At 48.0% G+C, this 71,263-nt stretch overlaps 1 protein-coding gene and 1 long non-coding RNA gene across 2 annotated transcripts; one reads left to right on the forward strand and one right to left on the reverse strand.

Annotated features, from left to right (window-relative positions):
* Window positions 1–22,732: 22,732 nt before the first annotated feature.
* BOD1 (biorientation of chromosomes in cell division 1) lies at window positions 22,733–35,032 on the reverse strand. Its single transcript, XM_070357431.1, has 4 exons — window positions 34,585–35,032; window positions 30,323–30,447; window positions 24,470–24,666; window positions 22,733–23,507 (listed from the first exon to the last, which is right to left on the reverse strand). The coding sequence occupies exons 1-3, from the start codon at window positions 34,819–34,821 to the stop codon at window positions 24,471–24,473; spliced, it is 558 nt and encodes a 185-aa protein (XP_070213532.1). The 5' UTR covers window positions 34,822–35,032; the 3' UTR covers window positions 22,733–23,507; window position 24,470.
* Window positions 35,033–35,213: 181 nt separating this feature from the next.
* Window positions 35,214–48,443, forward strand: LOC138984176 (uncharacterized). The gene is made up of 3 exons (XR_011461433.1): window positions 35,214–35,351; window positions 35,976–36,122; window positions 48,012–48,443. It is a non-coding gene; the product is annotated as an uncharacterized lncRNA (long non-coding RNA).
* The last annotated feature ends 22,820 nt before the right edge of the window (window positions 48,444–71,263 follow it).

Here is a 71,263-nt window from a genome sequence, read left to right on the forward strand (position 1 = left end):
CTATGATTAGATTGAGGTTATAGGTTTTGGGAAGGAAGACCACAGAGACAAAGTGTCCTCCATATCACCTCATGTCAAGGGAACACACTTTCAACATGACTCATGGCTGCTGACGTTGACCTTGACACCTGGCTGAGGTGGTGTCTGTCAGTGTGTCAAGTTACCTCTTCCCCATTTCCGTAGGTTGTCTTTGGAGGAAGTCATTGTGTGACTCAGAGGGCTTCCCGGGTGGCTCGGATGGTAAGGAATCTGCCTGCAATGCAGGAGACCCGGGTTCAATCCCTGGGTCAGGAAGATCCCCTGGAGAAGGGCATGGCAACCCACTCCAGTATTCTTGCCTGGAGAATCCCATGGACAGAGGAGCCTGGTGGGCTACTGTCCACAGGGTTGCAAAGCATCGGACATGAGTGAGGGGCAATCACAAATGCACTGTTTTCGTCCACACTTAAAGAACGGGAGGTTGTGTTACCCCTCCTGAGGGAGGAGTAGCTATATCAGTTTTGTAGCCCTGGGCTGTCTCAAATGTACCACTCAGGCTGGCTGACATGCCTTGGAGTCTTGACACCAAAAACCCATGAGTTTTCCAAACAACAGTGGGAAAGTGTTCTCCTACTCTGAGCAGATGGTTTAGAAAAAAAAAAAAAGATAAAGCAACTATAAAACCACAGCAAAATGGTCTGTCCTAAGAGTACCTCTCCTCTTTCCTCCTCTCTTTGAACGAATGGCCAGTGCTGAGTTGCGTGTCCAGAACTCGCGAGATGCCAGGCGCCCCTGTGAAAGCCCCAGAAGCACCTGGTCAGGGCGCGGGGGGCTCTTGGGGCTCGTGAGCAGGTCTCAGCTCTGGGTGAATGCCATATTTGGATCGAGAAAGATGGTGCTCACGAACCTATCTGCAGGGCAGCAGGGGAGACCCTAACATAGAGAGCAGACTTGTGGACACAGAGGGGAAGGAGAGGGCGGGACGAATTGAGAGAGTGCCATTGGAACACATACATACCATTTGTAAAATAGATGGCGGAATGGGGATTTGCTGTGTGACCCAGGGAGTTCACACCTGGTGCTCCATGATGACCTAGAGAGGAGGGACAGACTGGGCGGTGGGAGGGAGGTTCGAGACGGAGCGGGCATATGTACACCGATGCCTTATTCATGTTGCTGTATGGCAGAAACCAACAGTGTCATCAATGGATTATCCTCCAACTAAAAATGAATAAATTTTTTAAAATTAAAGAAAAGAAAAAAGAATTTTTCCACTCTGTGATGAAAGGAAAGGCTCTTTGGGGTTGGGCTGTGTAATGAAAGGCAAGAGCGATTTGGAAAAAAACAAGATCTGGCTATAATGGGAAAGGTTATTTTTACTGCAGGGGCCAGGTCATCTGTTAAAATGCTGCAATTGCCAAAGTTTGTCTGGCCCTCGGAAATGTTACGGGCGCTTTTCCTTACGGAGTTTATTTGCTTTGAGTGTCTCAAGGAGTTAAGTGAGGGCCCGGCCAAGGTCACGCAGTCCCTGCCAGCGGAGGTGGTGGCCTTGAAGGGCTGGGGCTTGTTGGCCACATCTGCTTCCTGGGGCTGTGCAGGCCAGCACACAGGCCACGGGAGACACAGATTCTGAGTTGCTCTGTCCTTTTCTCAGACTTGAGATGCCAGTTCCTCGCAGAGGTCACGTGCCCTGTGCACGGCTCCTTTGCAACGGGACAGAAAATATTTTCCGATGGCTGGCTGTGGTGGGGTTCAGGGTTGAGCAGAATTTCTGCATTCCGGAATCCTGAATGAAGATGTGCCTAGATAATCCAACGCCCTCCTCACAGTTGTTTGAAATGAGCTTTCAGATGCTCCCAAATGCTTGTTGCAGTCTTCTCCGCCTCTTCCACAGAGACGGACAGACTGACACTAAAGCGACCCTGGGGCTGTGCAGGCAGACACAGCTGGGTAGGAATCCTGGACTCTCACTCGCGGTTGGTCTTCTGGTCAGTCCCTGAAATCTCTCTGTCCCCCAGTCTCTCTAACCGCAGGAGGGGACGGCGTGAAGGTGGGTTGCAAACAATAAAGAGAGTTCACTAAGAAGACTACATTTCCTCTTCTGACATAGCTCTCACTCTTGATTCTTAAAAAATAAAATGCTTCCACTTTTCCACTACTCAAAGAAAGTCTTCATTTTGGACATAATGCCGTTTGCAGCAAGATGGGTGGGCCTAGAGTGATCATCCTTAGCGAATGAAGTTAAGTCAGACAAAGACAAATATCACACATACCGCTTATTTGTGAAATCTAAAAAAAATGATACAAATGAACTTATTTACAAAACAGAAACACACTCATAGACTTCAAAAGGGAATTTATGGTTCCCAAAGGGGAGAAACACTGGGGGAGGGATAAATTAGGAGTTTGGGATTAATATAATATTGTTGTCATTGTTTACTTGATAAGTTGTGTGTGACTCTTGCAACCCCACAGACTGTAACCTGCCAGGCTCCTCAGTCCTTGGAAGTGTTCAGATAAGAATATTGGACTGGGTTGCCATTTCCTACTGCAGGGGATCTTCCCGACCTAGGGATCAAACCCAAGTCTCCTGCATCGGCAGACAGATGCTTTAGCACTGAGCCACCTTGGAAGCCTGGGATTAACATATACACACTGCTATACATAAAACAGATAATCTACAAGGACCTACTGTATAACACAGGGGACTCTATGCAAGGCTCTGTAATGACCTGTATGAGAAAAGAATCTGAAAATAAAAGAATATATGTATATGTATAACTGAATCACTTTGCCATACACCTGAAATGAACATAAAATTGTAAATAATTATACTCTACTATAAAATAAAAATTAAATTTAAAAATGATATTAAAAAATTCTTCATTTGGGGGGGACAATTTTAGATTCATAGAAAATCAAGAGGAAGGTTAGAGATTTCCGATATACCCCTGGCCTGCACATGTTCCCAGCCTCTCCTATTATCTATATCACTTACCAGAGTGGTACATTCATTACCAAAGATGGACCTATACTGACATGTTATAATCAGCCACAGTCCATAGTTTCTTAAGATTCACTCTTGGTGTTTTACATTCTATGGGTTTGGATGAAAGTATAATGACATGTATTTATCATTTATGTCATACACAGTATTTTCACTGCCTCAAAAATCCTCTGTGTTCTGCTCATCTCTCTCTGCCCAACCTCTGGCCACCACTGATCTTTTTACTGTCTCCATAGTTTTGCCTCTTTTTTTTCGGCCAGAATATCATCTAGTTGGAATCATATAGCATGTAGCCTTTTCAGATTGGCTTCTTTTGCTTCAGTTCAGTTCAGTTCAGTCGCTCAGTCATGTCCGACTCTTTGTGACCCCATGAATCGCAGCACACCAGGCCTCCCTGTCCATCACCAACTCCTGGAGTTCACTCAGACTCACGTCCATCGAGTCAGTGATGCCATCCAGACATCTCATCCTCTGTCATCCCCTTCTCCTCCTGTCCCAATCCCTCCCAGCATCAGAGTCTTTTCCAGTGAATCAACTCTTCACATGAGGTGGCCTAAGTACTGGATTTTCAGCTTTAGCATCATTCCTTCCAAAGAAATCCCAGGGCTGATCTCCTTCAGAATGGGCTGGTTGGATCTCCTTGAAGTCCAAGGGACTCTCAAGAGTCTTCTCCAACACCACAGTTCAAAAGCATCAATTCTTTGGCGCTCAGCCTTCTTCACAGTCCAACTCTCACATCCATACATGACCACTGGAAAAACCATAGACTTGACTAGATGGACCTTTGTTGGCAAAGTAATGTCTCTGCTTTTGAATATGCTATCTAGGTTGGTCATAACTTTTCTTCCAAGGAGTAAGCGTCTTTTAATTTCATGGCTGCAGTCACCATCTGCAGTGATTTTGGAGCCCAGAAAAATAAAGTCTGACACTGTTTCCACTGTTTCCCCATCTATTTCCCATGAAGTGATGGGACCGGATGCCATGATCTTCGTTTTCTGAATGTTGAACTTTAAGCCAACTTTTTCACTCTCCACTTTCACTTTCATCAAGAGGCTTTTTAGTTCCTCTTCACTTTCTGCCATAAGGGTGGTGTCATCTGTATATCTGAGGTTATTGATATTTCTCCTGGAAATCTTGATTCCAGCTTGTGCTTCCTCCAGCCCAGCGTTTTTCATGATGTACTCTGCATAGAAGTTAAATAAGCAGGGTGACAATATACAGCCTTGACGTACTCCTTTTCCTATTTGGAACCAGTCTGTTGTTCCATGTCCAGTTCTAACTGTTGCTTCCTGGCCTGCATACAAATTTCTCAAGAGGCAGGTCAGGTGGTCTAGTATTCCCATCTCTTTCAGAATTTTCCACAGTTTATGGTTATCCACACCATCAAAGGCTTTGGCATATCAATAAAGCAGAAATAGATGTTTTTCTAGAACTCTCTTGCTTTTTTGATGATCCAGCGGATGTTGGCAATTTGATCTCTGGTTCCTCTGCCTTTTCTAACACCAGCTTGAACATCTGGAAGTTCATGGTTCACATATTGCTGAAGCCTGGCTTGGAGAATTTTGAGCATTACTTTACTAGCATGTGAGATGAGTGCAATTGTGCGATAGTTTGAGCATTCTTTGCCATTGCTTTTCTTTGGGATTGGAATGAAAACTGACCTTTTCCAGTCCTGTGGCCACTGCTGAGTTTTCCACATTTGCTGGCATATTGAGTGTAGCACTTTCACAGCATCATCTTTCAGGATTTGAAACAGCTCAACTGGAATTCCATCACCTCCACTAGCTTTGTTCCTAGTGATGCTTTCTAAGGCCCACTTGACTTCACATTCCAGGATGTCTGGCTCTAGGTGAGTGATCACACCATCGTGATTATCTGGGTCGTGAAGATCTTTTTTGTACAGTTCTGTGTATTCTTGCCACCTCTTCTTAATATCTTCTGCTTCTGTTAGGTCCATACCATTTCTGTCCTTTATCGAGCCCATCTTTGCATGAAATATTCCCTTGATATCTCTAATTTTCTTGAAGAGATCTCTAGTCTTTCCCATTCTGTTGTTTTCCTCTATTTCTTTGCATTGATCGCTGAGGAAGGCTTTCTTATCTCTCCTTGCTATTCTTTGGAACTCTGCATTCAGATGTTTATATCTTTCCTTTTCTCCTTTGCTTTTCGCTTCCCTTCTTTTCACAGCTATTTGTAAGGCCTCCCCAGACAGCCATTTTGCTTTTTTTGCATTTCTTTTCCATGGGGATGGTCTTGATCCCTGTCTTCTGTACAATGTCACGAACCTCAGTCCATAGTTCATCAGGCACTCTATCTATCAGATCTAGGCCCTTGAATCTATTTCTCACTTCCACTGTATAATCGTAAGGGATTTGATTTAGGTCATAGCTGAATGGTCTAGTGGTTTCCCCTACTTTCTTCTATTTAAGTCTGAATTTGGTAATAAGGAATATGCATTCAAGGTTCTTCCGTGTCGGTCTGTGGCTCGATAGCATCTTTCTTTTCGTGCTGAGTGATATTCCATTGTCTGGATGCACTACAGTGCATTTATACATTTACTTACTAAAAGATGTCCTGATTGCTTCCAGATTTTGACCATTATTACTAAAGTCCTTGTGAGTATCATGTGCAGGTTCTGTTTGGACATAGCTTTTGACTCAGGGTAAACAGCAAGGAGCACGAATGCTGGATTGTATGGAAAGAATATCTCTAGTTTCAGAAGAAGCCACCAGTCTTCCAAAGCGGCCACACCATTTTTTTTAATTGAAGTAGAGTTGACTTACAGTATTATATTAGTCTCAGGTGTACAACATAGTGATTTGGTATTTTCAAGATTATGATCCATATAAAGTTAGTGTAAGATATTGGCTATATTTCCTGTGCGGCGTGTTACATCCTTATATCTTACCTATTTTATACATAGTAGTTTGCCCTCAATGGCACCCGACTCCAGTACTCTTGCCTGTGGTCGCTAAAAGTCGGACACGACTGAGCGACTTCACTTTCACTTTTCACTTTCATGCATTGGAGAAGGAAATGGCAACCCACTCCAGTGTTCTTGCCTGGAGAATCCCTGGGACGGGGGAGCCTGGTGGGCTGCCGTCTATGGGGTCTCACGGAGTCAGACACGACTGAAGCGACTTAGCAGCAGCAGCAGTTTGCCCCTCTCGATTCTCCACCCCTGCTGTGCCCCTTCCCCTTCCCTCTCCCCCTCCAGTAGCCATTAGTTTGTTCTCCCTCTGTGAGTCTATTTGTTTCGTCATGTTCGTTTGCGTCCTTTTTCAGATGCCACGTGTAAGTGAAAGCCTGCAGTGTTTGGCCGCGCCCCTCCCCGCAGGATGAGAGTCGGGTGTGCGCACCCGAATCCTCTGTCACCTCTGCTTCTCCGCCAGGCCTCGGGTGCTCTGTCCACTGGATTCCTTCCCCAGAGGGCCTTCAGGTGCGACCCGGGTGACCCTGATCAAAGTATGCTGGAAAGAATGGAGATGAAGCGCCCCAGACAAACCCACTGTAATGATCTGCTCGGGCTGCAATAGCAACACACCAGTCTGGGCAGCTTAAACAACAGACATTTCTTTTTCTCGTGGTTTTGGAGGCAGGAAGTCCAAGACCATGCGTGCCAGCATGGTGAGCACCTTCCTCCTGGCTCGCAGAGGGATGCCTTCTCACGGCATTCTCACGTGGTGGGAGACAGCATACAAGTTCCCTGCTTTGTTTCTGTTCTTATAAGGACATCAATTACATTGGATCTCGGCCTCACCTAAGCTTAATTACTTCATAAAAGCCCTATCTCCAAATACGGTCGTCTTGAGGGTGCGGGCTTCAACGTACGAATTTAGAGGGGGGAGACCGCGGAAACGTTCAGCCCACAGTGCTTACCAAGAAAAACACGGGCAGCTGCGTGGTGAATAATTCAGGCTCCACACTTGAAAGCTGGTGGAAGCGACGCAGGGTCTCATCCAGGGGAATCACGTCTGAACATAAACCAGAGGAGCCCGCTTTGGAGCCCGAGTGTGGGACACCGCCACAGGACAGCAAGGACGCCCCAGGGTGGCGCGCGCGTCAGAGGCCTGGGGCTGCGCTATACACTCCCCCGCAGTCCTTTCAGGCAGTTCGCGCTCCGCGTTCTCACTGCTCAGCCTGCCCGCAGGCATCTCTCCAGCCTCGCCCGTCGGCCCCCACCGTTCCCATTCCTCTGCCCGGAATCTACTCCCCTCTTCTCCTTGGGAGAGACTCATTTCCTTCCTTGTGTCCTGGTCTCAGTCAAATCGTTTTTCATTTGAACCTGTGCTAAGGGTCTCACGCTCCACCCCGATCGTTCTATCAAAGTATTTCTTCCAAGGAGATGGGATGGTCTCCCTCTGAGGACCTGGCAGAGGGCCCTGTCTCCGTCCTTCTACGCGCAGGACTGAAAGCAGGGCCGTGGGGGCTTGTGAGGCCCGGCTGCTCTATTTCCATCTTGTCGCCGCACCCTCAGTTGATGTGACCTCCCGGAGGCCGCCTGACACTTCACTAGCCCCACCAGGGCCTGGCTCCCAGAGCGCAGACGGTGGGTGCGTGCGGAACGGCTGAGTGGGCGCTGCCCTGGGTCTCTGCTGGGTCCCCGGGAACAGGGGGACACTCTCTGGACTGCTCTGCACCGACCTCCCCCCGCCCCCGGGAATGGCCCTTTTCTAGCTCCCTTTGGTCATTTCCATTTTAATCTTCGCCTGAAGGCTTTTGAGGAGCTCTGTTCTGAGCTTTTCCCTAGCAACACAGTGTTCTCAACTTTGGCATTTAAAACTATCCTTTTCATGTTGTTTCACCTTAAACAGAAAGGGAGCAAAGTGGCTCCAGTGCCAAGATTAATGGGGAACATTCTCCCCTCAAATGTTCTTGATCAAGGCCTGAGGTCCATCTCTGAAGTAAAACAGAATATAAATTCGGAGTCTGTGCAAAGGTATCTAAATCCACAAGAAACCAAGAGGTAATGTTTTTTATCAGGTCAGTTACTAGCTTAGACAACTGTCTAATTTTAAACGTTCACACAAAGTCACCTTCAACAAAAAAAAATTAAGACAGCTATGCAGTAGAGTTATAACTACACACACACACACACACACACACACACACACGGGCGTGTCGCGTGTGCATATGTACATGGGACTTCCCTGGTGGTGGCCCAGTGGTTAAGAATTCAACTTGCAATGCAGGGGACTCAGGGTTGATCCCTGGTCAGGAAACTAGGATCCCACATGTCGTGGGGCCGCTAAGCCTGTGTGCCCATGCTCTACAACTAGAGAAACCCTTGCACCTCGGTTTGAAGACCCAGCACAGCCAAATATATATATATAACTAAACTGGTAACCAAATCACTAAACAAAGGATGTCGCCATCTTCAAGCCATTACATGACAGCTGCCTGGACGGTGAGCCCTGAGGGACCTCAGGGTGGAGATAAAGGGGCTACCCACTGCCAAGCCCATCTAGTGGGTATCAAATTGCGGCCACCCCTGCATGGTACACCTGAGGAAACTTCGGATAAGAAAACAGGATGCTGGCCCAAGAGAGCTGAGGTGCACATCAAAGGAAGCATGTCTGTGAGCCCAGAGTCTTGCATCTTCCTATACATAGAGGAGCACTAAATTCTTTAACTTGAGATACCTTGTGTCCTTTTATTAACAGGAATCTTTTGTTCTGATTAGCTGGTTTTGTTGCAGAAACACCTATATAGCCTGGTTTCCCCCCTTCCTCTTCAAAACAGTCTTCCTAGCATTACCTGAGATGCTGTCTCTTAGGCTTGAAGTTCTAAAAATGTCCCCTGAACAAAACATAACTCTCAACTTTTAGACTGCATTTTTTTTCAGTCAACAATACATACATACCTTTTTTCCTAAACTTAGTGAACACTTCGTTGGAATTTGTTTTGTGCCAGGTGATGTTCTAAGAGTGTTACAAATGCTGACGACTCACTGGCTCCTCGTATCAACCCTCTGAGGCGGGCACTACTGTAACTCCCATTTTACAGACGGAAAAGGTGAGGGACGGGAGAATGGAGTAACTCACTCGAGAACAATGGCTGGTTGGGGGCAGCCGGGGTGAGGAATCTAGGTGGTGTGGCTCCAGAATCCATGCTTTCTACACCTATACTGTCCTAGAACTTCAAGGGGCCTGAGAAGTAATACGTTTACTTGTGGGTCTATTCGATGACCTAACTTGTGGTGACCACCAGGCTGGGCCAGGTCCACACAGGGCAGTGGCCCCACAGAGGGGAAGGCGTCTGTGTCCTCACCACATCAGCATCCCAGCCCCCGGTCCACGCTCAGCCCCACCACTTAAGAGTGATGTGATCCTTGGGCACCTTACTTAACCTCTAGTCTCTACTCCTTCAGTTGTAAAATGAGGATAAGACTACAGACCTGATTGGGTGGTTTTGAGGGTGAAGTGAGTGAGTGCTTGCAAAGCAGTGTGTGAAGTCCTGAAATGTGCTCCATCCATGCCCTTGTCCTTCAGAGAAACACTTCCCACTTGGATTCTTCTTTCTGTTTCCATCTGTGGATCCATTCAGCAAACGTGCTTGCTTCACTGAGGGTGGTGGAGTTTGCTTGGTACGGGCAAGGGCAGGGTCAGTGGAGCGGAGTGGCTCTGGGGGTTGACTCCAGGGCAGGCAGGGGCGATTTTCCAGCAGGGAGCAGGGTGAAAGCTGGGGTGCAGAGCCACATGGGATTCTGACTCCAGGCATCCCTCCAGCTCTGTGATTTGGGGTGGGTCGTCTTACTGAGACTTGGTTTCCTCTTCAATGATGGCAGCCATTAGCTGGGGTAGGGAGGGTGTTCATGAGACGCTGTGTGTGCCTGGGGTGTGGACTTTTGTCAAAACTGCTGCTGTGGTCACTCCTGGGGGCCCGGGGGGCACTGAGAGACAGATGCTGGCTCTGGGGAGGGTGGGATGGTGCAAGGGCCAGCTAGTGGGGGTGGGGGTGAGATAGACGAGGGGGACTCGGCCCATATGCCTCTGGTTTCAGCACCCCGTGTTCTGCCTTGCCTGGCCAAGGGCCTTTCGTGGCCTGCTCTGTTCCTGGGCTCGGTCTTTATTTCCATCAAAGCAGGCTGCTTTATTTCCATCAAAGCACCCTCCACCTGGCCTCCTTCGAGGCTGGTGGCTCCCAGGGCCAGCAGAGAGCACGTGTTTACTCACACCACCTCTGTCTGTTTATGGAGGTGGAACTGATGAGACCAACACTGTGGTTGGGCCTGGGTGGCTGCCCCACAAAACTAACATTCAAGCTACACTCGGTTGCAAAACTCGGGGTGAAAGCAGAGCGAGATACAAGTGGAGGTCAGGCCAGGATCTGGTTCAGACCGAGAGTGAAACGGGCCGTAATAGTGACTGCTATTTTGTAAGTTCTTACTACGTACTAGATGGTATGAGGGTTTCCCAGGCATTATCTCAGTAATTTCCTCCACACAGGGAAGTAGGCAGAGAGGCTGAGAAACTTGTCCAAGGCTGCTCAGCTACTTTTTAGAGAAGCTGGGGTTTGGCCTGATCTCTCTAAAGTCAGAAGTCTGTGTTATCTCCAGCTTGGTTATTTTGCCTCCCCAGATAAAATTAATACTAATACTTCCTTTTTAAATTTATTTTTTTATTGGCTTCCCAGCTGGCTCAGTGGTAAACAATCCGCCTGTCTGAGTAAGAAACACAAGAGATGTGGGTTTGATCCTTGGGTCAGGAAGATCCTCTGGAGCTGGGAATGACAACCCACTCCAGTATTCTTGGAGTATACTTGGATCCTGGAGGATCCATGGACAGAGGTACGTGATGTGCTTCAGTTCTTGGGGTCACAAAGAGTCGGACACAACTGAGCAGCAAAGTACACGGCTGATTTAGTGTTGTGTTAATTTCTGCTGTACAGCAGAGTGACTCAGTTATACCTATATATACATGCTTTAAAAATTGTTTTTAATACCAGTAGTTTCTGTTTAAAGAATTTCTATAGTCTTCAAGGCAATTTTGTAGATGGGGAGACTGATGTTCAGAGAGGACCAGTCACTTACTTGCCCATGGACACACAGGTAGGAAGTGACAAAGCTAGGGCGTTACCCAGCTCCTCCAAATTGTGTGGGAATGAGCCTGGTGGGTGGGCCAAGCAGCTTTCTTCTGACGAAAACTTTTCCTTTAGGAAAATGCATGGCAGTGTCCTGGTGGTTCCGTCTTCCAGCGTGACCATGGGGTGGATCCAGAAAGGATGGGTCTGTCATCTCTGTTTGGCTCCGGGTGATGATTAAGAGCTGCGTGCGTGTGTGTGTGCATGCTAAGTCTTGCACACACGCATGACTTAGTCATAACCTAGTCATGCTTGAGTCATGTCCCACTCTTTGCAATCCCGTGGACTGTAGCCCAGCAGGCTCCTCTGTCCATGGGATTCTCCAAGCAAGAATACTGGAGTGGGTTGCCATACCCTCCTCCAGGGGATCTTCCCGACCCAGGGGTCACACCTGTGTCTCTTCTATCTCCTGAACTGGCAGGTGGGTTCTTCACTGTTAACGCCATCTGGGTCCTGCACATTCTCTCATCAGCAGCTCCATGAGGTAGGAACCGCCCTATCCACCCATGTTACTGATGAGAAAACAGAGGCTCAGGAAGTTAGGCTCAGGTCCTGGCTACTGAGGGGTCTGTGCGGTGCATTCACCCAGTTGGGTTTCCCTCCAGAGTCCAGACTGGTGGCCGCCGCCTCCTGTCTTCTGCATCCTTCCAAACTGCCGGGACCTCCTGTCTCCAGCCCTCCTCGTGCCCAGGCTGCATCCACACCCCTGCCCTCCAAAGTCTCTTTTCCCTCCTCTTTTGGATCTTGTTCTAGTTCCATGCCTTGAGCTGGGCTCCCTGACCTCCTTGCCCTGGCTCTGCTGTCCTTAGGGCAGCGGGCAACCAGGCTACTTGGTTCCATTAGCTAGCTCTGGGCTAGCCCTGGGCTTCAATTTCTGTAAAATGGGGGTGTGATGGCTGCTCTGCACTCTGGTTAAATTAATCATTAGCAACGACACCTGAAGCTGCTATTGTTACTGTGAGCAATTACAGTATTTAGTGAGTGCTTCCTACCTGCCCTGCATGGACAGGTGCTCTGCAGGTCCTTTATCACACTTGATAAAGGATGGAAAAGGGCGAACAGAGGGACATGAGGGCTTCCTTCGTGGCTCAGTGGTAAAGAGTCCACCTGCAGTGTAGGAGACGCAGTTTCGATCCCTGGGTCGGGAATATCCTCTGGAGGAGGGAACTGCAACCCACTCCAGTATTCTTGCCTGGAGAATCCCATGGACAGAGGAGCCTGGTGGGCTGCAGTCCACTGGGTGGCAAAGAGTCAAACATGCCTGAAGTGACTGAGCACACAATGCATGCAAGGAATGAGTGTCTCCTCTCCCGTTCCTATTCCTTTCCTGCTGCTGCTAAGTCACTTCAGTCATGTCCGACTCTGTGTGACCCCATAGACGGCAGCCCACCAGGCTCCCCCGTCCCTGGGATTCTCCTGGCAAGAACACTGGAGTGGTTGCCATTTCCTTCTCCAATGCATGAAAGTGAAAAGTGAAAGTGAAGTCGCTCAGTTGTGTCCAACTTAGCGACCCCATGGACTGCAGCCCACCAGGCGCCCCAGTCCATGGGATTTTCCCGGCAAAAGTACTGGAGTGGGGTGCCATCGCCTTCTCCAGTGTTTCTAGCCTATCCTTTGTCTATCCCCACGGAGCAGAGCACCACATCTCAGGGTCTACGGAACAAAGGACAAGAAAGCTGCGGATGACGGAAGTAGTGGTTGAGTGAGGTGACTCTGTCCCTCTAGGATGTAGCTGTGTCACTCCTCATGAATGGATGGGCCACAAGTTCACAGTCTTACCTGACAGCACCTAAAAACCATCACCAGGGCAATCTCTGGGAACCATGCGTCTTTTTCAGCTTCTTACAACAGCTCTTGTCAGGTTGGTGGAAGGGCCCCTCCCCCTGCTCCACTCTGCCCTGGAGTTGAACCCGCCCCTGGAGGCCTCTGCTGACTGTGTGTGGGGGGGACCAGCCCAGGCAAAATAGGTCAGTTCCAGGGTCTAAGCAAAGCTGCGGGGCTAGCACGGAGTCACTGGTCTCCACGCACAGGCTCAGTGCCCTGGGTCACCGCCTTACTCTGCCACCGTACGAGATAAGAATGGACACAGAGGCGTCCCTGCCTCCTCAGGTCCAGCCTTGGCATCCTCCACCTCCTGCTTGTCTGCTCTGGAGACTTGTGATGAGAACACAGCCCTGGAAGGGCCTCTCCGTTTTCTCGCGTCCCTCCCTCTCTCGCTCCCGGAGCCCAGCTGTGCGCCCTGGGCCTCGCCTGCTCCCCTTTCTCCTTCTCTTCCTCTGCCTCAGGCAGGAGAGGTCTGTGCCTCCCTGGGCTTCCAAGACTCGGGTGTAGCGCAGGGCAGCGGGCAGAGCCGCCCTCTGCAGGCTGGCTTTGGTTCAGGGCCGTGCTGTCTGCGAGCTGGCTGGGGTGAATGCAGCCTTGGACGCGGTCCAGCTTGTCTCCCTGGAGTTCTGTGTCAGGGTGTAGGGCCAGAGGCTTTGCTGATCACAAAGGATCACTCTGCCAGTGTCAACTGCGCAAACATCTCCTTGGGGACTTGTAAGGAGGTGGGAGGCTGGGCCAAGGCTGGAGAGAAGCGGTCCTGGGTCTCCAGGTCACATGGGACTCATCTGACGACTGCAAACCACAAGGTGTTCCCAGCGTGCACTTCACGAGGAAAAGTGGAATGACTGAATGGCGACTGTAGCCAGCAGTGTTCTCTGTTTTCACCCATGCTTGCCGCATGTCTAGGAAGAGATTTGTGCTAGGAAGGAACACCGGTAAAATCCCAGCTTATCAATAACTTATGGAATATAAGTAAGTTTCTGTTAGTTTCCGCAGCTTGTGGACTTTTGCCAAATTTGGCATGTACCAGGTGGTCTAGCTTGGTGATAAGAAATAAGCCGGCATCAGAAAGACGTGTGGCCTGCCACCCAAGGGGCCAACACTGAGCCACAGCAAGAGACCCAAAACGCTGACGGGGCCAGGGTGGGGGTGACGAGACAGCAAGAACAAGGGAAAAGAAAGAGTGAGCTTGACCCCCAAGCCTCTCTCTGCTGGTCTGCACCGTCCAGGGGGGCGCCTACTGTTTCCTCCTGCAGATAAGCTGGAAGTCAGCTGAGCCGCCTGCTCTGCCAGGCAGGGGCTGTCACGTGGTGTGCGTCTGATTCACCGCTCCAGCCATTTCTTGCTTATCACCACCCCCTGGCCCATTCATACCATAGGACCTTGGAGTATCGGTGAGGTCTGCTGCTGCTACTGCTAAGTCACTTCAGTCGTGTCCGATTCTGTGTGACCCCATAGACGTCAGCCCACCAGGCTCTCCTGCCCCTGGGATTCTGCAGGCAAGAACACTGGAGTGAGTTGCCATTTCCTTCTCCAATGCATGAAAGTGAAAAAGTGAAAGTGAAGTCACTCAGTCCTGTCCAACTCTTAGCGACCCCATGGACTGCAGCCTACCAGGCTCCTCCATCCATGGGATTTTCCAGGCAAGAGTACTGGAGTGGGGAGCCATTGCCTTCTCTGTCGGTGAGGTCAAGGTTTTGCAAATAGTCACAGGGCCACCAGGTGGGACTGAGCAAGGTGAGCGTGCATGGAAAGAGTGGGGGCCAAGGATCAGGGTGTGGTGTTGGAGCCAGGACAGGGTCAGGGGCATCCGTAGGGGCTTGAGGTGGTGACAGTGATGGGAGAGGGGTTCCAAATAGTGGCACTGATCCGTTGTTACTGTGTTTAGGATAATGGGAAAGTGGTGGAAAAATAATTACAGTTAAAGGAAGAAAACTAGTTGAATCCCAAGAGGGTCTGGGAGCAGAGGCATGTCTAGCTCTCAGATTTGATTTTTAAATACCAGCCAGAGGATCAAGCCTCCTTGGATAAATGGCAGATTCCAAGTTGGGGGCAGGGAATGTACATGATGAGCTTGGGGCATCTTCTGGTGTCAGAAAGGAAGTGCCAAAGAGAGGTGGAGAAATGTCACACAGACACAAAAAACAGCATGGAGGGCCACACCCTGGCCAAATCTGGGACAGTTTGAGCATCAAAAGAAATAAGACTAAAATATAGAACACATTGATTAAATAGGAATCCATGGATCAACACAAATAGAAACAAATAAAAGAATAAACGAGGACAAGAAAAGGTTTTCATTGCAGTAGGATGTCAACTAGTAACTGTAGAAGGAATGATGGAACTAGAAAATTACCATTTGGTACTTACTGTAGAACAGAATATTTACAAAGTCTAAAAGTACCTCCCCATGAAATATTAAACACAAAGGGACAAAACCGCAATCTGAAAGACACACCTTTAATCAAGTGATCAAGGTGAACATCACCAGCAAAAGTGAAAGTGAAGTCGCTCAGTCATGTCTGACTCTTTGTGACCCCATGGACTGTAGCCCACCAGGCTCCTCTGTCCATGGGATTTTCCAGGCAATAGTACTGGAGTGGATTGCCATTTCCTTCTCCAGGGGATCTTCCCAACGCAGGGATTGAACCGGGGTCTCCTGCATTGTAGACAGACGCTTTACCATGTGAGCCACCAGGGAAGTGACCAGCAAAGGACAAATCTAAATCATGCACCTCATAGGGTGCTGTGGAAAGAACACAGATTCACTTCTGTAATATTCCTGCTCAAGATGCAGAGTCCGAATCTAACCACAAGGAATTGTCAGACAAACCCAAGGACTATTCTACTAAAGGTCTGGCCATTGTCTTTAAAAAGAACTATTCCAGATTGAAGGAATCGAAGGAGATGTGACAACTAAAGGTAGTGTTTGATTCTAAACCGAATCCTTTCTCTAATCAGGACACTTGGCAAAACAGAAGGTCTGTGGGTTAACAGTAGTATTGTATTAATGTTAATTTCCTGTTGCTCTTACTGTGGCTTTGTAGTACACCATCCTTATTTGTAGGAATTATATGCTGAAGTATTTGGGGGAGATGGGACATCAGGTCAACAACCTCTCTCAACTGGTTCAGGAAAAAGTTGTTCGTACTATTCTTACAACTTTTCTGTAAGTTTGAAATCATTTCAGAGGAAAAGGAAAAAGTTTGTTCAAAAAAGTTGTTAAACATCTACTGAGAGGCATGTTTGTTCAGTGCAGTGGTTGAAAGCTACACTTGGCAAAATGTGTTGTGTATATACCATGGAATATTATACAGCCTTAAAAAGGATGGAGATTCTGACACATGCTACAGCCTAGATGGACTTTAATGACCTTATGCTAGGTGAAATGTCAGTCACGATAGGACAAATACTGTATGATTCCACTTATATGAAGTTCTTAGAGCAGTCAAATGCAGAGACAAAGTAGAATGGTGGGTGCCAGCGGCTGGGGGCAGGGGGAGTGGGGAGTTATTGTTTAAAGAACATAGAGTTTCGGTTGGGGAAGGTAAAAATTCTGGAGGTGGATGGTGGCGATGTTTGCAGAACAAGATGAAGGTACATATTGTCATTGAACGAATGGTTGAGATGGTAAATTTCACGGTTTGCATATTTTCCCACAATAAAAGACACTGGAGGAGAAAAAGTCAGGCTTTGAAGGCGAACAACTTCTCAGCACTGACACTTGTTCCTGAAATCTCAGGTGAGTGCTTGTCTCTTTCTTTGTTACTGGGGACAAGGGCACTGTCTTCATACTGCGGAGTCAGAGACCCTGCACGGAAGCCCTTCAAGTCGTGGCTGTAGTGGGCAGCACATAGTGAGTTCTCAAAACAGGGCACCTCCTCTTATTCTGATCCTTTCACATCATTGCATCAACTTCACAGCTCTGCGGGTGGCTGCCATTTTCCCCAGCGCCCCCTCCCGCAACTTCCAAGAACTACTCAGCACCCAGCCAGCTCTCTTCCCCTTTCTAGGAACTTCTTCTGCAGACAATTAGAGAGGTAGAGTGTGTCCCAGTTAAAGACATGAAAACCTTATATAAGCATACAAAGACATGCTTCTATATGCACAGATCATCTCTGGAGGGATCTGTATAGACCCAGGTAACAGTGATGGTCTCTGGGGTCCTTAAGGGACACAGCAGGAAACTTCTCCTGTTAAACCCATTTGTACCCTTGGGATGTCTTCCCACATACAGGCGTTGCTGCTTTAAATAAATGAGAGAAATAAATAGCTGGATCAATCCATCTAGTCACCAAAGAGGGGACCTCTGTGACAACTGAGTTCCTTTGGGAGGATCTGTCTTGAGGCAGATAAGAGGAGTTCAGAAAAAGCATCTCCCTGTATTTGCTGTTCAAGTGCCAACAACTCAAAATAATGTACAAAGCAGCCTATTTTGTGGTGGCATATCCTCAATGCCTGCAGTCATAGTTTGGGGTGGCATTTTTGCTACCCTTCACCCTCATTTACAAAATGTTAAGCTGCATACACAGATTCAGTTCAGTTCAGTTCAGTTCAGTCGCTCAGTCGTATCCGACTCTTTGCAATACTCTTTGGACTGCAGCACACCAGGCCTCCCTGTCCATCACCAGCTCCCAGAGTTTACTCAAACTCAAGTCCATTGAGTCGGTGATGCCATCCAACCATCTGATCCTCTGTCGTCCCCTTCTCTTTCCTCCTTCAATTTTTCCCAGCATCAGGGTCTTTTCAAATGAGTCAGCTCTCTGCATTAGGTGGCCAAAGTATTGGAGTTTCAGCTTCAACAGCAGTCCTTCCAATGAACACTCAGGACTGGTCTCCTTTAGGATGGACTGGTTGGATCTCCCTGCAGTCCAAGGGATACTCAAGAGTCTTCTCCAACACCACAGTTCAAAAGCATCAATTCTTTGGTGCTCAGCTTTCTTTATAGTCCAACTCTTATATCCATACATGACCACTGGAAAAACCATAGCCTTGACTAGATGGACCTTTGTTGGCAAAGTAATGTCTCTGCTTTTGAATATGCTATCTAGGTTGGTCATAACTTTCCATCCAAGGAGCAAGTGTCTTAATTTCATGGCTGCAGTCACCATCTGCAGTGATTTTGGAGCCCAGAAAAATAAAGTCAGCCACTGTTTCCACTGTTTCCCCATCTATTTCCCATGAAGTGATGGGACCAGATGCCATGATCTTAGTTTTCTGAATGTTGAACTTTAAGCCAACTTTTTCACTCTCCTCTTTCACTTTCATCAAGAGGCTCTTTAGTTCTTCTTTGCTTTCTGCCATAAGGGCGGTGTCATCTGCATATCTGAGGTTATTGATATTTCTCCCGGCAATCTTGATTCCAGCTTGAGGTTCCTCCAGCCCAGCGTTTCTCATGATGTATTCTGCTGCTGCTGCTGCTAAGTCGCTTCAGTTGTGTCCAACTCTGTGCGACCCCATAGACGGCAGCCCACCAGGCTCCCCCGTCCCTCGGATTCTCCAGGCAAGAACACTGGAGTGGGTTGCCATTTCCTTCTCCAATGCATGAAAGTGAAAAGTGAAAGTGAAGTCGCTCAGTCGTATCTGACTCTTAGCAACCCCCTGGACTGCAGCCTACCAGGCTCCTCCGTCCATGGGATTTTCCAGGCAAGAGTACTGGAGTGGGGTGCCACTGCCTTCTCCAGATTACTCTGCATATAAGTTAAATAAGCAGGGTGACAATACACAGCCTTGACGTACTCCTTTCCTGATTTGGAACCAGTTTGGTGTTCCATGTCCATATGCAGATTAACTACAGACACACCTCCCTCTGTCTTTGCCTCCGGGACACTGCCACTCGGGCACCTCTGAGAGGCTTCTGAGAACGCTGGGTGCTGGTGCCTCGTCGTACCTCCACCCACCTCTCCCTGCCGTCTCTGCCGTCACCCTCACCGCCTCCGGTGGTCCTATGTGGGCGCCCAGACAGGGATGTGAGGGAACCTCAGGCTGCTTCCCATCTTGAGAATTCTAGAGCCCAACTCACGTAACTTAACCATCTTGTCTCTTATGAAAAATTAAAGTCTAGAAGACAGCTAAAGAGATGTTTTTGAATAATTTAATCACAAGATGATGACCCTCTGGGGGAAGTACGTCCAGCTCTCACGTCCTCAGGGGCCAGTAGGGGGATGGAAATGGGTGAGGCAGCCAGTGGCACCCATGCATCCCACCTGCCATCTGAAATGGTCAGCTGCCGTCACATGGGCTGACTGTTATCCGTGGGACACAAAGGCATTTCTAAACCTTGACATTCTCCTTCAGGAGTCAGAAATACAGATCTACGTGGAATCTCCCCATTTAGAAATATTGGTAAATAGTTGAAAACAAAATAAGAGACAAAAGTCGCAATTCCTTGGCCGAAAGAACGTGGTTCGAGGCGCAGCAGAGCGGCCTGGCAGTTTGCAAACTGTGCCCTGTGATGTGCAAGGGGCAAATGCTGGCTAGAACTAAGGGCTTGTGTTGAGATGTCAAGTTGACTCGATTTGGGCCTACCTTTGGGACGAAGGATGGACCCTGGAGCATTGACAAATTTGAACTTGTTCTATTAATTAACAGGGAGGCAGAGTGGCAAAGGGTGAGGGGGAGGGGAAAATACAGGCTTTGAATTCACAGAGGCTTGGGTTCAAACCTTGCTTCCATACTTCATAGTTCCCTGCTTAATAGTAAGTCTTGGTTTCCTCATCCATAAAAGTCAGGAGAGACGCTACATAACAGGGTTATGAGGATTAAATGAAGTTGTGTCTAAGGAAATGTCTGCCATCTGGTAAGCAACTAGTTCACTTATTCTTACTTTCAAAGGTTTGTGAGTGAGGATACTTGATGAAAGCAACATCTCGGGAAGGATGGCCAAATGGCAGCTGGGAGACTGGAGTCAGAAAGACTGGCTAAGTCTCCGGCAGCGTTACTACTTTGAGAGGATGGGTCATTATTACGGCACGGCCTTGGAGCTGAGCCTGTCCCCAGGGGCCAGACCATAAAGGCTGTCCTCCTGGCTTCTCCACGGGTAAGGTGACGGACAGGGTGCGACACACAGCACCAAAGAAAGCTTGGCTGTGCCAGCTGTCCTGTCTCCTTCCCACCCCCTCTTCAGCAGCCTTCACGCAGCCAAGCAGGCAGGGCCTGGCCTCCTGCCAGTGGTAATCCAGGCGCAACTTCCAAGCCTGAAACTTGGTGCCAGCCTCAGGCACAAGCCAGGCCCTGACCTTTGCTGGATCTCTACAGACATCTCTTCTCTATCTTGAAGAGCCACTGAAGGCTTTTCTGCAGAGTTCCTGGTAAAATTCTGCTGTTTTCGTTGTTCAGTCACTTAGACATGTCCAACTCTTTGCAACCCCATGGACTGTAGCAAACTCATCTTCAGAAGATGGCTTAAAGCTTTTGAAAGCTTGGGACCTTCAATTACATGCAGACATTTCTAAGCCAAAAAGGCCAAATGCACAGTCCTTGCAAGGGACTAATGGCAGAATTAGCCAGAGAAATAGTTTTGCTTCTTCGGAACAAGAGACACATTTACCCACTCTGTAGGTGCTATGTGTGTTCACTAATTAAACTGTCATTACCAGTCAGCATTGCCAACTTTCCAAAAAGGTTTCTTAAAGTGGAAATGATTTTTAGTGTGCATTACAATTGTATGAAAGGCTTGCTTGCCACCCCTACCCACCCCTCCTCCCCACAGTAAGTCTCTGAATCGGTAGATCTGGGGTCAGGGCTGCGTTTCTAACAATTCCAGGAGATGCTGATGCTTCCCGCTGGTGGCTGGGTGGTTATGCTTTCAGAAGTATTGCTGTAAGGAATCTGCTGGTATTTATTCAGTCTACACTACTACTGAGTGTTACAAAATGCATGGGAACTCCTACACCCCCAGTTGAGTAAATAGAAGCTAAGGTTAAATGACAGAAATAAGATGAAACAATGCTCGACAATCTTGATCTAGGAGCCACAAACTTCACTATAAGCCAAGGGTTATACAGTCACAACTGGGTGGACATGGTGGTTTGGTGATGCCAATGAAGTGCCCAGGCTAGTAACTGGAAAGCTGCTGGGGGCAGCAGTCTCTAGTCACAGTGGGAGATGCCGCCCCGTGTCAAAGAACTGGACCGCAAACATGAACATGGGGTTCTTCATTTCATCAAGACTCAAGGCTTGGATGGTTCCTAAAGGCTGGTGTTTGTTGATGTCTTACAGAGGTTAGTTCTGTGCTTCATGAGGCTTTTGCAAATGTTAGTGGTTTTTCCAACTACAGAGAAAGAAGACTTGAGGTCTGAGACAGCTAGTTTCTTGTTTAGGAGCTTGCTGGAGCAAGGGTGCTTAGGGGTGAGATGTTTTTGGTGGCCTCATCATCAGGGAGGAATTTCGCTTTTTCTCAGAACACAGATCATTTTCTAGGCTCTGCAAGCCTAATACTCAGCATGACGACTCCGGTGAGAATGAAAAAAGGCTTAGCAGGTGACCAGTTCTTGAGGGAGGCGGCGGCTTTGGACGTCCCAGCCCCCCGAGTGCTATTTGCTCTCATTCTCCCTGGCTGCCCACTTAACTACATTTACTCAAGGGAATGTGGGAACTACTTCCATTTCAATTTGGCTCAGCTAAGCCAAAGTCAGCCTTCTGTCCCAACAGTAGTAATGTGTCTAGGTACTTCTGTAATCTGATGATTTCATTTGAAAAAATTCCCTCTGGTCTATGGTGACTCTTAGTGGATATAACAATGATTTTTAACAATGATCTCCTTGGTATTTTGGCATATTTAACATTCTGTGAAAATCAGTATTTCTCACTAACTGGTACATCCTTCTATAATAACGGAAAACAAGAGAACTGAGACGGACCAAAACTGTCTGCCAAAAAGATGCACAACACAGTCACTTGCGAATTTGGGGAGAGGAAGAAGCTTCTCTGGGTTGCTCATACTGCCCGGTCAGCAGGTTGAGGCCAGTGGTGAACGGGCAGAATGCCGGTGGGGTTGAGAGGGGCTCTGTTGAGACCTCCCTTCTGGAGCAGAGGCCTCCCTGGGAAGGAGGCCCATGGTCCTGACCAGTGGGGTCCGGGTCTGAGAGGCCTCCTTGTAGAGCACAGGCCTGCAGTCCTTCTGTATCTGCCTCTTAGTGAAGAGGACTGACTGGAGGGCCCGTCTCTGGGCACTGAGGACCCGGGTGTTGAATCCCAAACTGAAAAGGGCAGCAACCTGCTCTACCTGGAAGCAGAACACACTGCAGAAGTTAACTGCCACCTGCTCTAAACATGGCGTCAGTTTGCTTTAAAATAAAGGCATATGCTGCCCAAACATCCTGCTAAACACAGAAGTGCAGTCCTAACTTGTGGTTATTGATGGTAAAGGTGGAACAGGTTAAAGTCTGAGTAACAATATCCAGGAGAAGCCTCAACTAACAACCAAAGACTCTTAAGTTTGAAGTAAATTTTGATATCATCCAAAGCTTGGGATGCAAAATGGCAAGGGTCAGCAGTGAAAGCATCACTTGGAACTTGTCAGAAACTTTTAGGTCTTTCTGAACTTCTGAATCAGACTTTGCATGTTGTTTAAAATCCCCTGGTGACCCTTCTGCAAGTTCGGGAACGAGCACACGGCCGTCAATTAAAGAGGAGGACCGGCAATGGTCCGGGGAAGAGAGGACCGCTTCCAGGTACACCCACTAGCTGCAGGACGGTGGTAGCTCCAAGGTGTGTCCACCAGCCCTTCATTGCCACCAAGTCATGTGTTTGCACAGGAACGGCACAGACGGAGGACAAAGGTTATGCTCTATGTACCTGGGGTCTAAAGTTAGCTGAAGTTTCAGAGTATCAAATGAGTTAATTACAAAACTCAAGTCACTTTATTCATTTTCTAAAAAACACAAAGATGAGAATAAAATAAATACACCCAACTCACTAGCCCTTGCAGGACAGGAAGAAGCCCTGGACAGACAGCCTGCAAGTGTCTTTTCTTACACTTCAGTCTGCATCTCCTCAGGCATTCCAGGGTCCCGTGTTTTGACCCCTCTTGCAGGGGAAAGGAAGTGGAAGCTAAAAAGTCACCTACAAGAGGGTTGCAGTGGCCTTACAGCTATTTGACGCTAGTGGCTTGTAAACTCTGATTTGCAACTCTCAGAAACTGATAGTATCAAATAAGCATTGTTAAAACCCTACCACCCCTGGCTAACCTTTACTGTCAATTCTTTGAAACTGCATCTTTAGGGCTGGTTATGTTCCTTCACTGTAGCTTCTGATTATCCTCAAGCACAAACCCTAAAATCCATACACAGTCTCTAAGTTCAAGTACAAAGGTTCGCTTCAGGACAAACCCCAAAGTGATGTAGTGTTTTTTAACATGTCTGTAGTGTCTACTGGGTGTCACCCCCTGGACAGGCTAGCTGGGGGGCAGCACAGTATGGGGGCCCACATGGTTAACCTTTCTACAGCCCCACTTGCTCCCTATTCTATCTGGACACCGCCCCACAGTCAACATTGAACTCTGAAGTCAGTGAGGACTTCAGCCTGTCTTCATTCTGAAGTTGTACTCTCACGTAACTGAATCCAGTTCTTCACCATTAATTCAACGGAGCTTCCAAAACATGTCAGGCATATTCTAAAAAGAAAGATAATCAAATCAAAATGTTAGTTTTGTGTTATGTTTAATTTCATGCTCCCAAAGGAATTAAGCTAGCTAGAAAGCCTTGAAGTGCATGTTTTACACTCCAGAATGGAATTGAGGTTTTCTCCTAATATAGCACAAAGGGACAATTTGTCTCATGAGTTCCCCACGCAAGCCTGATATTCTTGCTTTGTTCTCTCCCTGATGCTTAGTTTACTAATCAAAAATAACAGACCCATTACAGACTCTTTCAAAGAGAACACCAACATAGAATGCGGGGGGAAGGCACACCGTGATGGTTACCCGTGATGGCTGAGTCCACCACGGCTTACTTGTGATAACTGCATATGTTTGTTAATGTCTCCCAACCCCTGCAAACAGCACTGTTTTGTGCATCTAGAGCTGATTTTTAAAATTAATTTCAAATGTGAAAAAGAAAAAAAGGGTGCTCAGAGCAGAGGAATCCCATGGTAACTGACAGTGGTAAACTGAAATCCTTAATAAATACTACAAGGAAACCCAAGAGGGCTTAAAGCGGGTTCTAAGCGCCACTGAGGAGGCATTTTAGCATGCACCACTGGTTTTATTCCAATTGTAAGCCCAAGTTAACTCATGTCCGGGGGAGAGACTCATTTAGGCAATTTCACAACAAGACTTTAATGTGAATTTGGCGTGTGCATACCCAGCATCCCAGCTGGTTTCTAATGAAGCATCTATTCATGGCTTAAATGTTCAGCTCTGCTGGCACAGAAAATCACACTCACTGACATACGAAAAGGCTACTAATTAGTTCTCAGTAAAAAATTACTCACAACAAAATGAAATCCATTTGCAGTAAACACTTTTCTGAACAGATAAGAAACGTGAACCTTGGTAATGGCTTGTCCCTTTTCTACCCATTTCCTGGGTCTACAAGCCGGAGGTGAATGCTCCTGGACAGAAGGCAGGACACTGACCTTAGGAAGCGTCCTGGGATGGAGCAGCAGGGTCCTGGCTTTCAGGCTCTGGAGGCGGTGCTGGCACGGCTTCTTTTTTCTGGGCTGCCAGGAACTCATGAATTGCTCGTTCTATCTGTGGTCTGAAGATGTGGTTCAGTTTGGGATCCACCACCTGGGAAATAATTCTGTCCACTCCAGCTTCCAACATCCCTGACCTTGAGAAGACAAACAGATTATTGCATTATTTAGCCTGCAAGTGTCATGGGAGAGAGCAAGAAGTATCCACCTGGTCCAAGATACAGCCCCGTGAGAGAGTGCTTTCAAAGGACGGTGCACACAGGGTTCAAGCCATGATGTCTTTAGAGGGCAAGTCATTATTCCTAATTTACAATCTCAGTCACTCCCAATGCAACCTTGTACAAAAGAACCAAACAAAACTCTACCAACGACAAACAGTAACAGTATGGTTGAAAGAATCGACGCCATGGGTAGATGTGAAAACCTCAATCTAGCAAAGCCAGCATGCCTCCCACTTGACTCCACTTCCCTCAGTATCTATTCTTCTACACGTCAAAGCAAAAGTGGGCCCCAGCAGCAACCTGGCTGCTGCTGCTGCTAAGTCGCTTCAGTCATCTCCGACTCTGTGTGACCGCATAGACGGCAGCCCATCAGTCTCCCCCGTCCCTGGGATTCTCCAGGCAAGAACACTGGAGTGGGCTGCCATTTCTTTCTCCAATACATGAAAGTGAAAAGTGAAAGTGAAGTCGCTCAGTCATGTCCGACTCTTAGCGACCCCATGGACTGCAGCCTACCAGGCTCCTCCGCCCATGGGACTTTCCAGGCAAGAGTACTGGAGTGGGGTGCCATTGCCTTCTCCGAGCAACCTGGCTACCAAGCCCTAAATCTTATACAGCACAAACCAGTCAGAGCTGGGAATGCTTACAGCATCATCAGCAATTCAAAGGCCTTCAAGCTGTGCTACGTACAAGGTAACGTGGAAGCAAACAAGTGAACAGACAAGAAATAGATTGTTTCTAAGCCTCTAAGGGGCTAAAATACGGCCCCAGTGGTTTTTGAAATAGAACAAAAATTAGTCAAAATGTTTATATTCAAACATTAGGGGTGGGTAGCAAGGAAGATTATGGTCATAGGAAACAATCACATTTGAAGAGTTTGGAACCTAGTCCATGCAGGGTCAAACTGAATTGTTCTCCTCAAAGGATTAAAATATTCAAACACCATTCACAAGTGTGGTAGACAGGTTTTACTTACTTTCCTTTAGACTGGAGTTCTTAGGCCATTCAAGGTTTTGCTTGGGTAAAAATAGGTCCTGAGGTAATGGGGCAAATGGTGTGTCAGAGCACAGCCCAGGAGACGACTGAGCACACACACAGCGATGAGTGAGATGAGAAACAGGCCCTGAGCTGGTTAGGCTGAGCAGTCAATAAAGTGCTCCCTAAACCCAGTGGTGACAGACAGCTTATCAACAGGAAGCTTAGATGTAAATGGACCGCCATTAGAGTACAGGGGCACCTGCGAACAGACCCCAGTAGACAGTGTGTGCCCACGGACCATTGAGGTCAGCAGCAGCCTGTGGGTCAGCGGGAAGCAAAGCCACCTCACCTTAGTCCAAGCCAAGGACTTGATATCAACCTCCATCACCCTGCTTCCTGGGTCAGGTTCCCAGGTGTCTTTCCAGTTCAGATCAGTCGCTCAGTCGTGTCCGACTCTTTGTGACCCCATGAATCGCAGCACGCCAGGCCTCCCTGTCCATCACCAACTCCCGGAGTTCACTCAAACTCATGTCCATTGAGTTGGTGATGCCATCCAGCCATCTCATCCTCTGTCATCCCCTTCTCCTCCTGCCCCCAATCCCTCCCAGCATCAGGGTCTTTTCAAATGAGTCAGCTCTTTGCATGAGGTGGCCAAAGTATTGAAGTTTCAGCTTCAGCATCAGTCCTTCCAATGAACACCCAGGACTGATCTCCTTTAGGATGGACTGGTTGGATCTCCTTGCAGTCCAAGGGACTCTCAAGAGTCTTCTCCAACACCACAGTTCAAAAGCATCAATTCTTTGGCGCTCAGCCTTCTTCACAGTCCAACTCTCACATCCATACATGACCACTGGAAAAACCATAGCCTTGACTAGACGAACCTTTGTTGGCAAAGTAATGTCTCTGCTTTTGAATGTGCTATCTAGGTTGGTCATAACTTTCCTTCCAAGGAGTAAGCGTCTTTTAATTTCATGGCTGCAATCACTATCTGCAGTGATTTTGGAGCCCAGAAAAATAAAGTCTGACACTGATTCCACTGTTTCCCCATCTATTTCCCATGAAGTGATGGGACCAGATGTCTTTACGGGAGGTGAAAATCTGACCACTGAAAACAAACCAAGAGTACAGCTCCCTTTCCTGGAGATTTTAAAAGTGCCAGGTGGAAGTAAGAAGTATTGTCAGGTGCCTAAAACAGAAGATGGAACAAACAACTATCATATAGGTTCCTCCAGGCTGGAGACTAGGATACGGCGTGTGGGCCTGAGCAGCGGAGCGGGGCTGGTCAGCCAGTGCTGAGGGCTGCAGTGTCGCACTGGCAGGGTTAAGGAGTGAATCCTCACTGTAAAACGTCATCAGAATTTGCCTCAAATTCAAAATGTTAGCAGGAATCACAGACAAATGTCTCAGTATGACATCCAAATTCATGTTTTCAGGTTAAATACATTCTAGATCAAACTGAAAACAGGGAATAATTACATAGATGGTAAAACTATGGAAAAAAAAAAGGCAAGGAAATAAGGACCATCCAAGTGAGGAGTATGGTCAACTTCTGAGAGGAGGACGGGTACCGGGAAAGGTGGGAGGCAGGGCTGGGTTGGGTAGGGCGTGGGGTTTGCAGGGTGCTGGTAATATTCTATTTCTCAACCTGGGTGGGACTACAGGGATGTTCTAATTATTTGTTATACTGCATTTCTGTTGTAAGCACTTTTCTGTGTTACATTTCACATGAAAGGTGTATGAAGAGAAGTGCCACATGCATACCTCAAGGATGATATCAACACGCATTAGAAATTAACAGTAATGCTGACAGTCTTCATGCCATTATTGGCACCTTTTCAAATATTTAAATTATTTTGTGCTTTATTTTCTTAATATGGTTGCCAATCTTTTAGAAGGTAGGGTTAAAAAAGTTTCATCTGATTTGTTACTTAAGCTGTCAAATAGTTTCTTTTTAAGGACTAGCAATAACTCATATGCAGAGTACGTCATGAGAAATGCTGGGCTAGATGAAGCACAAGCTGGAATCAAGATTGCTGGGAGAAATATCACTAACTTCAGATATATAGGTGACACTACACTTACAGCAGAAAGTGAAGAAGAACTAAAGAGCCTCTTGATGAAAGTGAAAGAGGAGAGTGAAAAAGTTGGCTTAAAGCTCAGCATTCAGAAAACAAAGATCATGGCATCTGGTTCCATCACTTCGTGGCAAATGGATGGGCAAACAATGGAAACAGTGAAAAACTTTATTTTGGGGGCCTCCAAAATCACTGCAGATGGTGACTGCAGCCATGAAATTAAAAGACGCTTACTCCTTGGAAGAAAAGTTATGACTAACCTAGACAGTGTATTAAAAAGCAGAGACATTACTTTGCCAACAAAGGTCCATCTAGTCAAGGCTATGGTTTTTCCAGTAGTCATGTATGGATGTGAGAGTTGGACTATAAAGAAAGCTGAGGGCCGAAGAACTGATGTTTTTGAATTGTGGTGTTGGAGAAGACTCTTGAGAGTCCCTTGGACTGCAAGGAGATTCAACCAGTCCATCCTAAAGGAAATCAGTCCTGAATATTCATTGGAAGGACTGATGCTGAAGCAAAAACTTCAATACTTTGGCCACCTGATGTGAATAACTGAATCATTTGAAAAGAATCTGATGCTGGGAAAGACTGAAGGCGGGAGGAGAAGGGGATGACAGAGGATGAGATGGCTGGATGGCATCACCGACTCAATGGACATGAGTTTGAGTAAACTCTGTGAGTTGATATGGACAGGGAGGCCTGGCATGCTGCAGTCCATGGGGTTGCAAAGAGTTGGACACGACTGAGCGACTGAACTGAGATTGAGCAATAACTCATATAAGGACCAGTGCCAGATGTGAAACAACTGTTCTGTGAGTAGCAGCCACTGTCCCCTTCTTTTTGAAGGACTCCTGTGCCAGTCTGCTCACCAGAGGAACAAGGCCATGGGGTAATGAATCCAGAATGACAAGGTACTGGGCATCTTCTGGAATCATGCTTCTTCCCTAACTTTGAGAGCTTTTATAAATTTTACATTTAGAAAGATTCAGATTTCATCAGCCATATTTAAAGTGCCAGCATGTTAATAAACATTCTTTTCTACTTTACAAAACTTTCTATTTTGAAATTATATATTCATAGAAAGTTGCAAAGAAATACATAGGGAGGTTCATGCTCTCTTTACCCAGATACCTCTAAACCTTGTACTGTGCACAACCGCAGTACAATATTGAAGCCAGGAACATAAGAGGGAAGGTTCTGTAACCATATGTGGTGATGGATGTTAACTAGTTATTATGGTGATCATTTCAAAATATACATGAATTGAATGCTTGAAACTAATTACAACTGAAACCAATAAGCTGTATGTCAACAATACCTCCGAAAAGGCAGGGGGTGGGCAAAACCCCCCAGAAAACCAGCATGGGTACTCGACCTCATTTACATCCCAGTTATAGCTGCATTTGTGTGTCTGCATACGCGGCTCTGTGCAATTTTATCGTAAGAAACCTCATGAACCACAATTACTCACTTGTATCCCACCCTCTTTCAGCTACCCTTTCCTAGTCACACTCACATCCCTCCAACCCTAAGCCCTAGCAATCACTCATCTATTTTCCATCTCTATAATTACATGTCAGTTCACAAATGTTATGGAAGTGGAATCATGCACCATGTATCTTTTTGATACTGGTTTTTTTCACTTGCCACAATTCCCCACCATTTCTCTTTTTAAAGAGGAAAGCATCACAAGCTTTTAGATATTCCAGGAGAGTGAGAGGATCAAGAAAACCTGAACATAAGCACTGGTATTAAGAACAAAAAAGAAAAAGCTTATCTCAGGACACCAGATTTCATGAGCCACCTCCACTTTTGTGCCCAGTGACACGCAGAAGTCACTTGGATGTGCAATCAATAGCACCTCATTAACTGAGGTCCAGTTTGCTATTATGAAAAATACACTTTAATAAAACCTCATGCCTTCTTGAACACTACCACTGCACTTTAGAGGGGTCATGTGGATTCAGAAAGTCTGTGTAACTCACACCGGCTTGTGAGAAGATCCAGCTGCTCTTGCCCAAGGCTCACTGATATATCGGTATGAGCTTCAGTGTATGTTCATGCTACACTGAAAACTTCAAAGACCCTGAAATATGTCTTACAATTTGGAATACCTTTCCTGGTAGAGACGTGCACAGGAGGCCTCTGTAGGTGTCAAGAATTTTAACTGAGTTCTTTGCTTACTTGAACTTAACTGGGGGGTGGGGGTGGGGGTCTGCTGCAACTTGTATGTCATATTTGCTAGAAGGTACCATGCACTTGGGGCTTCCCAGGTGGCTCAGTGGTAAAGAATTTGCCTGCCAATGCAAGAGCCACAGGAGACACAAGTTCAACCCCTGGGTTGGGAAGACCTCCCAGAGGAGGAAATGGCAACCTACTCCAGTATTCCTGCTAGGATAATCCCGTGGACAGAGGAGCTTGGTGGGCTGCAGACCATGCACTTGACCAAACAGGGCCTTTCACTGGCCTTTGGAGTCACACTTGTGGTTACTGCCTTTTCACTTTCAATTCTGCTTACTTACTGAACCACACTCTGCCTCAGACCATTTCGCAACTGGTTTTTGTTCATCGTGGGATTCCATTCCTGCTTGTCCAGATGTGTTGACACAAAATTATCCACTTTTTGCCTCAGGTTTTGGTAAGCTGGCTAAAATATTAAAAAAAAAAGGGGGGGGTCAAGGTCAGAAGTTACACACATCAAACTTTTATAAATTTGCCATTCAGATCACAGATTTTCATAGGAATACAGAATTTCAAGTCCTTAATTACACTCCTAGCATGTCTATGAAGGCCACCATACAGCACAGCAGAGCGTGGACTGATGACCAACACGTGTGCCCACTTTAGGGCATGCATGTGTGAGTGCTAAGCTACTTCTGCTGCTCCTGCTGCTAAGTCGCTTCAGTCGTGTCTGACTCTGTGCGACCCCATAGACGGCAGCCCACCAGGCTCCCCCGTCCCTCGGATTCTCCAGGCAAGAACACTGGAGTGGGTTGCCATTTCCTTCTCCAGTGCACGAAAGTGAAAAGTGAAAGTGAAATCGCTCAGTCGTATCCGACTCTTAGCGACCCCATGGACTGCAGCCCACCAGGCTCCTCTGTCCATGGGATTTGCCAGGCAAGAGTACTGGAGTGGGCTGCCATTGCCTTCTCCTAAGCCACTTCAGTTGTGTCCAACTCTTTGCAACCCTGTGGAGTGCAGCCCGCCAGGCTCTTCTGTCCATGGGATTCTCCAGGCAAGAATAGTGGAGTGGGTTGCCATGCCCTCCTCCAGGGGATCTTCCAGACCCAGGGATCAAACCCATGTCTCTTACGTCTCCTGCATTGGCAGGCAGGTTCTTTACCACTAGCACCACCTGGCAGGTAGGTCTGAGGCCAGAGGCTCTACTGCACCGATTACTTTTCAGATAACTCTATGAGGGTGGTCCTATTAGCTCTCTTCTGCATTCATGTTCAAGGATTTAGGTTTAGAAAAAGTAAACAACTTGCCTACAAGGCTAAAATGTGGCAAAGTCAAGGTCAGACCCAGGCCATTTCCAAAACAAAGGAACTGAGTTCTAGCCTGGCTCTACTGCTTACTAGCTCTCTGACTTTCAACAAGGCAACCAACCTGAGTCTCAGTTATTTCCATCTGTAAAACAAATACTGCCCCACTTACCTCATAGGGTATTCTCAGCAACAAGCAAAGCCTCTGTGTAAAATGAAGCCACCCAGCCCTCACAAACACAGATTGAAGTCAAAGTCTATGGAACACTGGGAGGCTGACAGGAAGCAAAACCTAAGTCCCCAGAGGAGCCTGACTGGCAGCACTGCTCTCTAAAGCCAACTAGTATGAGGAGAACAAAATCAGAAAGGAACTGGATGAACACAAGGGATGCATGTGAACACAATGTGCATTCTGAGCCTCCAAGACCTTCTGGCACCATCAGCTGCTGTTGTCCAAACCAGGTGTAACAGTGTGCATCGCCGTTTCACACTTCACGCCTCTCTCCTCCCACTGTGGCCAGGGACCACTTCCCTGCCCCTTGAGGTTGCATTTAGCAGTGTGATTTTATTTGGCCAATGAAGCGTCTGGTAGCTCAGCTGGTAAAGAATCTGCCTGCAACGCAGGAGACCCTGGTTTGATTCCTGGGTTGGGAAGACCCCCTGGAGAAGGGAAAGGCTACCTACTCCAGTATTCTGGCCTGGAAAATTCCATGGACTGTATAGTTGGACATGGCTGAGTGACTTTCACTTTGATAATACTGTGTCGCTGACAAGAAGTCCTAACGTGGCTGTGGCATCTGGCATGGGTCTGGTGCTCTGGTGACCTCCTATGAGGGTCTATTCTTTGCAACCTCTGTCCCTTGGGCCTGGGATGCAGGAAAACTACACATGCAGAGATCTTCTCCCAACCACAGCTTGGACCTAAGCCCAGGTTGCCTATAGCTGAGCCACCAAGTCTATCCAGATCAGCTGAACTTTAGCTGACTTGCAGTCCCATCAGCATGCAAACAAACGCTTATTATAAGCCACTGAGATCTGGTTTACTATGCAGTGTTACTCTGGCAAAAGTCTGTTAACAGTCAGGTATATGACACTGACAAAGGAATCAAGAGGCCTCAGTTCTGTGAGTGGGCTCTTCCCAAAGGCCATGACTCACAAACAAAGACTCTCCACCAAACCTGAAAAGAGAAAGGCAGGGAGATGGATGAGGACTAAAATTCAAAGATACCCATGTACTATCCACCTAGCAAGCCCTTCTTCCTGGTAATTACCTTCCCTTCTTCACAAGGATAGGGCAGTGGGTGCTACATTCTCCTGGCCACAGGGGTGGCTGCCTGACCCACGTTTAGACAATGTAGGTATTTCCTGGGTTTTTTTTTTTTTTTTTCCTTTAACTGGAGACATTTTGAGAGGAAGCAGCTGTAAGATGTAACCAAAAGTACTAGTAACCAAATGGATGACTCTGCTCTGCAGTGACATAGGGTTAGATAGCCCTGGTGGAGAATTCTTGGTTCCAAATGCATCCCTACCCTTCTGGCAGTTTTTTAAATTCTATCCTTCCTTGGATTCCCACGAGTCAATAGATTCTCCCCCTTTGCTCACAGGAGTTAGAGTTAGATTTGTCACTTGTAACCATCAATCCTGATACTGTATCTTTTACTATTCAAAATAATTCACCCAGTTTTAGGTAGGACTGGTTACTGAAAAGGACAAAAGACAGCTAATGTCACCAACCAAACTCTAACCTTAACAGACCCTGACAACATAGAAAAATCCCTTCAGTTCATGAAGTGAAAGATCTACAGTGCCTGTCACTAACGTTTTATTATACTACCACTTTCTCTTAACCTATCATTCTATTTATTTATATTTTGGATGCATTGCAAAGTAAATTACAAACATCAGCAGTACACATTCCCTTCCATACATCTGCAGTCTGGGGTGGAACCTAACAATATGCAAATCTAACAAGTTCTTAGGTGATGCTGATGATCCCAGGACCACACTATGAGAAACCTGGGACTAAGGCAACAAAGGATGTGCCTGGAGACACACTACCTCAAGACTAAAGCAACCTGGTGACAACCAGAAAGAACATCTAAGGGGGTGTTAAGTGGTGAAGGCTCCGCTTCCCTCTACCCCAACAGATTCTCAATACCGACTAAAACAAATGTATACTACATTGGTTAGGCCACATAAAACCTAATGAGACATAAGAAACATAGTGGAGAACTTGCGATGGGAAGCTGAGAGTACCCAGGACTGGAAAACGTGAAAGTTCTGTCAATACGTATGTTAAAAAAGAAAAATTAAGTATCCCATCTCAAGGAGAGAACTGCTCCGTGAGTTTTTTAATATTGGAGAATAACAGTATACGCTACTTACTATACATATTATCTGGTCTACACTTCAGTTTTCTACGCCAGAATATACATTTTGAGGACAGGATAGTGACATGCTTGACTCTGTGTCCAGAAACCTCACCAATAAATGTTTAATGGATAACCTATCTTTAAGGCCTAGTTCTAAGCTCACAATCTTCCTGTGAGGTAGGCAAAAGATTTCCATGTTGGGCTCAGAGAGGAGAAATCACTTCCCTAGAGGAGCCCATTCAGTAAAAGAGCCTCCTATGTCTACAACCACAGTCTTGTGAGAGAAACTTCTGAAAAGGGAGTAAAAAAAGATTTCGGCGACCACTCTTTGTCTGACACTTAACACCGGTGACTTCACTGAACCCAAATGAATCTGGGCAAGGTCAAGTGAAACAGTATTAGCCGGTTGACCTATGGCATTAGGATCTAACGGAGAATCTTTCAACCAATGATGGAATACAAAATACGGGTGCTGCTTCTACGAAAACGTACCTTAATTAACTGCATACTCAAGCCTGCAAATCACTGAGCTGGAGAAAAGGAAGAAAGGCTGATGTTTGTGCATTCAAACCATTCCTGCTTACTTACCCGGTTTTCTCCAGTGTTGTTAACATACTGAGATTTGTTACTGTTGTGCTTAAAGGAGTCTCATCTTGGGAAATACAGGGTCGAGGTTGTAAAACCCGTACTGGGTCCCCAAGTTCAGAGATGCTGTTGGGCTAAGCAGCACAGAGCAAGGATGGGGCGGGAAGCCGAACGCACGTGGACATCCCTCAGAAAGCTTCCTATACTGCCCCAAGCGGTCTCCTCGCTGCTGAGATTTGAAAAGTACCTTTTGTTTTTCTCTAGGATTTGGAAATGCGAAGCTGCAGCCATAGCAGCCTCACGCCCACCCGCCCCCCGTGAGCCCAAGCCGCCTCTGCTGACCTTGGTGTCCACGTCGGCCAGGCAGTCCCGGCGGAAGCTGTCAAACAGACCCCGGCTCTTGAGCTGCTCCACGATGAGCGCGATGAGCTGCGGGTCGCCCGGGGGCAGTGACGCCGGGTTGATGGGGCCGCCGCTCCCGCCGGCCCCGCCGCCGCCCGCCGCTGCCCCAGCCGAGGCCGGGCCCGCGCCGCCGCCGCCCACCGCGCCGGTGCCCCCGCCGCCCCCGCCGTCAGCCATGGCTACGCGCCGGGCCCGCCAAGGGGCCCGAGTAAGGCTTCCTCTCAGGAACAGAGGGCCTAGGTCGTGGAGAGGCGGCGGAGGGGCCCGAAAAGGAGAAGGCGGCGGCGGCGGGGACGTAGGAGGAAGGGGCGGCGGCGGCGTCGACAGCGGCCGCAGCAGTCTCTCAGGTAGCAGAGCTGCTGCCGGAGGCGGCGGAAACCACCCGCCGCGTCCCGGACGCTCTCCGGATGACGTCACCGCTGACCTTTGCATTGTGGGGCGGGAGGTCTTCCGGCAGGCAGCTCCCTCTCTCTTATAGGCAGAGATCTGGCGGACGGAAACTACATCTACCGGCAGGCTCCGGGCTCGCGTCTCCAGTTTGTGGGACAGGATGGGACTTGTAGGCGTAGGCCCTAGTGATTGCTGCAGCATGGGCTGGCCTTCCTCGCCCTCACCCGGTACTGCCCCCTCGCTCTAAATCTGCGCATTCCCAGAGTACCTGATTTTAAGAATCGTCTGCTAGGCTGATTGAATGCATAGGTTAACAGGTTTGTCCCTTAGAGATTCTGATTCAGTATTTCTAGGTCGTGGCCTGGGAATCCGTGATTTTTACATGTATTCCCACGCCCTTCTTGAGCAACAAATATGATCTGGGAAATGTGGGAAGCAGTGGACTAGTCACATTTTTTAAATTCAAAAATTGTGGGTTTTATTTCCCCTTCTGATTTTAGTAGAAATACATACTTATTTTAGAAAATTGAAAAATAACAGAAAATTGTGCTGTAAAAAAGTTCCCTGATTTTGTGTGTGTGTGTATTTCCTTCCGGATAGTTTTTTTTTTTTTTGACTTGCTTGGTCAGTTCTGTGTGACTCTTTGCAACACCCATGGACTGTGGCTTGTCAGACTCCTCTCTCCATGGAATTTTCCAGGCAAGAATACTGGAGTGGGTTGCTATTTCCTTCTCCAGGGGATCTTCCCCACTCAGGGAACAGAACTCTAATTTCCCGTGTCCCCTGCTTTGGCAGGTGGATTCTTTACTACTGAGCCACCTGGGAAGCCTATAATACTAATAAGTGAATGTTGAGTAATTGGAATATTACAGGCATGATACCAAGTACTTTATATACACTACTTCATAATCTAAAAAGCAGTTATTATCACTATTTTGCAGATCCAGAAATGGAGGCACAGAGTTTGTTACCCTGATCACCTAGCTAAAGGTGCAAGAGGAGGGGTTGAAGTCAGGTCTCCTGAATCCAAATCTTGGCGATGTTTAAGCTAAGGTGTACTACATTTTGCGAGCTAGCTGATATCAAAGGTAAGGCTTTTTTTCTAATTTTTTTTTGTAGCTACAATTCATCATTGGAACTGCCACCACTATCCTCTCTTCCTTTCAGCTTTTGCCTGTTACTGACTGAACTCTTGCGCATAACCTAGGCATTGTTATTTCCTCATCTTCCATAAGCAGTGGAGGATATGTAAATAATAAATTCTTCAATATCCTTGGCTCCTAAGAAAAGAAATAATAGAGATCTCTCTATTATGGATGCTCTCCACTCCAACATTTCCCATGTAAAAGCATTTAGCCCTTAAAATGAATACTGGGGTGTTATAGTTTATACTCAGCCTTTAACTCAAGTTCACTCTTCCTCAAAGGTTAAGTTAACAACCAACATTATCTCTTAATACTTCAGCCATCCTGGGGATTTCATAATGACTATTTCTCCTAATTGTTCCCACACTTATCACCCACTTTTAGCCCCAGGAGAGGCCTGGGTTCAGGCTGCCTGGGCCCCCAAGTTCATTCTTCTCTAAACTCTCTGATCAGTTTGGCCCCCCTCTTCTCCATTTTGACAGGCACATCTTACTCTCTTTCCTCAGGGTAAACTTTTCTGACCTTCTGACCTAATTGGTTTTATCTCACTTTTATAGACTCTCAAAGCCTCTTTCTTGTAACAATTATTATAATTGAAAGTGAATAATTTATAGGTAAATTGGCCACCTGTTCCCACAGCTAAAGTTTTAGAGCCAGGACCACAGCTTGCTGTTCATCACCATGTTTCCAGCCCATAGCTCAATACCTAGCTGAAAGTAGACGTGTACATTTTGGTCCGTTTCCTATAATCATGGGGTAAAGTCAGAGAGACAGTCTGTGTTGGGGGTGGGTGGAGGAGGGTGTCATTTGTAGCCACCACTTGCAGAAAAAGCAGGGGATGATGGATTAATCCATCATGACCAAACGGATAAGTGATCCTGGAGACTGACAGCAAATGGTTTAATCGTTTGTCAGTCTCATGAGGACCTTGTATCATATCCTAGTTGCTAGAATTCTGAACTGTGAAAACAGGTTGAATCTTATAGCTGTGACCTTGTGTCTGGAATCGCTATAAATGGGTTGTGGTGGGGTCAAGGGAATGAAGAGAAAGTAATCAAGACTTGTGCAGTTGCTAAGTCCTATTTGACTCTGTGACCTCATGGACTGCAGCACACCAGACTTCCCCGTCCTTCACTATCTCCCGGAACTTGCTCAAATTCATGTCCATTGAGTCGGTGATGCCATCCAATCATCTCATCCTCTGTCACCCCCTTCTCCTGGTTTATTACTCATCCAGAGTTGCAGTAAGTTTCCACTACACCCAAAATACAAAGACATGTAATATACAATGACTGTCACCAGGGAGCGCCATTGCTGTATTAATAATCCAGGATCTTTAGAAATTTCTACGCAGATATTGTTTTAATTTTGGCCCAGGTAGTGATCTCATTTTCAGATATCCTTTAGGAAAAAATAATCGTTGCCTCTCATTGTTACAATTGGTCTGTAGCACATTGCCTGAGCCCCGTGAATTGTACATACTAAGGACTGGAATATTTTATGTCAACGACTACAAGGCTAAACCTGGATGTCCAAAAGAGAGAGGGCAGAAACTGGAAATGAGATCCATAATTTGCCAAGGGAGATATGAAAAAGCAGCCAGGCATGAGGGCTTCTGCATCAGATGACACTGGATTGGAATCCTGGCTGCATCGCTTTGGGGTGGTGTGACTGGGAAAGTCGCGTCATGTCTCAGAGCCTTAGTTCCTCAGGGCTCTGGTGAGGATGAAGCTTCAGTTTGACATTCTAGTTAACGTAATTCCTGGTCCCCAGCCAATGTTGATAATATAATACAGTCACAAGTTTACGTTTGGGTGGGGAAGTTATTTAATTAACCAGTGTCTCCTCTACTAACTTCTAAATTACATGAAGGAAGGGTTTGTCTGTTTTATCATTGTGTCCTTAGCACCTAAATAGTGCCTGTACGTATAGGCTCTTGGTAAATATGGATGAATGAAAAAAAATAATGAGTAAATGGGAAATTTGCTCTTCTAAGTATATAATGTAATGTAATGTTAGTCGCTCAGTTGTGTCTGGCTCTTTGTGGCCCATGGACTGTATTCCTCCAGGCTCCTTTATCCATGGAATTCTCCAGGCAAAAATACTGGAGTGGGTTGCCATTCCCTTTTCCAGGAGATCTTCCCAACCCAGGGATTGAACCCTGGTCTCCTGCATTGTAGGAGGATTCTTAACCATCTTCTAAGTATCAGTTCAGTTCAGTTGCTCAGTCGTGTCCGACTCTTTGCAACCCCATGGACTGCAGCACGCCAAACTTCCCTGTCCATTACCAACTCCCGGAGCTTGCTTAAACTCATGTCCATTGAGTCGGTGATGCCATCCAACCATCTCATCCTGTCGTCCCCTTCTCCTCCCACCTTCAATCTTTCCCAGCATCAGAGTCTTTTCAGATGTGTCATTTCTTTGCATCAGGTGGCCAAAGTGTTGGAGTTTCAGCTTCAACAGCAGTCCTTCAATGAATATTCAGGACTGATTTCCTTTAGGATTGACTGGTTTGATCTCCTTGCAGGCCAAGGGACTCTCAAGAGTCTTCTTCAACACCACACTTCAAAAGCATCAATTCTTCAGCGGTCAACTTTCTTTATGGTCCAACTCTCACATCGGTACATGACTACTGAAAAAACCATAGCCTTGACTAGACGGACTTTTGTTGGCAAAGTAATGTCTCTGCTTTTGAATATGCTGTCTAGGTTGGTCATAACTTTTCTTCCAAGGAGTAAGTGTCTTTTGATTTCATGGCTTCAGTCACCATCTGCAGTGATTTTGGAGCCCCAAAATAAAGTCTGACACTGTTTCCACTGTTTCCCCATCTATTTGCCATGAAGTGATGGGACTGGATGCCATGATCTTCATTTTCCAAATGTTGAGCTTTAAGCCAACTTTTTCACTCTCCTCTTTAACTTTCTCTAGAGGCTTTTTAGTTCTTCTTCGCTTTCTGCCATAAGTGTGCTGTCATCTGCATATCTGAGGTTATTGATATTTCTCCTGGCAATCTGGATTCCAGCTTGTGCTTCATCTAGCCCGGCATTTTTCATAATGTACTCTGCATATAAGTTAAATAAGCATGGTGACAATATACAGGCTTGATGTACTCCTTTCCCAATTTGGAACCAGTCTGTTGTTCCACGTTCAGTTCTAACTGTTCCTTCTTGACCTACATACACGTTTCTTAGGAGGCAGGTCAGGTGGTCTGGTATTCCCATCTCTTTAAGAATTCTCCACAGTTTGTCCTGACGCACACAGTCAGCGGCTTTGGCGTAGTCACTGAAGCAGAACTAGATGTTTTTCTTGAACTCTCTTGCTTTTCCCATGATCCAGCAGATGTTGGCAATTTGATCTCTGGTTCCTCTGCCTTTTCTAAATCCAGCTTGAACATCTGGAAGTTCATGGTTCATGTACTGTTGAAGCCTGGCTTGGAGAATTTTGAGCATTACCTTGCTAGCATGTGAGATGAGTGCAATTGTGCGGTAGTTTGAACATTCTTTGGCATTGCCCTTCTTTGGGATTGAAATGAAAACTGACCTTTTCCAGTCCTGTGGCCACTGCTGAGTTTTCCAAATTTGCCGGCATATTGAGTGTAGCACTTTCACAGCATCATCTTTTAGGATTTGAAATAGCTCAACTGGAATTCCATCACCTCCACTAGCTTTGTTCATAGTGATGCTTCCTAAGGTCCACTTGACTTTGGACTCCAGGATGTCTGGCTCTAGGTCAGTGATCACACCATCATGATTATCTGGGTCGTGAAGATTTTTTATACAGTTCTTCTGTATATTCTTGCCACCTCTTCTTAATATCTTCTGCTTCTGTTAGGTCCCTACCATTTCTGCCCTTTATTGTGCCCATGTTTGCATGAAATATTCCCTTGATATCGCTAATTTTCTTGAAGAGATCTCTAGTCTTTCCCATTTTATTGTTTTCCTCTATTTCTTTGCACTGATCGCTGAGGAAACCTTTCTTATCTCTCCTTGCTATTCTTTAGAACTTGCATTCAGTTGGGTATCTTTCTTTTTCTCCTTTGCCTTTAGCTTCTGTTCTTTTCTCAGCTATTTGTAAGGCCTCCTCAGACAACCATTTTGCCTTTTTGTGTTTCTTTTTCTTGGGGATGGTTTTGATCACTGCCTCCTGTACAGTGTCATGAACCTCCATCCATAGCTCTTCAGGCACTCTGTCTATCAGGTCTAATCCCTTGAATCTATTTCTCACTTCCACTGTATAATCGTAAGGGATTTGATTTAGGTCATACCTGAATGGTCTAGTGGTTTTCCCTACTTTCTTCAATTTAAGTCTGAATTTTGCAATACGGAGTTCATGATCTGAGCCACAGTCAGCTCCGGGTCTTGTTTTTGCTGACTGTATAGATCTTCTCCATCTTTGGTTGCAAAGAATATAATCAGTCTGATTTTGGTGTTGACCATCTGGTGATGTCCATGTGTAGAGTCTTCTCCTGTGTTGTTGGAAGAGGGTGTTTGCTATGACCAGTGTGTTCTCTTGGCAAAACTCTTCTAAGTATAGGAATAGGCTATCCAAGATTTTTGAAACTGCCCTCCACCAAATGGCAGAATATCATCAATATACTGGCTGTGTTTACAGAGGGGTCAGGTGCAATCCAGTGAGCTTTCCATAATGAATGACTGAACTGAACTAGGAGCCTGGAGCTGAGAGCAGGCCCCAAGGTTAGAGGGAAATCTGTGGGTTGCCTTGATATCCTTCCAGTCTTTCAGGAGCATTCCAGAGTCCGGGGCTGCATTTAGACACCACGCCCAGTTGGGTTAGACAGGTTGTTGGTCCTCATTCATGTTTATGGTGTGGCCCTTTTTCTCCTTGCTTCCATATGTTCATCCAAAGAGCCTTACTAAGTCTTAGGCCATACAGATGTTCATTTTTTAATTGACAGTATACGGCGTTTCTCGAAATTTGCTGTCTGTAGTATATTGGCTACATCTGCACCAAGGGATCTCAGCTGCTTTTTGTTTATTTCTTTGTGATGTTTTCCAGAATCTCTAATGACCGACTGGATCCAAACACACACTCAGAAAACAAGGCTTTGATAAGCAGGTGTCCTCAGCACTGATCAATACTATCACTGCCTCTCCCACCAAATGTGCATCTTAGATAACATTTCAGGCTGCAATGTTTTTAGCACATTGTCATTTCAAATTCTTATTACTAAAGGCTGCTTAGTGAAAGAAGTGATCTGATATAATGTAAGAAAAGAATGGGAAGTTTGAAATCTGGGTTGAGTTTGGATTGGGAACCTCTCTTATCATGTGTGTGACCTTGAACCATCCATGAACCAGTCTGAGCCTCAGTTTGCTCATCTGTAAAATGAGAATATTAATACTTGCCATTTGTTGTTGTAAAACAGTATGTATGCGGAACCTGACACATAGTTGGCACTCAGTAGCTAATAGCTAATAATATGGCCTTGATACAACTTCCTAGTGTACTCCGTTATAGTCTGTTATGGGGCAGAAATCTTGATTAATATGTGTTTATTTTATAATTTTTTTTTAAGTATTTGTTTTTATTTGGCCACTCCAAGCCCTCACTGTAGCAGACGGGATCTTTTAGTCTCAACATGTGGAATCTAGTTCCCTGGTCAGGAGTTGAACCTTGGCCCCGTGGTTCGGAGGGTGGAGTCTTAGCAACTGGACTTCCGGGAAGTCCCAATATGTATTTTGAATTATACTTGCTACTTGCTAGTTTTGATCTTTTGATTGAGATTGATTGATTGAGAGCCTCTTAGCCAGCCCCTACACTGATGGCCTCAGGGAAGCCAGGCTCACAGTTGGGCCGTCCACGCTACTGCTGTTGGGATCTGGATCCATTCTGTCTGTCTTCTGTTTTCACACAGACAATGCTACCTGTCATTCTCCAGTGACTCCCCTGTTGATTCATTTGCTTCTAGTTGCGTACCCAGTATCCATTCCCTGTCTTATCATCCAAACCCAGTTTTCTCTTGGGCTTCAGTGTGCCCTGTTAAAGTGTCTGCCCCAGATTCCTTGGGTTGCTAAGGGTGACCATAGGTGTCAGTTCTGACCGAGGAGATAGAAGCTGAGGGTGTCTGGGAAGGCTTTGTCTTGCTGATAGAGCCTCTGCCCCGTCCTGCTGTAGTATGGAGGTGCAGCAGTCCTGAACCAAAGGGTTAGTTGGGGGCCATGTAACTGGTTCTGGCCAGTGAGCTGTAAGCAGAAGGGATTCATGTCCCTTCTGGGCTGGGATATTTAAGTACTAACATGAGACCCTCCAAGAATTCTCCTTTCACCTGTCATGATAACCAGCACAATTTGAGATAGTGGCTGATCTATCATCCTGGGCCCAAATGAGAGGTCGTGGAGTAGGGGCTCCAGTTGGCCCCTAATGGACCAGCAGGATTGAAAAGTAAACCTTGGTTGTTTTGAGCCACTGAGATTGTGGAGTTGTTTTTTACTGCAGCATAATCTAGCCCATCCTGACTGATACAAACCTGACCACGTTGCTCCGCTAAATCCAGTATTGTGGAATGACTGAACATAGAAACTAACAAACAAATGATTGGCTAAAAGCGTGAATGAATCAGCTTCCTTCTCCTGGGCCCCATCCCTTCAGATCATGTCTAGGAATGACTATAAATCCACCTAGTTCACTACGTATACCTTTATAGATGTCTTTGGTTTGTCTTTCTTCAACTTTGGTGTTCATCAAAATTCCCTGAGGACCTCATTAAAAATACAGATGCCCAGCCGTCCCTCAGATCTACAGAATCATTCCCAAGAGGTGGGTCATGGCCATTTGCATTTATAACAAGTTTCCTAAGAGATTCTGACAATGGGTCCAGATCAGGAACGTTTGCCTGTTTGGGTAGAAAATTCCGACCCCCATCAACAAGCCCAAAAGGGCGATTATTTTTTGGCATGTTGGTTTTTTAGCTTCTCTTTGTCAACCTCCCCACCTCAACCTCTACTCCCAACTCTCACCCTTGTTTCCAGCTGGCCACTTATACCTAAGTGATTACCTTTGGTTGATGGTGCCCTTGAAAATATCCTTGACATCTCCCCTCTGGCTCTTGCATCTCTTGTCTGTAAAGAGAAGCACGTTCATACCTTGAGGGAGGTCATCAATAGTGGTTCCTGAGAATGGAAGTGGGTACCAAGGGTACAGAGGGGTGCAGGTAACTGCTCAAGTCAGCCGTGGGGATGTCCCACAAGAGGTGACATTCAAGCAGAGTCCTCATGAGTGTGGTGGGTGTTGCCCTTCTTTATGGAAGTGCCTTTGAACACGTTCGTTCATTTGGGCCACCCCGCCTGTGAGTCTCTGTTGGGTGGGGAGACCTCTTCTACCTGGCAGCCCAGAGACTTATTTCCCCACTTCCTAAGCGTATGGTTTCCACTCCAGCTATCAGAGGCCACTGTGGTGCTTGGTGCAGCAGGTGGCAGGTGAAGAAAGCATGTTCCCTGCCAGAAGGTGGTGTCCTGCTTTCAGAGGGCCGTGGTGGGGGCCCCACAGGGGTGTCCAGTATCTGTACAGTCCATGTCAGAGGCACCTGATGCTGTTCCGACCCAGCACTGGGGCGGTGGCATCTCCGTGGAATGTCCAGTGCTGTGATTTTAGGGGCGACTCCTGTCCACATCATCTCGAGGCTTGGATCTCTGGCCCTCCCAGGGATTCCAGGAGCCATTCGTATTCCTTTTTTTGGGGGGTGGGGGGTGCTGTGCTGAGTCTTCGTTGTGCAGGACTTTCTCTAGTTGTGGCCAGCAGGGGCTACTCTCTACTGTGGTGTGTGGGCTTCTCTTCGCATGGCTTCTCTTGCTGCTGAGCACAGGCTCCAGGGCACACGGGCTTCAGTACTCGTGGATCCTGGGCTCTAGAGCACAGGCTCTATAGTTGTGGCACACAGACTCAGTTGCCCTGTGGCGTGTGGGATCTTCCCGGATCAGGAATTGAAACCCCTTGTCTCCTGCATCGGCAGGCATAGTCTTTACCACTGAGCCATCAGGGAAGCCCCACCCCATATTCTTTACTGCATAACTTTACTGATTAAACCAGCCAGAGTTCATGTATGTTGCAACTAAAGGACCTTTCCTGGATAAGTACATAGAGAGGAGAGAGGATCAGAGCCCCAGGCAGAAGGTTCTAGCTTGAGCAGAGGCCCAGGATCTTGAAGAGCATTGGATGTATTCTGCAGAGGGATGCCAGTCCCGTGGGGTTGCAGAGCATGTATTTGGGGTAGAGTGGGGACCAGCAGGAGATGAGGTGGATGAAATAAGCTGGGAGCTCAAATGCTACCATTTCAGGAATTAAATTTGACCTTGGAGTGGAAACAGTGGGCTTTAAATAGGACAGAAGGAGTACCAGATGGAAAATTGACAAAGATTTCTCTGGGGCAACATGGGGTATGATTGGACCTGGTGAGACTTGGGGCAGGGAGACGGATGAGGAAGCGGCAAGAAGTATCTCACGTGGTGGATGCTGGCTAGGGCGTCCCTGCCCCTTGAGATCTGGCTCAGACTGCTCATTCCTTCCTTGTCACTGCCCACCCCGCCCTCTGCCCACCACCACTATCCTAGACCCTGCAGAAGGCCAAGCCTGACCCCACGACACAATTTCTGCAACCTCTCCATGGTCACCGCTGCATCAGAGCTCCAGCCTCTACTGTGTTCATTTTAGTTTATGGATTTTCTTGTGAAATGCAGCACCTTGATTCCTTAGACGACTTAGATTCTTAGATGACTTTATATGTCCTGAGGGATTCATGGTCAGCTGTTTCTCCCCATGGGCACACCAGCCTCTGTCCCAGCTCATCACCTTCTCTCTTCCCTTACTCGCTCCATCTCATCTTCACTCCGTGCCTCGTGGTTTGCCTGTGAAATGCCGGATACTCCTGCCTGACAGGTTGCCCCACAGATGATGCCTCTCAAGCCCTCTCTTCCAAACCCAGTTCCAGGCCCATGAAAGAGGCCATCCGAACATGAGGTCACACTTTTAACAAGCCCCATGCTCCTTCAAAGACAGGAGTGATTAACAGTTACTTTTCTGCCTCTACAATAGCTTTGCACAGTTGAATTTTGCTTTTATCAATAGTAATTATAAACCACAAAATAACAGAAATTCATCTGTCTCATGGAAAAGTCTGGAGGAAGACCGACAGGGCAGCTCCATGACCTTTAGCCTCCCAGGCTCCTCTGCCATCGTGAAAGCTCTGACCCAGGTGGGCTGCTTAAGTCACCAGGCCCTAGAGCGCTGTGGAGCAGGTTGGGAAGTGTAGCTGGACCTCTGGTACAACCCCTGGTTAAAAACTGCTGTACGTATTCTTAAGGAAGAAGCGGCAAGTGTGTGTTGGGAGGAACTAGTGGTTTCTGCTGTGTCCATGAAACCCACTTGTCTCAGAAGTTCCACCTGCACTTTTTCCAGGACTGGATCTTGAAAGAAGCTTAAATGTTTAGTCTGTGGATCACGGGGCACAATGGTCCCAATAGTTGCTCTCACTCCTTTGGAAGTGTCAGCTTTGCAGCTTTAGGAAGGGCTGGGGTGCAAGGCCGCTCAGGAGTCAGCAGACGCTGCTCACAGTGCCCCACTCCCTGCTTTCCTGGGGCTCAGTCTGGCAGGCACCTCTCTGCAGCTGAAACAGAATGGGGCCCAAGAGGCCTGTGAACACACCAGAAATCTCAGCTCTTGTTGTTCACAGAGGGTTTATTTCCAGAGGGATCCTGGGGCTACCGAGAAGTGCTTTTCTTTCTGGGGAGACAGTGCAGCCGCTGAAGAGCCGGTGGGTGAGGACAACATTGCCTTCCTGCCTAAGCTCCAGGAGCCTGGGTCCGCTCCTGGCACTGGCTTCTCCAAGCCTGTTCAGGACTTCATTGGTGGGCTGTGTGCTGAGCATTTGCTGCTGCCACATGCTGCTAATATTTGAGTGGACTGCTTCCTGGGATCACACTTCAAAGTGGGGGTTTTCTCCATTTTTAGGGGTGCTAGAGAAATGTACAGGTCCCAGTGGCTCAACCCAAAATGAAACCCAGGTCTCCTGCCTCCATTCCAGTGCCATTTTCTTCTATTCCCTCCCGAGGAAGGCTCTGATTGGCAGGTTCCATTTAGTGGGCTGTGGACATCACCAGGTATTCTCAGCTCTCTGCCTTCTAGGCCCAAGGCAGTATTGTACATGTTGGCCCCAAGGCAGGACCATGTGACTAGTTCCAGCCAATGAGCCAGGAGTAGAGTGATGTCACTTCTGGACTAAACTCTGTAATAACTGCTCCAGATCTCTCTCTCTGGCAATGATGGTAGATGCTCCATTAGCCTGGGCTCTGGGTGACCTAGAGCAGAGCCCTCAGCTGACCCTTGATGGAGCAGTAGAGTGATCAAGAAATAAGTCTTTGGTGTTTTAAAGTCATTCAGATTTAGGATTTTTTTGTTGTTACCTGGCCTGACCTGACTTTACCTGCACACTTACCATCTGCTTGGTCACTTGGCATTTCAATACCCTTCCTATTTTGGGGGTAACCTCCACCCTCTAAGATTTGTTGGGCAGCAGAGCCTTCCTATAGAAGGTGGAAGTGCCCAGTACACACTTTCCCGGCTCCCCTTGCAGCTCAGGTGCAGACACGTGGCCAAGGTTAGCAGAGACAGCACCGGTGGTGGCGCCACAGACTCTGTGTAGCAGCTGCAGTGGTGACGTTGCTGGGCTGGTTTTGTTGCAAGAGTTTGAGCTGTGATTCTGGCTGTGTGACTTCCCTTTATTCCTGCCTACCTTCTAAGCCTCGTTCTCCACCCTTCCTGTCTCATCTGTGAGCTGCTCAGCATCCTTTTAATAAATTTGCTTTCAGTTTAAATCACCCATACTTCATTTATGTTGCTTGCAACTAAGAGCCCTGGACGGATACAACCAAATAGAGGGCAGTGTGGGGTGGCACAGGAGCCAGGACCTGGAAGGAAGGATCTGGCAAAATGTGCCTGACTTTTCTCCCTTGCACAAATTGCTTCTCTGGGAGCAACTTTTGTCTGTCTTAGGCCAGAGCAAACCAAAGTGCTGGCTAGGAGCTCTGGTTAGACTTGGTCAGCCTTTTGGGCATGTGAACCTCACTTTTCTTATCTGTAAAAGGGCAAATGATAGGACCTCACTTATAGGGTAGTTGTGAGGCATGTATTTGAAAGACAATATATTTGAGGAAGTTCTGGGAACCATAAAACAAAACCCCAGTGCAAGTTCACAACGTTATTCTTCTGTGTTAACTTGCCCAAATATATCCAGCTGGGGAGTCTTGGATGGCACGACAGGTTAAATGAAACCCATTCTTCCTGATGCCACCGTTCTGTCACTCACCTCTCGGGAGGTCACAGACCAGTCCTTAAGATTCAGACCCATCTGAGATTCTGCTCAGGAGACCAGAGACCTCAGACTGGAGGGGATGAAAAGATTCCTGGTGGGCTTGGTAAAGGCAGAGAAGCACAGAGGTGAGAAAGGATATTAGGCCTTGTTCTATTCAATCCTCTCCATTTTGAGAGTCCAGAGAGAGAGGGAGAGCCTCCAGCCCACGGCCACTCAGCAGCTCTGTGGCTGAGCTTGAGGTTGGGATGCAGATCTTTTCATTTTGACAGCGTGCCTTCATCTGGACATACATGTGTGCTATCATCCAAGAATGCAGAGAACACGGGAATATGACAACTCTTCCTCAAATTAACAACCCCCACTTCCTAGCAACCTGTGACCGACTGGTCCTCATCCCCCCATAGAGAAGGATCTCCAGAGCACTGTTTCTGTTTTTTCTTTCTTAGCCCTCTAAACACTTTATTGAGGAAGGCTGAAAACTGCTGAATCGATTTTTTTTTTTTAATTAGCACAGAATCTGAATCAAAGAAATTTGGAAGAAGAGAACTTTCTCATCCAAGTGGCTGCCGGCACCCCACCCCAGCTCAAGCGCTCCCTTGTTCTCGCCTGCTCTGCCCCAGATTCATGGGCCGCGCTCGGGATCGTTGGCAGTTTCCTCTGCACTGTCCTGACAACCTCCGGCCATGAAACTGAAAAGCTAGTTAGCGAATCTCGCTCCTACCGGCTTTGTCCTTGCCAGGGATTCAACAGAGAAATGTGGAAGAGGGAGCCTCCCCGCGCCTGCAGCAGGCTGAAATGCCACCAGAATGACAATGGGCTGGGGTGTGGGAGGAGGGGAGCGTGTGCAGCGTGCCAGGAATGAATGAATGAATGAGAGGGAGTGAGAGAGAGCGAGAGAGAGCGAACTTGGGGCTTCAAATTAAAAAATTCCAGGGTCTCAACAGAGGTGCTGGTGTCTGTACTCTAAGGCTTGCTACCGAATGCTGAGCTGGGCACTTTTCCCTAGGCGGGTGCCCTCTGGCCCTCTGCCAAGGTACAGAGCTTGGGGCTGCAGAGGGGGGAAGTAGGACTTTGGGGGCGGAAATGGCTCCAAACTGGGGCAAGGCCTGGGAGGCCAGCCTACCCAGTCAGCTTACTGTCTGGCCAAACTCCCCCCTCCCATCCCCCTACCACCTCAAGGGTCTCCGCTGAATTTAGACATTAGTACTCACTCCACATACCCTCCCCACCCCACTAGAGGAATTTTAAGAAATCCACAAAAACCAGAGGAATTTTGATTACCCTTAATTAAGGAAAAGCTTTCCAGAAGACCACGTGATGGGTGACTCCCTGTGACATGGGTGTCCCGCAGCTGCAGGAGGGTGGGGCAGCCTGGTGGCTCTGTGTCCTCTGCCCTGGGCCCTGGGACTCACACAGAGCAAGGTCCTGGTGGATGTTTGTAGGAATGGCTTCGTTCAAAGAGCTCTTGTTCCTGCCTCATCCCCTCCCTAGACTTGGGGACTGACGTAGGGGTGTGTGGGGAAGCGGGAGAGTGAGGTGTCTGAGCAGTGGGCCTCCAGGGCCAGGCTGAGTGGGGTCTCTGACTTGATAGCCAAGAGACCTTGAGCCAGTTGCTTAACATCCTCAAGTGTGTCTGCTTATCCCTGATGTGGGAATCACCATGGTGACCATGCACAGGGAGGCTGTGAATTAAACAAAGACCTCCATGTCTGCTTGCCGGGTAGTCAGCGTTCAATAAAAATAACTAGGCATAAACCCAGAGCCCATCCTGACATAGGGAGACTCTTCTCAAGAGCTTCCACCTCATCATCCACAGATCCTGGGACTGGTCTTGTTACTGGACCGGCCTGGCATTGGCGGGACCTTGGGAAGCTGGGCAGGTCCTTTGTGTTTTAACTGAGCATGTGCATTCACTCAGTCAGCCTCTCTGTTCTTGTTCAGTCGCTCAGTTGTGTCCGACTCTTTGCGACCCCATCGACTGCAGCACGCCAGGCATCTCTGTCCTTCACTATCTCCCTGAGTTTGCTCAAACTCATGTCCATTGAGTCGGTGATGCCATCCACCCATCTCGTCCTTTGTCATCCCCTCCTGCCTTCAGCCTTTCCCAGCATCTCATTTGTTCGCAGAGACTGTTTCCCGGTCTCTTATCTGTTCACGCAAGTATTTATCGAGTGCCTTCCACACGCCGTCTTGTGCTGGGGTTTGAGCTAAAAGAGCAAGTGAAAGGGCCCCTGATCTCAGTTCTTGAAGCTCACAAGCCAGCAAGAAACAAACAACGTCAAAGTCAGAATCATCTGCGGCCCAGATCAGTAGGTGATCAGGGAAGGCTTCTCTTGGGGGCAATGTTTGAGCCTAGATCTAAATAGCAATAAAGAGCAGCCACCTCCTGAGGGAAGGGCAACCTGGGAAGGAAGCAGTAGTTTGGAGGCTTGGAGGTGGGCCAGGACTGGTTAGGGGGTGCTTGTGGCTGGGGCTGATGGAGGTGGGACAAGACTGGTTAGGGGGCGCTTGTGGCTGAGGCTGATGGAGCACCAGGACTGCGGCGGGAAGGAGCAGATGCGTTCTGGGAAGCCACGAGAGAGCCTATTTCATAGGAAGGCAGCCTGGAGGACTGGGGTTGGGCCCAGAGTCCAGCATGTGGTAGGAGCGGGGTGCTTCTGCCAGTGCCTCCGGCCCCGCTTTGCCCTGCACCTGCTGTAAGTGCATTGAAGGACAGATCATTCAGAATCGAGGTATAGTCCCATCATTATTATGCATGGCCTGCTTTCTCCAAGGGCGTCTCCCCGAACTTGGGGTCACCCCTGGGCCCGGTTGAGGGGGAGTGGATATGCCCTCCCACCTGTCACCAGCCTCTCCTGCTGTTCTCTGTGTGGGGCGCACACGCTGGTGCTGACTCCCAGGGGTGCAGGCAGTTCTGCCGGAATTGGAGACGCCCTTCCCCAGCTGGGTCCTGACTGAGGCAGGTGTCAGGTAAGCTCCAGGGTGGGCCTGTTGTCCAGGCCTGCAGCCTGAGATCACCCCCATGATCAGTCTCCCTTGGTCCCAGCTGCACAAACAGAGGACCTGCAGCCACCCTGAATGTTGGATCTGGGGTCCCAACGCTGTGTGGGCATCGCCAGCCGATTCACAAAGGGCTGCCTGCTGGGGTCAGGCAGCCAAAGACCCTCTGGTGGAACGGAGCCTGAGGCTCTTCTGTTGAAAGGAGCTAAGAGACGTGTAACCCAGCCCCATTCGTTCAGTCATTCATTCAACACATGTTTGTTAAGCACCTACCATATACCAGGCATTGTATTAATGCCAAGTTATATACTAGACCCAGGGAACTATGGTGAAGAGCAGACCAGCGCTTCTGGTCCTCATGGCTGTCAGTACTTTTAAGCAGGTGAAGACACACAAAACAAGGAAACCTAACAAATACATAAATTGGAACATAATATATGTGAGAGAAAACACGAGAGCAAGACATACAGCATATGGGACAGACCCAGTTTGGTCAAAATGGTCCAGGTGCGAAGGCTCAGGTAAGTCACAGTCCCATATAAATGGGATTTATATAAATATAAATCCCCAGAATGCCCGTATCATCTCTGAGGCTCATTACTAATAATACTGCCCAAAAGAATAAATATGAAAACCATGTAGAGAAAATCTGAAACGTGGCCAATATTGAGATTAGTTGCAAATCCTGATGTTAATGAAAGTGGTGAAATCTGACAGTCGCTGGCTGTGTTTATAAACTCAGAGATAGGAACAGGTGACATGTTTGTGGAGCATCTCCAGTGTTAGGCTATGTGGTGGGGGGTCCGGGGGTCCCCAGGATGTTAAATGTTAGCTAGAAGTAAAGTATTCCTGCCTGCACCCAGCCTGGAGCACCTCTCAGGGGCTGTCTGTGTGTGCCACGTGAGGCGTGGCAGGGCTGCAAATTCCCAGCTGTCTGTTTTGTTTTGCTTCAAGATCTGACCTTGTTGCCAGATTTCTGTCGAGATTAACTTACAGAGTCCCAGATGTAGTTCATTCTATGGCAGGTTAGGTTTCCACAGTCGATGAAGTTAGTTATATCTACATCTCGGTGAAGCAGGCACAGAAGGGGAGGTTTGAATGGCAAAAAAAAAATCTCATTTTAGATTGGGAAAAATAGAATTCATGCTTGAGAAAAGAGTGCTATTTCTGTCTCCAGTCTGATTTTACACCCATTTCAGTTTAAAGCTGTGTCCCATTCCAGATCAAAACCTTCCTCTCCCCCTCCTCTCACTCATCTCCTCTCCCTCCTCCCAGCCATCTCCTCCCCCTCCTTTTACTCATCTTCTCCCCCTCCACCTCCTCCCACTCATCTCCTCCTCCCACTCATCTCCTCCTCCCACTCATCTCCTCTGCCTCCTCCCACTCATCTCCTCCCCTCCTCCCACTCATCTTCTCCCCCTCCACCTCCTCCCCCTCATCTCCTCCTCCCACTCATCTCCTCTGCCTCCTCCCACTCATCTCCTCCCCTTCTCCCACTCATCTCTCCCTCCCCCTCCTCCCTCCTCATCTCCTCCCCCTCCTCCCACTCATCTCCTCCCTTCCTCCCAGTCATCTCCTCCCCCTCCTCCCACTCATCTCTTCCTCCTCCTCCCACTCATCTCCTCCCCCTCCCCCTCCTCTCACTCATCTCCTCCCCTCCTCCCACTCATCTCCTCCCTTCCTCCCAGTCATCTCCTCCCCCTCCTCCCACTCATCTCCTCCCTCTCCTCTCACTCATCGCCTCCCCTTCCTCCCACTCATCTCCTCCCCCTCCTCCCACTCATCTCTCTCTCCCTCCTCCCACTCATCTCCTCCCCCTCCTCCCACTCATCTCCCTCCCTCCTCCCACTCATCTCCTCCCCCTCCTCCCACTCATCTCCTCCCTTCCTCCCACTCATCTCCTCCCTTCCTCCCACTCATCCCCCCCCTCCTCCCACTCATCTCCTCCCTCTCCTTCCACTCATCTCCTCCCCCTCCTCCCACTCATCCGCTCCCCCCTCCCCCTCCTCCCACTCATCTCCTCCCCTCCTCCACTCATCTCCTCCCTTCCTCCTACTCATCTCCCCCTCCTGCTCCTCCCTCCTCATCTCCTCCCCTCTCCACCCTTGTCTTTTTGCCTTTCCTCCCACCTCCTCTCCCCTACCTCCTTCTCCCACTCTTCCCTGTCCTCAGTCCATTTGCTTGACTTTGATTGGGGACGTAGTAGCAATCAGGAGATTTAATGTTAGAGGGAAATCCGATAACCTTGGAGCCGCTGACGCAATTTATAGGAGTTCCTCTGTTTTTATCTGTAAAATGGGAATGGTTCAATACCACGTATATTTGAGCCTATATTTGTTTATTCTAGTCTTCTAGGCTCTGTGAGATATAAGAAAAGGAACGAATGGGACTGTACCCTCCCTCTTAATAACTTCCTATCTCAACGGGAACCTCCCATCTGATGGGGACTTTCTATCTCAGGACACTCGAGACAGACTACAGTATGTACATAATTGAAAAACAGATTGAGAGGCACAGACAAAAATTGCTCATGGAGACTGGGCTCACTGTGGGCTGGAGGAAGGCTCTGCAGGCAGTGTGCTGCTTTAACTGAGTCCTGAAGTTTGGAAAGATCCAGAGTCAGAGGGCTAGACATCCTGGTTCTGATGGAAGGAATGGTCTGTCACAGGACCAGCTTGTCTGTCCCCAGATTCCCTGCTCCTGCACCACGGGACTTGCCTTCTTGTGTCTCTGCCTGTCTCCCCTGCGCAGCAGCCCCCTGCCCCCACATCTTTTTGGTATTGGGCTTTTCCTCTCCCTTCTCCACACACTGACAAGGAGCACACCTGTTAGTCGTGCCCATTCAGTCTGGGAAAGGTTCCCTTGTCTCTCCCAGGAGGACCAGGTGTCCTAACACAGCTGGAGCGGTGAACGTGGCAAGAAGGGCTTGGGCTGTGAGCTCACACTCGCTTGCGTCTGGATCCTACTCTGAGTGTGGACCTGGGCAAGTCAGCCCACAAGCTGAGCCTCCAAATCCTCTCCTCTAAGCTGGGGGTGATAATCCCTGCCTTGCAAGCTTTTTCTTTCTTCCAGGAGGAAATAAGATACTTCAATGGGTAAAAGATCTGGTGCAGGCAGAGACTCTCCCAGAATGCTCGTGTCAACTTTCTGCCAGTTCATTTCAGCCAACTGTGATGAATAGCAAAGAAGATTGGCGGGAGTAAGTGGAGTAGAGCAAATGCCCTCACCCCTGTGGAATCTGATCACACTGGCCTTGGTTTCTGGTTCTTGGGTCCAACTGTGGTGTCTTTTGGACAGAGGATGTATCCTTTGGCAGTTGCACTTTCCTCATCGGTCAAACAGATCCACAGTCCCCCCAGGCCTGTGCTCAGTTTGAAACTAGACAATGCAGTGAAGAGTTGCGCCCAGTGGCTGGCATGTAGAAAGTACAAGCATCACTGTGGTGACCGTGGCTGAGCCAAGGCCACAGAAATGGTACCTGCGTGGCATCAGGCAGAACTTCTGTACCAGCCTTAGATGATGAAACGAGCTGGAAATGACATCAGGTCTTTGCATGGAGTGGTTCACCGTCTCTAACAACAGTATCCGCAGGCCAGAAGCATGTTTGGAAATAGAACCCGGGAGCCCCGACATGAGTGATTGACTTGAGTCGCCCTTCGGAGCTCACGCACACGTCCTACCTTCTTCAGAATTCACACAATGCCAAGATCGCATCACACCTCGAGAAGAGAGTAGCCAAACCTGAGGCAGCTGGCATCCTGGGGCGCTTTGCTCACTAACCTTAAAAACAAACGCATCGCACTGACAGCAGCCCACCAGCCTGCTTCGGGCAGGGCAGAGCCTGGAACCCAAGAGCCCTCCTAGTCTGCTGATGAGAGTGACAGCAGCAGAGATCAAAGTTTAACGCACTGACTGTCTCTGGTTTTGAGTGCCCAGCGGGGCTGAAGGGGCTGCCTCCTCCTCGGGGCCCAGAGAGGGTGGTTGGGTGGACCTGAAGGAGGAAGGCAGCTCAGCTGATACAAAGCCAACCCCACTGCAGGCTCAGTCGGGGCTCTGGGTGCCCTGGGCCTTCTCTGCAACCTGGCTGGAGGGCCTGGTTCAGTTATTTTCAGACTTCCCAGATCCATGGAGTTTCAGCAGGCATGAAGAACAGAACACAGGGAACCAGCTGGAATAAGCCCTCAGAATAGAACTGCTTGCAGAAAGACCAAAATAATAAATATCTGGACACATTATCCTGTTTCTAGATTGGCTTCAAATGCATTGTGTTACCAGGCCTGCCATTATTATGGGAAAGTGGACCATGAAACAGCTGGGTGTAGGAGGTGCTCACCCCCTCTCCCTTCATGATATTTTACAAGAGTGATTATTTTGATGACAGTAATGAAAGAAGCTCATGTTGATTGAGTCCTTCCTATGTGCCAGGCAGATTACTAGACACTTGACATTCATTAGTGGAATGCTCCCCACAGCTCTCTGAAGTAGAGTACTAGTATCCCCATTTTACAGAGCGGGAAATGGAGGCTCTAAGTACAAGACCCAAGAGGTAATTTTCTTAGACCAGTGTGGTGCCAGCCATCAAGGAGCCTGCAGTCCAGTGATGGGTCATTAGGTTTGAAGAGTGGATGAATGAATTGATCAGCAGCTGTGGGCAGACCATGCTGCCTGATGTCAACACAAATAAGAGATGCAGACGATTAGAAAGAAGAGGTTGTCTGAGCCTGAAAAGATTGGTGGGAGTCCAACAGTCAATCAAGATGGGTGGGAGAAGGGGCTCCTGCTGGAGGTCACTGCTCCGAAAAGACCCAAAGCAAGTCTGGATGAAAAGGAAGGATCCTGGCGTGGCTGGACTGGGGATTCATAGAAGGCAGGCTGGAAAAGGGAGGTGGAGCTGGGTTGGGAAGCCTTGAATGCCAAGTGGAAGGGACTGGATCTTTTTTGGTCAGCTGTAGGAAACTATTGAAATTCGAAGCAGTCAGGGCCCAGAACACTGCTCTTCCTCTTGGCTTAGCAGAAGTAGAAGGAACAAAAGTGGCCTTGGGAATCAGGAAGTCTGGCTTTAATCTAGATCTTTCCCATAGATTTGCTATATTGTCCTGGAGTCAGTCACCCCACTTCTCCAAATAAAGAGAATACTTACGTGCATTTCAGAGGTTTTTGAAAGTAAAAGTGTTAGTTGCTCAGTCATGTCCCACTCTGTGACCCCATGGACTGTAGCTTGCCACATTCCTCTGTCCATGGAATTTCCCAGGCAAGAATACTGGAGTGGGTTGTCATGCCCTTCTCCAGTGGATCTTTCCGACCCAGGGATTGAACCTGGGTCTCCTGCATTACAGGCATATTCTTTACCATCTGAGCCACCAGGGGAGCCCCACCAGGGAAGTGCCACTTCTCCAAACAAAGAGAATACTTAGGTGCATTTCAGAGCTTTTTGGAGAGTGTTAAATATAATGTGAGTGCAGCACTTTCACAGCATCATCTTTCAGGATTTGAAATGGCTCAACTGGAATTCCATCACCTCCACTATCTTTGTTTGTAGTAATGCTTTCTAAGGCCCACTTGACTTCACATTCCAGGATATCTGGCTCTAGGTGAGTCAGTTTTCATTCCAATCCCAAAGAAAGGCAATGCCAAAGAATGCTCAAACTACCGCACAATTGCAGTCATCTCACATGCTAGTAAAGTAATGCTCAAAATTCTCCAAGCCAGGCTTCAGCAATATGTGAACCGTGAACTTCCAGATGTTCAAGCTGGATTTAGAAAAGGCAGAGGAACCAGAGACCAAATTGCCAACATCTGCTGGATCATCGAAAAAACAAGAGAGTTCCAGAAAAACATCTATTTCTGCTTTATTGACTATGCCAAAGCCTTTGACTGTGTGGATCACAATAAACTGTGGAAAATTCTGAAAGAGATGGAAATACCAGACCACCTGACCTGCCTCTTGAGAAATCTGTATGCAGGTCAGGAAGCAACAGTTAGAACTGGACATGGAACAACAGACTGGTTCCAAATAGGAAAAGGAGTATGTCAAGGCTGTATATTGTCACCCTGCTTATTTAACTTATATTCAGAGTACATCATGAGAAACACTGGGCTGGAGGAAGCACAAGCTGGAATCAAGATTGCCGGGAGAAATATCAATAACCTCAGATATGCAGATGATACCACCCTTATGGCAGAAAGTGAAGAGGAACTAAAAAGCCTCTTTATGAAGGTGAAAGAGAGCATGAAAAAGTTGGCTTAAAGCTCAACATTCAGAAAACGAAGATCATGGCATCTGGTCCCATAACTTCATGGGAAATAGATGGGGAAACAGTGGAAACAGTGTCAGACTTTATTTTTCTGGGCTCCAGAATCACTGCAGATGGTGACTGCAGCCATGAAATTAAAAGACGCTTGCTCCTTGGAAGGAAAGCTATGACCAACCTAGATAGCATATTCAAAAGCAGAGACATTACTTTGCCAACAAAGGTCCGTCTAGTCAAGGCTATGGTTTTTCCTGTGGTCATGTATGGATGTGAGAGTTGGACTGTGAAGAAGGCTGAGTGCCGAAGAATTGATGCTTTTGAAATGTGGTGTTGGAGAAGACTCTTTTGAGAGTCCCTTGGACTGCAAGGAGATCCAACCAGTCCATTCTGAAGGAGATCAGCCCTGGGATTTCTTTGGAAGGAATCATGCTAAAGCTGAAACTCCAGTACTTTGGCCACCTCATGCGAAGAGTTGACTCATTAGAAAAGACTCTGATGCTGGGAGGGATTGGGGGCAGGAGGAGAAGGGGACGACGGAGGATGAGATGCCTGGATGGCATCACTGACTCGATGGACGTGGGTCTGAGTGAACTCCAGGAGATGGTGGTGGACAGGGAGGCCTGGCGTGCTGCGATTCACGGGTCGCAAAGAGTCGGACACGACTGAGCGACTGAACTGAACTGAACTGAAATATAATGTGAAGGGATGGGAGGAGGGTGCAGGAGGGAGGGAATAATGTACACGAAAGCTGATTCACTTTGTTGTACCGCGTAGACTAACAGAATGTTGTAAAGCAATTATACGCCAATAAAAGACGATATAAAGTGCAAGGTATATAGTAGGTGTCCCATGATGGCAGCCAGTATTTACTAATAATTTACTAGGAATATGAACTCTGTTGTTTATTTTCTTTACTGTACCCGTTTCCAGAAGCAGGTCTGCAGACTCCTAGGGATCGTCCAGACTCTTTCAGGGGGCTCTCGAGCTAAAACTGTTTTCATACAAACCCTGGGACATTGCTTGCATTTTGTATCCTGTTGATATTTGGACTGGTGGTAGTAAAACTGCAGGTGTCTTGGTACCAATCAAGGAAGTGGCACCAAAGGGTACAAGGAATTGTTGTGTCATTTACTATCACTCACATGCCAGCTTCACTTAAGAATGTCTTTAATAAAGCAGTAATATGATTAACTTTATCAATAGACATCTCACCCTTGAGTACCTGTCTTTTTAATGATTTGTGTAAAAAAAATGGAAGCACATATAAGGCACTTCTGCTGCAGACCAGAACACACTGGTTGAAGGTAAGGTCAAGGAGAACACATGTGAATTAACTATCTTCTGGACTTGCGGCTTTTTTCATGGCACACCATTTTTACTTGAAAGAAAGCTGATACACCATGATTTTCAGATTTGAGTATTTGGCAGATATTTTCTCAAAAATGAACAAAGTGAACCTGTCTCTTTGAGGAAAGCAGCAGGCAGTATTTGTCACCGGTAATAAAATTCAAGCTAAGTGAAAATTAGAAGTTTGGAAAACTTTTATCTGCTGCTCTGAACTTGACAGCTTCTCATGAAACAGTCTCTGATGAGAGCTCTGGTGATACTAATGGATTTGAATTTTTGATGCTGTGTAATATAATGTGTCAATATTTGGAAGATCTATAGGAGTCAGTGAGGCCATCTTTTTCAAATGAACCATGTTATACAATGTTATAAAATCATGCCTGGGTAAAAGATCTCGTTACAGTGCAAGATAGACCAGTGAATTTTAATGTGACAGAATACAAGAGTTCATTGACGTGGTTTCAGATCCTCCATTGCAACAACCCTTCACACTTGTCAAGTTTTGGTATAGAACCAGAGAATATTCATCATTATCTGTAAAGGCAATTAGAATACGTTTTCCCTTTTCCAGCTGCATAATCTGTGTGAGACCAGATTTCCTTTATACATTTAAACCAGAACAAGATACTGGAACAAACCAAATGTAGAAGCTGATCAGAGAATCCAGCTGTCTTCTGTAAGCTGGACGTTGAAGAGATTTGCAAATATATGAAACAATGACCTTCTCGTGAAATGTTTTTATTCTGTAAAATAGTTTATTTTCATAAAATGTGTTACATGTGAAGCTGTAATGAGTTTTTTTAATTGATCTATTTTTTTCAGGTATATAGCAAAGTGACCCAGTTTGTATATATATATATATAAATTATTTTTTCAGATTATTTTCCATATAGGTTATCACAAAATATTGAATATAGTTCCCTGTGCTATGCAGTAAAATCTCATTCCTTGTCTATTTTATGTATGCGTGAGTGCTAAGTCATGTCCAACTCTTTGCCATCCTCTGGATTGTAGCCCACCAGGCTGCCCTGTCCCTGGGATTCTCCAGGCAAGAATACTGGAGTGGGTTGCCGTTGCCCTCCTTCAGGGGATCTTTCCAACCCAGGGATTGAAGCCACGTCTTACATCTTCTGCAATGGCAGGAGGTTCTAATGCCCCCAGGAAGCCCGTTTTATGTATAGTAGTGTGTGTATGTCGATCCCATACTCCTAATTTATCCTTCCCCTCTTCCTTTACCTTTTGGTAACCATGTTATTATTATTTTTAAATGAATGAATGAATCTCAGTGTAATTCTTTAGTTTCTTCTATGAAAAATAGAAGGAAAAGTGCTTTGGGGTCCTCAGTGATTTTTAAATCTCTGTAAAGATCAGAGATTTGGGGAGCTGCTGCCTCACGGGCTGGCACGTAGCAGGTACTCATTGACTAGGCGTGGAGTCGGGTCTTTGGGAGTGCTGGCAGGCCGGGCCGCCGGCCCCCTTGCCACTCTGTCCCTCTGCTCTTTGAAGGACTGTATCTGGGCTGCCCAGTGCTCCCTCCTGTGGTTCTCAGCAGGGCCTGGACTTGGGGACCTTGGAGTTGCCTCAGACTAAGTTCTACTGAAAGTGTTAGTCACTCAGTCATGTCCAACTCTTTGCAACCCCATGGACTGTAGCCTGCCAGACTCCTCTGTTCATGGAATTCTCCAGGCAAGGATACTTGGAGTCTGTAGCCATTCTCTTCTCTGGGGGATCTTCCCCAGCTAAGGATTGAACCTGCAGCTCCTGCGTTACAGGCAGATTCTTTACCGCCGAGCCATCTGGGAAACCGCTTATGCTGAGCAGGGTTACCGTGAGCCCACATCCCAGATCACCTCCACGGACTGCAGGTTCTGATTCCATCTTTGTCTGCCTTTATCTGTTGGGTTTAGAGCAGACTGAGAAGCCTGCAGAATTGCTGAGACAGCAATTTGCGATTAAATGTAAGAAATGGTAGAGTCAGGCCTGAGGCAGATGTAGGCTATTTTTAAAGACGGGCCACTTGAGAGGAGTCAAGGTGGACCATTAGCCCTAGGGCCTTCCTCTGCCTGGGATGCGGCTCCTGCAGGAGGGGGAAATGCTGATTCCACCCTCCTTGCTCAAAGGCGGAGAGAGGCTGGGGAGCAGTGACCTTTCCCTGACTCCCCGCCATCCAGTCTCCTTTCTCTCTCCTTCTCAGGGCTGCCCTCTGTGAGCCTGAAGGAGTGTGTCTTCCCCTGTGGCCTGAGCGCCTGCCTGTCATCAGCGTTGAGGCCATGATCCACTTGATCCTCTTAAGGAAAGAGTAATGGGGCCTGGGAATGAAGCTAATTAGCTGAATGTATTAAAACACAGAAATAAAGAAACCCACCCACCCCCAAGGCTTTCAGGGCTTGTGGAGGCTGAGGGGACCCTGGGGGTTCAGGGCCCTTTGAGAAGGTCAGACGCACCTGGGTTCCCTTCACCTGGGTCTTACTGGGGAAGGACCACTGGGGAGATGGAGCTGTGCGGCGCTGGTTGGGAGCAGATGCTTTTGGACAGCATCTTCGGTGGAGTTTCTCAGGTAGCAGGAGGTGTTTGGGAGAGTGGACTCAGGAACCACACCTGTGATGGAGGGTGGGCGGGGCTCGCAGGAGAAGGTGGGCTGGGATGTGGCTGCAGCGGAGGCCTCAGCCCATCCCCAGGGGGTCGGGGGCCTGCAGAGTTATCCTGAATTGAATGAATCAAGGGGGTTTCCGTTTTGTTCCTCCGCAGTACTCGGTCCCTGCTTGTCCACCATCCCCAGGGGGAAGGACTAGAAACGACGTCCACACAATTCCCAGAGAAGGACTCAGTGGGAGTCGTCAGCTTCCGACACCCCTGGAAGCCAGAGGGATGGGTGCCTGGGTCCCGATGAGCCATCCGGGCCGGGCACCACAGCACAGCCCGTGGAGGCAATTGCAGGCCATTTGAGGATGCAGGGACCAGGGGATGCGAGTCAAAGGACACAGGGAGCTGGATAGCAAATTTCACTTAAAAATAATTATTGCTTCATAAGAAACACAGAAGATACTCAATGTATATCTGTTCAAAGGCTAGGTGAAAGAAAGAATAGAAAAATGAAGTTGTATATGGGAATCCAATATGTAGAAAGGATAGAATGGCTCTTGGGCAGGTATTTAACCTTTCTGTGCCTCAGATTTCTCATCCATAAAGTGGAAATAGTCATGGCACCATCGTCATCAGTGTTTTTGTGAGGGTGAAGTGATTTAATGCACGGAAATGCTTAGAACAGGGCCTGGCACATGATAGGGGATATAGAAATGTTCACTATGATGGTGGTCGGTGCTGCCCAGGCGGTGGTTGTGGGTACTGCTTTTCTGCAAAGTACTCACCCGCCGTGGCAGGCCCCAGGCGCAGCCATGAAGTTCAGGGTCTCCTGTGAGCATAGTTACAGCTGCTGGGACCGTGGAGACACGTGTATGGTTGGGGTTTGGCTCAGGTTCTGGCTGGGACCCAGCTTCTCTCGGTGTGGGGAACACCAGTAGTTTGTTGGGCACCTGTAGTGAGGGACACAGGAAAAGCGTCAGAGACAGCATCTCTCAACCCCGATGCTGTCAGGAAGCTCTCGGTGCTCGGGTGTCCCCAACACCTCCCTACCGCCAGCTAGTCTCTCTCTAATGACAGCTAGAGAGCAGGCTGCAGACTGAGCGCCTCTCAAGGCTGCAGAGCCTGGCTGGGTGTCAGGAATGTTATCTTGCTTTCAGTGTTCTTATTTTTATGATGATCTCTCTATAGCAAGTAAAACCTGTTTTCCACTTGTTACCGTGAGAGGAAGATTCTTCTTAATATAAATTTCATTTTATTAAAATATCTTATTTTAATTTTAGGGTAGGTTTTTAAAGCTGTTTAAATTACTTTTTATTGAACATTAGCTTCTTTTTTTTTAAGTCATTTTTATTTATTTTTTAACTTTTGGCTGTGCTGGGTCTTCACTGCTTTCCCGGGTTTTCTCTAGTTACGGTGAGTGGGGCCCAGTCTTTGTTGCCATGCAGAGGCTTATCATTGTGGTGGTTTTTCTTGCTGCAGAGCACCAGCTCTAGGCACACAAGCTTCAGTAGTTGTGGCACTCAGGCTCCGTGGTTGTGGCCTGTGGGCTCTAGAGCGTGGGCTTGGTTGCTCTACAGCATGTGGAATCTTCTTGGACTGGGGATCTAACCTGTGTCCCCTGCACTGGCAGGAGATTCTTATCCACTGCACCACCAAGGAAGTCATATAGTTGTTTTTTTAATATGCTGTCTAGGTTTGCAGTAGCTTTATTTGCAGACAAATGTCTGCATGTTGAAAACTATGGTTTTCCCAGTAGTCGTGTACAGATATCAGTGTTGGACCATAAAGAAGGCTGAGTACCAAAGAACTGATGCTTTTGAATTGTGATGCTAGAAAAGACTCTTGAGAGTCCCTTGTACAGCAAGGAGATCAAACCACTCAACCCTAAAGGAAATCAACTCTGAAGATTCATTGGAAGTACTGACGCTGAAGCTGAAACTCCAATACTTTGGCCACCTGATCCAAAGAGGCAACTCTTTGGAAAAGACCCTGATGCTGGGAAAGACTCGGGGCAGGAGGAGAAAGGGGCGACAGAGGATGAGCTGGTCAGATGGCATCACTGACTCAGTGGACATGAGTTTGAGCAAACTCCGGGAGATAGTGAAGGACAGGGAAGCGTGGCGTGCTGCAGTCCATGGGGACGCAAAGAGTTGAACGTGATTGAACAACTGAACAACAGCAACAAAATTTTTATGATGATCATCTATGGCATGTGAAGCCCATTTTCCAATTGCTACTGTAAAGTTAAGATTCTTCTTAACGTAAATTTTATTTTATTTTTTGGGAAGGTTTTAAGTTTTTAAACTAATTTTTATTGGAGGATAGTAACTTTACAACGTTGAGTTAGTTTCTGTTGTATAGCAAAGTGAGTTCAGCATATAGCATATGTTTACATGTATCCCCCCTTTTTTGGATTTCCTTCTCATTTTGGCCACCACAGAGCACTGAGTTCCCTGAGCTATACAGTAGTTTCTCATCCGTTATCTATTTTATACATAGCATCAATACTGTAAGTGTGCCAACCCACCTCCCCTCCAAACAGAAATTTTATAAAACAGAAATTGGTGAGTTGATTTAAGGAAAAATGTGACGTAAAGAAGAGCACAGGTTATACGGGGATATGGCAAACATGCGAGGGGTTTCCGTGAAGGACTGAAGTTTGTGAAGCCCTGGGTTTAAGGAGCAGAAGGACGTGTCGGGGAGGCAGGATGGGCAGGGCTGGAAACGGCCTCTGTCGCTTTGTACACAGTTGGCGCCACAGGGCCTGCTCCCTATTCGCCCGTCTGCGCCCCGGACCCCCCACGCCTTTCCCATCCTGGCTCCAGGGCCACTTCCTTCACCAGACGTTTCCCGGTGGCTCCCCAGGTGACAGTTCCCTCTCCGCCTGCTCCCTCCCGAGTTCATAGCACGCAGCGGGGCGCTTCTGTACTTTCAAAGCAGCACACACTGACTCAGTCTCGCGCCAGCACAGCATAGGGCGCGCAGCAGGTGCTCCATGGATGCCGACTCTGAATCAGCGCCTCGCTTACCCGTGGCCAGGTGAGTGGGAAAAGTGGGAACAGTGCTGTGGGGCCCCCAGCGGCCGGGTGCACGGGGCCTCCTGTGCTCAAGACTGTGACGCACATGTCTTAGGCCAGGGCCTGACGCTGCTTAAGGACTGTGATGAGATGCCCAGGACTCAGGCTGGACTTAGTGGGAAGTGGGCCTGAGGGCTGGGAGGTGAAGCACAGAGGCGGGCAGCCACCACGGCTGTTTCTGTGAGGTGCTGTGGGCCGCCAAGGGCCGCGGGAGCCCTTCAGAGCTGATGCCTGCGGCCGCTCTTGTCCTGTCCCCAGAGCCGTCTGCTCTTATCAGAGCCACTCCCGCCTCCCCCACCTCAGGGCCCTGCCGTGGCCTCCTCCAGATCAGAGGGGACTAGCACTCTACCCTGCTGGTGTTAGCAGCTCATCAGGAGGCAAGAGGAGCTTTCTTCTCTCAGCACCATGATTACCTTCTGCCTGTTTCCATTTGGGGGGAACCATTTCCATAGTTTGGCCTGGTGGGAAGCTCCCTAAGGGGACCCTAGCTCCTCCACCGATGGCCTTGTGACCTTGGCCAGTGACCTCCCTCTTGGAGTCTCAGGCTTTCGACTGCCATCCCTGCCCTCCAGGTTGTGCCAACATGACCAGCCCAGGGATGGGCAGGTGGTAAGAACTCCTGTTCCACAAAGCTTGGATGCCTTCGCGGGCTATGTTCCAGAGCTGCAGTGAGGTGAGGAGTGGCCTGGCTGGGGAGAAAAATACCAAGATGGGAGGGCACCCCTGCCACCATCTTAATGGCCTCAAGTGAAGAGCTTAATTTCCTAAAAAATGGAAAATCCAGAGTTTGTAGCTCTCAAATTTTAGTGAGTGTAAGCACCTGAGGATGCTTGCTAAAATGCAGATTCTTGGGTGCTGGCTGCAGAGTTTGGGTGGGGCTGGAGAATGCCTCTTGAAACAGTCCCCGCAGGCATCTACGCGGGTGGTTCCCGGAAAGGCCTCTGAGCGCCATGCCCTGCTCACAGGGCTGATCCACCTAGGGCAGAGGTCGCAGACCTCAAAACAGAGTTTTTCTTTTCGTTTCTATTTAGATTTCTTGTTCTTTAGGAAAAGCTGGCGCCTTAGCGACCCTGGGCCTGCTGTCCTACCTGACGGGGTGGGCAGCGCTGGGTGGCCCTGCTCCCTTTCAAATGGGGCTGCCGCCTCTATTTCAGACCCTGGCCTGAACCCTCGTGGCGCTGGCGTTTGCAGCCTCTGGCTCAGTCCAGTCCCTTCAACCCACAGATCCAGAAACTGAAGTCCAGAGTGAAAATGTCCAAGAGATAGACAGCGGGCTGTGGGTGCCCTGGTCAGAGGCCACCTCCAAAGAGCTGCTGTTTTCCACTGTGGTCTGAGTGGGGAGAAGGAGCCAGTGGTTGAAAGGGATGGGAAAGGGTCACTGGGTTCTGGGCCCTGACAGATAGCAAGCCTAGGGGAGCAAGCCCTAAGTGCCACGTGCAGACAAGGGGGATCACTGGGCAAGTCCAGGCTCAGCGTGGGCACAGGATGAGAAGTAGACAGGGTGGCAGGGGGGCCTGGAAGGCAGGGAGCATCTTCTGCATCGCATGTCCTAAGGAGAGGGCCCAGGTGGTGGTTGTACTCCACTCCCCTCAAGGAGTGAGCCTCCCTGAGGCTTCAGAAAGCTAAGCCCAAGGTGGGAACGGGGAGAGGAGAGAGAGAGAGAGAGGGTCCTCATGATGTTATATTTGAACTTCCAGATCCAGCCTATGTCATGAGTTATAAGGCGCCACCACAGCTGTGATTGCCAGATGAAACCCAGCTTGGTCTGAATTTCAGATACACAATGACTCTTTTTTTTTTTTTTGGTACAAGTGTGCCCCCATATAATATTTGAAACATACCTGGACTAAAACGTTATTTGTGGTTTATTTGAAATTCAGATTTAACTGGGAAACCTTTATTTTTATTAGCTAAATTTGGAACCCTAACCTCATCGCTCTCTGGGGCTGAAGCCAGTCTGGTTTTTCTGAGTCTCTCAAGTAAAGAAATCTCAGTGGAAGCAGGCACTTGAGAAATGACTCAACTTGCCCGGGGTCACAAGGCCAGCAAGTCACTGCGGCTGGATTAGAACTCGTGTCTGTGACTCAGGAACTTGTGGTTACTCCTCTGGGGATCTGGGTGTGGCAGAGAACAGATGATCTGAAGCTCAAGTGACACAACTGGGCTTGAACAGACCGGGGAGCAGGGAAGAGGGCGAAGAGGGAAGGAGACGGGGATGGGTAGCTTTGTTGCCTGGGAGATGGAAGTACTTCTTACCATTGTTTGCTAAGCTGCTTACTCGATACTTACCAAGTACCCGTCAGGCACTGTGCTTGTTTCTCTGATGTCTGAGACGGGCTGGTACTATCATTCTCTTTCCCATTGTACAGAATGGGTACATTGTACAGAGGCTCAACAAGGCGGTGGGGACAGGTGCTGAGGGACCTGGGACTTTTCCAGGCCTCCTGAGCTTCGTGCCCCAGCCTGCCCACCCTCATGGAGGCAAGTCGGCTCTGCCACATGCTGCATGTTCAGACTGGACTCCCCATCCCCTGCCTGAGCAGAGCGATTCAAATTGAAACTCTTAGTAAAAAACACTCAGGCTGCCTCTGCCCTTGGCAGGTGTGTCTGCTGTGAGGTGTCTGACGTGCAGTCCTGACAGCCTGTGTCCCGCACCTGGCCGCAGCTCTCCTAGGACAGCCCCTGTGTGGGGCCCAGCTGTGTCTCCTTTCTGTGTTGTGAACCGGAGGATGCTTAGGGGAGGGGAAGAGGCACTCCGGGAACCTCAGCAATGCCGGAAGTTGGATCCTAGCCTCTGGTGCCATGGTGATGGTTACTATGGAAACACATGGACTGCACTCCACACTCCTCCTGCAATCTGTGGGGGTTTTTCCTAGACTGGAGTTGACAGAGAGGGGGCAACTCCATAGTCCAGAGTGAAGGGCAGGTCTCGTCTTGGGGCTGCACCCCACCATGTCTCCATCTTCCTCTCCTGCCAATGCCCTGCCCCTGCCCTCCCCTTCCCCCGAGTTGTCTCTGGTCCTCTCAGTCCGGAGGACCCAGGCTTCTTCCCTTGGCAAGTTCCTTCTCCTCCTGCAAGCATCATCCTGATGCTCTCTCTCTCATTCAGCAAATATTTAAGGAGTATTTACTAAGTAAGAAGAGATGGCAAGAATACACAGAAGAACTGTACAAAAAAGATCTTCACAACCCAGATAATCACGATGGTGTGATCACTGACCTAGAGCCAGACATCCTGGAATGTGAAGTCAAGTGGGCCTTAGAAAGCATCACTACGAACAAAGCTAGTGGAGGTGATGGAATTCCAGTTGAGCTATTCCAAATCCTGAAAGACGATGCTGTGAAAGTGCTGCACTCAATACGCCAGCAAATGTGGAAAACTCAGCAGTGGCCACAGGACTGGAAAAGGTCAGTTTTCATTCCAATCCCAAAGAAGGGCAATGCCAAGGAATGCTCAAACTACCGCACAATTGCACTCATCTCACACGCTAGTAAAGTAATGCTCAAAATTCTCCAAGCCAGGCTTCAGCAATATGTGAACCATGAACTTCCTGATGTTCAAGCTGGATTTAGAAAAGGCAGAGGAACCAGAGATCAAATTGCCAACATCTGCTGGATCATGGAAAAAGCAAGAGAGTTCCAGAAAAACATCTATTTCTGCTTTATTGACTATGCCAAAGCCTTTGACTGTGTGGATCACAATAAACTGTGGAAAATTCTGAAAGAGATGGAAATACCAGACCACCTGACCTGCCTCTTGAGAAATCTGTATGCAGGTCAGGAAGCAACAGTTAGAACTGGACATGGAACAACAGACTGGTTCCAAATAGGAAAAGGAGTATGTCAAGGCTGTATATTGTCACCCTGCTTATTTAACTTCTATGCAGAGTACATCATGAGAAACGCTGGACTGGAAGAAACACAAGCTGGAATCAAGATTGCTGGGAGAAATATCAATAACCTCAGATATGCAGATGATACCACCCTTATGGCAGAAAGTGAAGAGGAACTCAAAAGCCTCTTGATGAAAGTCAAAGTGGAGAGTGAAAAAGTTGGCTTAAAGCTCAACATTCAGAAGACGAAGATCATGGCATCCAGTCCCATCACTTCATGGCAAATAGATGGGGAAACAGTGGAAACAGTGTCAGACTTTATTTTTCTGGGCTCCAAAATCACTACAGATGGTGACTGCAGCCATGAAATTAAAAGAGTTATGATCAACCTAGATAGCATATTCAAAAGCACAGACATTACTTTGCCAACAAAGGTCCGTCTAGTCAAGGCTATGGTTTTTCCTGTGGTCATGTATGGATGTGAGAGTTGGACTGTGAAGAAGGCTGAGCGCCGAAGAATTGATGCTTTTGAACTGTGGTGTTGGAGAAGACTCTTGAGAGTCCCTTGGACTGCAAGGAGATCCGACCAGTCCATTCTGAAGGAGATCAGCCCTGGCATTTCTTTGGAAGGAATGATGCTAAAGCTGAAACTCCAGTACTTTGGCCACCTCATGCGAAGAGTTGACTCATTGGAAAAGACTGATGCTGGGAGGGATTGTGGGCAAGAGGAGAAGGGGACAACAGAGGATGAGATGGCTGGATGGCCTCACTGACTCGATGGACGTGAGTCTGAGTGAACTCCAGGAGTTGGTGATGGACAGGGAGGCCTGGCGTGCTGCGATTCATGGGGTCGCAAAGAGTCGGACACGACTGAGCGACTGATCTGATCTGATTTACTAAGTATGGGACACAGGGTCACTGGGGACCAAGACAGACAAGGGCCCTGCTCTCATGGAGCTGCCGGTCTCAGTGGAGAGGCAGGCAGGACAGAGGCACCCAAGTAGGTGCCCAGGACTCCATTCCGATCAAGCGGTACCTTGGCGGGAGCAAGGAAGCTGATGACAGTGCCAGGCCGCGGGGCTTGCGGGTCAGGGGAGGCGTCTAAGGAGTCTGTCCTGTGCGCCCTCCGGCCAGCCCCACCTGCGCAGCCTGGCCTCCGAGTCAGTGCACTGACATCATAGCACCAACAAAAGGTCCCTGCCCAGTTCCCACCCTGAGCTGTTTCCCCTGTGAAGGCAGGAGTGCAGCTCCATCCGTCTCTGGGTCCCTAGCGTCTGGTGTGTAACCGGGATTTGATAAGGCACCCACTTACCGAGTTGGGCAGTGTCACAGACAGCTTCTCATCTCCTCTTCATATTGAGTCCAGGACAGAAGTATAACTTGATCATTTCTTATCACTTTTGAGATTTCAGAACCAGGCTCCGCCAGGTTAGGGAACTAACTTTATGTCCCGCAGCTAACCCAGAGTAGAGCTGAGAGTCAAAGCCAGTCTACCCTGTTCGTGCTCCTTTTGTGTTATATCGCGGCAGATTTATTGAGATGTAATTCACATACTATACAGTCTGCCTTTTAAAGCATACAAGTTAATGGTTTTCAGTTTAGTCACAGAGTTGTGAAAACATCAGAACAATCAATTTTAGAACATTTTAGTCACCACCACCCACCCCCCCCACAACAACTGAATTCCTACAGCCAGGGCCCAGCCTTGTAGGAGGACTTGAACTTCAGAAGTTGGCTGCAGTTGTAAATTTGGAGCTGAGGGGTTCTGTGTGGGATGGCTGCCTCTCTCTTGGCATAGCAATAATGAGCTTTTGCTTTTTGGCATTTTAAATGTATATTCCTGACTTCTCTGAATTAAGACCCTGATTCTCTACTGCAAATCTCAAAACAACCTACGGACAAATAAGCCAAATTCCAAGAGAGCTTTGGAAGGTTTTCCTAGCTGGGGGCATGGGGGCTGCTGTCTGTGGCTCAGAATGTCTGGAATCCACCAGACTCTGCCTGCTTAAAGCCCCAGGCTTTCTGGAAGCCTGACTCTGTGGTATGTGCAGGCACAGGAGGACCTGTAGCCAGGGGAAACCAGGAACTCTTTGAACCCCAGGACTGCTGTGTCCTCCTTTTCCTGAAGGGCCCTTGGTGACCCGTTTAACCCGTATTTCCAGTTCACTTAGCCCCAGAACCCGTGAGTGGAGTAGGCAAGGGATTCACCCTTTCCTCGGTGCCAGGGGAGGTTCCATTGTCCCCATTCTTCTCATCCTTCCCCCCTCCCTCCTACAGCTAACCAAAATTCACGTCCAGGGATGTATTTCTTAAAGTATTGAAGGGGAGTTGTTTAACTTTCCCCTCCTGGTGCACAGAAAAGGTTGCAGGTCATTTCACTGCGCGCACCATAGCCCCCAGTGGCCCAGTTTAGCAGAAGGGTTAGAACTGCGCTCCTGGCTCCATCTCTCCTTCCCTTGGGATTGCGTAAGAAATTCAAGTTCTTCATTGGTCTCCAGGGGTCAGACTGCAGTCAAGGACGCGTAGGGTGAGCTCCGGAGATCCTTACCGGTCCTTGCATCCTTTTGCTCAAGACTGGCTCTGCATTCTCTGCCCCTGCTCAGAAACAGGAACCAAAACTGACCAGTTGAAATATAAAAGGATTTCTTAAATGTTGCTGGTTGGCTGGCTTCCAGAGTTCTTCCAAGGGCCAGAGACCCAGGCTTGAAAAGTCACTTAGCTAGAAAACAACTTCCAAAACCACACAGCTATTCTTCTGCTGGTCTCAGATGCTGCCTCTGGCACCAGCAGGGCTGGACCCTGCATCCCAGGCTGATGTTGCCACTGGGAACAGGATTCGGCTCATGACTGTCATCTTTGCCGTACAGTCCCTGCTTCTCTGTGTCACTGGTGGAATGTGTCAATGCTGCTGTCCCTGGAAGGGATGTCTGATAGTAGCCTAGCTCATGTGGCATCTACCTAGCTGTACTGGAGGCTGGGAAGTGAATTTCAGATTTGTAAAGGGAGGTGGTCTTTGCCCACCTGCTAGACTCATGAAATGGTGAATTCGCCCTTAAATGAGCCACCCAAATAAATAGTTACCAATGGCTTCTATACAGATTTGCCCGTCTCCACCCTGTGCCTCTGTACCATGGGGTGTGGAGAGGGACAGCCATTGGCCCCTCCTTCTCCCTCCCCAAACCACGATTGTCCGCCTGGCATTTCTAGAACTATGAGAAGCCACAGGTGACTGCACAGAATAAAGAAGCCTACTTCAAGATGACTAAAACCCACATGGACCCAAGTGGGAGGAGCTGTTACCTAAAGGAAATCAGGGTACTGTTTCCAAGTGAAGGGATTCTGGGCAGGAAAAACAGCATACATTCACCACAGTTAGGGAATCCTGTGGCCAACTGATCAGGAAGCAAAAATAACATATTAGAGGAGATACAGAGGGGTCTCAGGGAACACCAGAGTCGGCAGTGGATGCTCTGGAGTGCGCATGGCACTCAGCCTGTTCTGACACTCCTGTTGCCCCTCAGAAGTCCCTTCCCTCTCCTTTCCATATTCTGCATTCCTTCCTGCCTTATCCAGGGAGGCTGGGATGCCCTCACGTGGGTCTTCATCCTTGACAGGTAGTATGCTCTGGGCTTAGAGATTGGGCTCTGGACTTGAGCAGATCTGGGTTCTG

This window comes from Bos mutus, chromosome 20, assembly GCF_027580195.1.
Source record: "Bos mutus isolate GX-2022 chromosome 20, NWIPB_WYAK_1.1, whole genome shotgun sequence".
Classification (NCBI taxonomy): Eukaryota; Metazoa; Chordata; class Mammalia; order Artiodactyla; family Bovidae; genus Bos; species Bos mutus.

Excerpts from the sequence above, each read along its gene's own strand:
- BOD1 (XM_070357431.1), bottom strand. The coding sequence starts at position 34,821 with ATGGCTGACGGCGGGGGCGGCGGGGGCACCGGCGCGGTGGGCGGCGGC. Across the intron at positions 30,448-34,584 it reads TGGCCGACGTGGACACCAAG|CCAGCTTACCAAAACCTGAG; the intron begins GTCAGCAGAGGC and ends TTAATATTTTAG. Across the intron at positions 24,667-30,322 it reads CTGAGGCAGAGTGTGGTTCA|GTCAGGGATGTTGGAAGCTG; the intron begins GTAAGTAAGCAG and ends TGTCTTCTCAAG.